This window comes from Coregonus lavaretus (genome assembly GCF_964263955.1).
Source record: "Coregonus lavaretus genome assembly, chromosome: 1".
NCBI classification, from domain to species: Eukaryota; Metazoa; Chordata; class Actinopteri; order Salmoniformes; family Salmonidae; genus Coregonus; species Coregonus lavaretus.
Genome location: NC_139988.1, coordinates 58077303 through 58149093, shown reverse-complemented (window position 1 = coordinate 58149093; position 71791 = coordinate 58077303). Strand labels below are relative to the sequence as shown.

The following is a 71791-nucleotide window of genomic DNA, read 5'->3' as shown; positions in this document are numbered from 1 at the left end:
TTATTGATGAATTCTGATGGATGAGTTCTGAAAAATGAGTTCTTATTGATGAATTCTAACGGATGTTCTGATGGATGAGTTCTGATGGAGAAGTTCTGTGGATGATTTCTAGTGGATGAGTTATGATGGATTAGTTCTGGAGTTCTGATGGATGAGTTCTAGTGGATAGGTTATGCTCTGTGAGAATGTGAGGACTGGTGAGGTTTGAGTCGTTCGATTAAGGTCCCTGTGAATCTTGATCTAACAGATGTGAACTTGATTTTATATATGCACTAGAGAGTTGGGCTTTAGCTCAAGGTCGTTTTCATGTAAAAGGACCTATGAGCACCAACATGTGAAGTTCATAGGAGCATGTCAAATTGGGTGTCAAATGAAAGCTAAGAGTCCATATTTTTGAGCAATTAAGGCATATATAAATTTTTCAACCATTTTCCATCCTAAAAATTAGGAATAAGCGAAGGTTTTCATTTCTGGTCAAACAAATGAAAAAGGGGGCTTAGAAAACATCTACCAGAAAAAGTATTAAAATGTATTAGAAATACATCAAAATGTAATAATGTTGAAGTAAAGTCCCCTGCCAGCTAATATCAACACTTATATTTAGTATAAGTATATTTAGGGGCTTGGGGGACGGGGGCTTGGGGACAGGGGGCTTGGGGGACGGGGGCTTGGGGACAGGGGGCTTGGGGGACCGGGGCTTTGGGACAGGGGGCTTGGGGGACGGGGGTTTGGGGACAGGGGGCTTGGGTTTTGGGGGACGGGGGCTTGTTGGGGGAGGGCTTGGGGGACAGGGGCTTGGGGGGGGGGGGGGGGGGGTCTTGTGGGTGGGGGGCAGCTCTTGGTGAACTGTGGGGGGGATCTTGGAGGGCTGGTGGCCTGGCGGTTGGGAGCTTGGGGCGGTGGCTGATGGGTCGCTGGTTCGGGTCCCTGTTTTTGACGACGTGCCCTTGAGCAGGGCGTTGACCCTGGTTGCTTCTGTGGGTCGCTCTGGATGGGAGTCTGTTAGATGACTAATGTGATGTAGATGTTGAGCGGCTTCACTGCAAGTAGATTGCATGTTTTAAATATTCAAAAAATGTACTTTTCTGCCTTCAATAAGTTTAAGAAACATTGCCTTGTGCCTTGAAATTCCGTTACCAAAAAACAACATATCTTTAAGATATTTTAGAATAATGAAAGTTCACAGAAGTAACAAGTAAAGGTAGAACTATCAATATGTTAGTGTTTTACTGTTATCAATTTTGTTAATTAATTATTAAGTGATTCAAACTCAGAATTCTGTTACCAAATCTGTAACCTCCCGAGTGGCGCAGTAGTCTAAGGTTCGAATCCAGGCTCTGTTGTAGCCGGCCGCGACCGGGAGACCCATGGGGCGGCGCATAATTGGCCCTGCGTCGTCCAGGGTAGGGGAGAGAATGGCTGACAGGGATGTAGCTCAGTTGGTAGAGCATGGTGTTTGCAACGCCAGGGTTGTGGGTTCAATTCCCACGGGGGGCCAGTATGAAAAATAAAATAATGTATGCACTCACTAACTGTAAGTCGCTCTGGATAAGAGCGTCTGCTAAATGACTAAAATGTAAATGTAACGGAATTTCTGCAATTCAATTGGCTACAATAGGAAATCATAGTATTCACAAACCAAGTTTGGGTTCACAAGTTTATAGTCCCGTGTAGCTCAGTTGGTAGAGCATGGCACTTGCAATGCCAGGGTTGTGGGTTCATTTCCTACGGGGGGCCAGTATGAAAATGTATGCACTCACTAACTATAAGTCGCTCTGGATAAGAGCGTCTGCTAAATGACAAAAAATTAATAAAATGTTTAGGTTCACTGAACTGAACTGAACTCTACTGTACTGTACTGAACTCTACTCTACTGTTCTGTGCTGTACTCTACGGAGCTCTACTGTGCTTTACTTTGTTGTCCAAACTTGTAAAACATAGACATCTATGATTGGTTCAGATTTGGTCTGGTCCGGATCAACCAAATGTAGTCTTGTTTTGGGGCAAAGTTCATAAAAATAATAGCCAGTGTGTAGAATAATACCCAAATATGCAAAGGAGGATATTGAATATTTATAATTTTGTGTACCTATCACCATGAAGAGAATTATATTAATATCCATCATTATGCATTTCTATGTAGTACAGATCAGGGACCCATGATGAAATTCCGTTACCGTGTGTAAACCCACTTCACTTACTGTAGTTCAATAACCAAAATAGTATTTTTCAAAGTCAATGTGTCATGTCATAGCTGACACTACATTCTTCCCGCTGACATGGTTGAATCTTAATTTTTGGAAAACGTGGACACATAAAACAGGGAGATTTTACTGAAATTCTGGTACCAAATTTTTAATCTGCACTGTTCTTGCAGTAAATGTGTTTTTGTAAAATGTTCAGTGTAAATTGTTAAAGGTAGTCCTTATGCATAGAGTTGTATGGTTTGTTCAACTTTTAAATCAATGTTTTTTGTTTGGCATACATTTTAACTGACAAATCTGAGTCTCAGCGCAATTCCGTTATCGTGGAATTGCCCTCAACTGCTTACCATATGGTAGTCTAGGAATTGTCTAGAAATTGTGCTGCATTGCTTCCTTAATCTCTCTGAAAATATTATATAAATGTGATTCCTACCTCATAAGAACATTTTATCTTGCTCTGTTTGCCATTGACTTCCCTCAGTTCCCTATAGTCCGTTCAGACTGAAGATGTAATTATGGCTTCATACTGAGTATTCATTATTTGTTTGTGTTTGCCAATGACTCCCCCGTAGAGGTCTATGTATGGTGGTGTAAGCTAATAGCTGGAATGGACGCCCATCCTAGAAAAGCCAGGTCAGCGAACCAAACCGCAAACCGCTGGGAGACTGCCGCGCATGCTTCAATGCGTTGCATGTTGCTTATGCTGTGTGTGCGTGCATGCGTGCATGGCTGTGGGTTTGCATGTCAGTTTATGTGCATGTGCAGGCCTGCGTCTGTGAGATTTTCTTCTGCCTGTGTGTTTCTGTGTCTGCTCTGTCTAACCTCTGCTATGGTTGGTGATTACAGGTAACACTCCCACCATCAAAAGTAAAAAGACTATAAAGCAGAGATTCCTCAAGCTGCTCCCCTGCTGCACGCCTTCTGTTGCCGCCTCAGTCAGTCAATGCAAGTGATTCACTCTCTACACACACACAAATGGGAGCGCAAATGCGCACACACACACACCCACGCAAAAACACACACACACACACACAATATATATCTGGATATACTCTATCTCAGTATAATTGGACTGTGTGTTTTGGTCTCCTGGGAAAATGATGGTATTTTTGTCTGATATGGTGTGTGACGGAGTCTGATGTGCAGAGGTGAGATGGGGACAGACAGTCACCCATGCTATGCCTGTTGGGATAGGAGGAGAGGAGGAGTGGGGCATGGTTGTCTTCAGCTGACTGTGTGTGCAATGAGGTTGGGATAGAGGAAGAGAGGGATGAGTGGAGAGAGAAATGGATGGGGAGGGAGAGATGGAATGTGAGGATCATATCATATTGGTTGAAGATCTGATGGCTTTTGTCATTACACTGTTGTTTCGATAGGTTACCACTACTTACCACTACTTTCACTGAAGGTTATCATCAATGAGTACATCAGGTTACTATATTAACCTCTCCATAGATATTCAGGAACCTCATGAATCTCACAGTGTGATGTTGATATTTTAGCTTTCTATTGATGACTTGACGGCTACGTGTCTTCGTTTGTGCTCTTCAGTTTAGGAGAATTGTAATATAATGTAAATGTAACGATTACTCATCTAGCTGTATGTACAGGTTAAGCTACAGTAGTGTAATGATATTTCAAAAGTTGATAATTAACATTGATATACACTGAGTGTACAAAACATTAAGAACACCTTCCTAATATTGAGTTGCACAACAACCCCCGCCCCCATCAGTTCGTCAGGGCATGGACTCAACAAGGTGTTGAAAGTGTTCCACAGGGATGCTGGCCCATGTTGACTCCAATGCTTCCCACAGTTGTGTCAAGTTGGCTGGATGTCCTTTGGGTGGTGAACCATTCACATTGATATACACAGGAAACTGTTGAGCTTGAAAAACACAGCAGCGTTGCTGTTCTTGACACAAACCAGTGCACCTGGCACCTACAACCATACCCCGTTCAAAGGCACTTCAATATTTTGCCACATACACAATCCATGTCTCAATTGTCTCAAGGATAAAAAATCCTTCTTTACCCTGTCTATTTCCCTTCATCTACACTGATTGAAGTGGATTTAACAGGTGACATCAATAAGGGATTATAGCTTTCACCTGGCTAGTCTATGTCATGGAAAGAGCAGGTGTTCCTCCTGCTTTGTACAGTCAGTGTAGTTGGTTATGTTTTTAACACTAATATTATTACTAGTACCAATTAAAAGGTGTGCCAGGCAGGCACATTTAGGAGTAGCCTACAGGTATATCTAACATACAGTATCTCTCTCTGTCCCACAGACAGTGTAGAAGATGACTTTGAGTTGTCCACCGTGTGCCATCGACCAGAGGGTCTGGACAAACTACAGGAGCAGACCAAGTTCACCAAGAAGGAACTGCAAGTTCTCTACAGGGGCTTCAAGAATGTGAGTCTGGGGATGCGGGGAGGAGAGGGTATGGGGATGGAGATATGGGATGTTAGAAGCCTGGGGCTGAGGATGGGGGTTGGGAAAGGGGAGGAAACTACAAGTTCTCTACAGGGGTTACAAGAGCTTTCAAGAGCTTTTCCTAAAGCTAAGCTGTTTTGATATATAATAGTAGAAGTATATGGATGGCAGCAGACTTGCAATCTGACTCTGATCCTGTTATTTTCTGTGTTGTTGTTTGTAGGAGTGTCCGAGTGGAGTGGTGAATGAGGAAACCTTTAAAACCATCTACTCCCAATTCTTCCCCCAGGGAGGTGAGTCAATGACCCTTAAACCTTTGACCCCTGACTTCTAATGTAGTATTTCAAAGATCTGATACTCCCCAAAGTAACTGACAATTTAATTAAGGAAAGCAACATTTAACACCAGTGACATTTGTATTTATGTGATGTCCCATAGAATATATATTTTTTAACATTATGTCTGTGCTACTTACAGTAGGACATTTACACGGCTGTGTTTGATATTATATTTAGGTTGAACGTTTATTTAACTACTTGTTACAGGTGGAAAGTGCCTTGTTTGAAATGACATTTATGTACTCACAACTTGTTTGATCAAGTTACAGTAGGAAAGGGTATTTGGGTCTTGTTCTAAATATATTTATCCACTTGTTTGAGGAATTTTTTGTATGATGGCGTCCCAGATATATTTTCTATGTTACATTCCTGTACATCTCTGTCCTTTCAGATTCGGGTGCGTATGCACATTTCCTGTTTGAGGCCTTTGACACTAACAAGAATGGATCAGTTAGTTTCGAGGTAAGACTATTTTTACTATAGTCTACTTCCTAAGGGAGTCCGGAAAAACGCTCTCTGTCTGTAAATATGCAGCTGTAACAGAATACATGCCTTTCCTCTCCTTTTCAACACACACACACACACACACACACACAACCTAAGGGTCGAAACATTGTTGATGAACACACTGGTGAGTATATAATGTATTGCAGTGAGCCACATAATCTTCTTTGCTGATGCTATAGCACCAGACAACTCATATTGTGATATCACAACACAATACATGTCCTTCCTCTCACTCAATGTCAATACATAGCTTTAAACAGCTTGTATGGATGGTTATTAACTTGTAGTGGTGGAAAAAGGGTAAATGTTGAATGCTGGTGGGTATGACAGGTGGCGAGGAATGTACACACAAACATTAAATCTCTCTCTCTTTCTCTTTTTTTCTGTCCTTTCCCAGGACTTTGTGTTTGGTCTGTCTATCATTCTGAGAGGAACGATAAATGACCGGCTAAACTGGGCCTTCAACATGTACGACCTAAACAAAGACGGCTGCATCACCAAAGAGGTAACACACACAGATGCACACATACACACACAATACATACCTACCATTCTGAATTCTGATTCTCCTCTTCTAAGTTCTGAGCTTTCTGTGTTCTAAATGTGACCGGTTACAGTAGGCCCGTTAAAAAATAGTTATTTTTTAAATTGTATTTTGTAGAAAACCTTCTTGAACATGTGAACTTTCATGTGCCTTAATTACAAACTTGTATGGGATCTGTAAATATGAAGAAAAATATATATATATATATAAAGTTGAAGTCGGAAGTTTACATACACCTTAGCCAAATACATTTAAACTCAGTTTTTCACAATTCCTGACATTTAATCCTAGTAAGAATTCCCTGTCTTAGGTCAGTTAGGATCACCACTTTATTTTAAGAATGTGAAATGTCAGAATAATAGTAGAGAGAATTATTTATTTCAGCTTTTTTTTCTTTCATCACATTCCCAGTGGGTCAGAAGTATACATGCACTCAATTAGTATTTGGTAGCATTGCCTTTAAATTGTTTAACTTGGGTCAAACGTTTCGGGTAGCCTTCCACAAGCTTCCCACAATAAGTTGGGTGAATTTTGGCCCATTCCTCCCCACAGAGCTGGTGTAACTGAGTCAGGTTTGTAGGCCTCTTTGCTCACACACGCTTTTTCAGTTCTGCCCACAAATGTTCTATAGGATTGAGGTCAGGGCTTTGTGATGGCCACTCCAATACCTTTACTTTGTTGTCCTTAAGCCGTTTTGCCACAACTTTGGAAGTAGGCTTGGGGTCATTGTCCATTTGGAAGACCCATTTGCGACCAAGCTTTAACTTCCTGACTGATGTCTTGAGATGTTGCTTCAATATATCCACATCATTTTCCTTCCTCGTGATGCCATCTATTTTGTGAAGTGCACCAGTCCCTCCTGCAGCAAAGCACCCCCACAGCATGTTGCTGCCACCCCCGTGCTTCACGGTTGGGATGGTGTTCTTCGGCTTGCAAGCCACCCCCTTTTTCCTCCAAACATAAGAATGGTCATTATGGCCAAACAGTTATATTTTTGTTTCATCACACCAGAGGATATTTCTACAAAAAGTATGATCTTTGTCCCCATATGCAGTTGCAAACCGTAGTCTGGCTTTTTTATGGCGGTTTTGGAGTAGTGACTTCTTCCTTGCTGAGCGGCCTTTCAGGTTATGTCGATATAGATACTTTTGTACCTGTTTCCTCCAGGATCTTCATAAGGTCCTTTGCTGTTGTTCTGGGATTGATTTGCACTTTTCACACCAAAGTACGTTCATCTCTAGGAGACAGAACGCGTCTCCTTCCTGATCGGTATGACGGCTGTGTGGTCCCATGGTGTTTATACTTGCGTACTACTGTTTGTTGCAAATTGCTCCCAAGGATGAACCAGACTTGTGGAGGTCTACAATTTGTTTTCTGAGGTCTTGGCTGATTTATTTTCATTTTCCCATGATGTCAAGCAAAGAGGCACTGAGTTTGAAGGTAGGCATTGAAATACATCCACAGGTACACCTCCAATTGACTCAAATGATGTCAATTAGCCTATCAGAAGCTTCTAAAGCCATGACATCATTTTCTGGAATTGTCCAAGCTGTTTAAAGGCACAGTCAACTTAGTGTATGTAAACTTCTGACCCACTTGAATTGTGATACAGTGAATTACAAGTTAAATAATCTGTCTGTAAACAATTGTTGGAAAAATTACTTGTGTCATGCACAAAGTAGATGTCGTAACCGACTTGCCAAAACTATAGTTTGTTAACAAGAAATTTGTGGAGTGGTTGAAAAACAAGTTTTAATGACTCCAACCTAAGTGTATGTAAACTTCCAACTTCAACTGTATTAGCCTAGTTTACCCAATGAGAAAGCACTGAGCTATTCAGGTAGAAAGACAGGATCCTTCCTGGCTAGTCATGATTGGCTGAGATAATGGGGTGGTTGGAAATGTCCTGATTAGTCTGTCATGTCACAGGCTTCTGTCTATAACATAATGGGGGCTTCCCTGAGGGGTATCCTATGAAGCAGTTAGTTGAGGAGTTAGCGAGGTAACTTTGGTCAACTCTGAGTTCAACTCGGGATAACCGGTCATACGAAAGTGACTCACCTTTTAGCCAGGTAAATTTCTATGGCAACGAATCCTTCAGAACTAACCTGCTCCGGGGCAGGCTAACTCACGGCTAACTTCACTTACCCTGATTGAAATTACTGATCCGCAAGTTGAAGACCAATGAAATCAGATTCCCTCCCTCTTGCAAAGATTGCATCATCATCCCCTTCATTTAAGGAAGACATATTTTATTCATCAAATTGTGTTTTTTTCTGTACAAAAATTGTAATGTTAAAATATATCACATTACACATTTAGTAATGACAGAATGCATTTTAAACTTCACGCAATGTACACTTTTGTATGACTTAATAAAAAATAAAAAATCATAGAGGCGTGTAAAAAGGTGCTTGTGCATTGATAAGTACCCCAAAGACGGCATTAATGATAAGTAATAAAATAAAGACGGCCCTTCAACAAGCCTATTTCACACCATAGCCTGCTGAATTTGCAAGATAACTTTTCTTTCATTTTGATGAAAATGTGGCACTGACTCGCCATTGGATTGATGTTTCAGCATTGTCTCAATGAAGAGTTTGGCGTTCGACTTGCACGTGCAGTTACAAGCCTGCTAAAGTTAGCAGCAGGCGGACGAGCAATATCTACCATTGTAATACGGATGAAGCCTGAGCTAGAATGTGAAGCTAACAGAAACTGGTTAGCTTTAGAAAACCCTGAGTAGATCTAGCTTGCTTCGTAGTATACCCCTCTGGTCAGTATATAGATCATCTTTGCTACTTTGGATGTTTTGAAAAATATAGCTATGGACAACTGCAAAAGTATTGCTACAGCTCTCAAAAACATTGCTGCCCAGAATTTAGCTGGGTTTAAGTAAAGAGACTACTTTCTGGAGGACAATGCCATGCTGACTCACAAAAATGTGATTTGTTATGTTTTATATATATTTCCACACTATGAGGTTGGAATAATACTTTGCAATTGTGAAAATTATGATAATGCCCATTTAGTGTAAGAGCTGTTTGAAAAGACAGCCTGAAATTTCAGCCTGTTTTGGTGGGAGGGAGTTTTGGCCTTCCATGATGAAATCACCATGCGGTTAATACATTTTCAGTTTTCCCCTCCCCACCAAAAAAACTCCTAGCAAAAGTCTTGCAAAGGGAATTTTCTCCAACTTGTCTCCTAAATGGGATAACAAGTTTATTATCTTTTAAAGCAGCATAACGTTCCCAGGTTTCCTAAACTACAGTGTATGATATCTGTACTTTTATAAAATGTAAAAAATAAACAAATCACTTACACTTGACCTAAGCCTCGATAGAGAAATCTGGACACAAATCTAAAGTCTATTCTAAAATTGACAGTTCTCAACTTTACAATCAATCTCAGATTGGAGAGTGATTGACTGATCTTGTGCTATGACAGTATACCCTGTGCCATCTCTCTCTCTCTTTCTCTCTCCCTCTCTGTATCTCTGTAGGAGATGATGGATATAATGAAGTCTATCTATGATATGATGGGGAAGTACACATATCCCTGTATGCAGGACGAGGCGCCCAGAGAACATGTGGAGAGCTTCTTCCAGGTCAACAGACACTTTCCGTTTATCAAATCCAATACTTTAGGACAAGCCCTTGAGCAAGGCACTGCTCCAGAGGCACTGATTGACATTTCTCCCCTTTTTCCTCCCCTTTCTCCCTTCTAGAAAATGGATCGTAATAATGACGGGGTGGTCACTATTGATGAGTTCATCGAGTCATGCCAAAAGGTAGGTTGTGTGTTTTTATTTAAAGTAATTTTTTGGTCAGACCGGTTCCATTTGTGTAACTGACCAATGAATCCACAGATCTCACTAAGGTTCATTGGGGCGATCCCCAAGGTTTGGTTTGAGGACAGTTACTGTTACCCCATTTTCAAACATTGTTTTGTTCCTTTGTAAAGTGTGTTGTGACCCATGTAAAATGCAATTTAGAGAGAGAGAGAGAGAGAACACTGTCTGATCAGAGTCCTCTGAGGGTCACCTCTACTGTCATCTCTGTTTTAGGGAGTCAGACTCCCTTGAGAAAGAACAAGAAGCTGAAACAAAAAGGGTTTCATTGTGCCTCTGGAAACTTGCTGTTCTTGTTGTCTCTCTATACCTAAGATTTCTATCTCTCCTTCTCTCTCCATCCCTCTCTCACTCTCTTCAGGATGAGAACATCATGCAGTCCATGCAGCTGTTTGACAACGTCATCTAGGAGCCTCTGATATAGAAAAGGGGCTGGAGGACAGGGGAGGTGTGTGTGAGAGTGTGCACGTGTATTTGTGTGTGTGTGCGCATGTTTGTGCGTGTGCGTGCATTTGTGTGTTGTGGGGGGGCTCTGAGAGGGCCCTGGACATTGACCCTCAGCCCCCCCTAAATCCTGACCCCTCCTTCTAGCTCCTTTCTCTCCGCACCCACTCCAAGCCAATAGGAGGCGCCTCCTCTTATCCAACCCTTCATCACTTCCAGAGACACAGAGAAGAGAGGGGCTGGCTCATAGACTCTGATCCACACCCACAACCACACCAAGGATCTGTTCAGGAATGTGCAACGTTACAGAACGTTCAGATAGAAATGTGTTTTGTAGAACAGATTGATTGCCTGTCGTGTGTAATAGGGAGTCAATCGTGTCAGCTCTATTCGTCTATCTGCAACGTTCGTGATGATTTGCCTCATTGAATACACCCGTTTCATTAACCATTTTATTATTTAACACTCCTGTTTCCGAGAAAGCTGCTTTAGCCTGCTGGCTGGACTCAACATAGGATTAAGTCCCCCTACTCACTGATCTAAGGTCAGTTTTGCATATCCCCACCTAATGGTTAAGGTTAGGGTCAGGAGTGGTTCAGCTGATCCTAGATCTGTGGAAGGTTACTTCTACCAGAGCAGCTGGACTCCTGACACCTCTGTCATTAAAACAGAGGTAACTAGCGCCACTTAGTGGACAAAAGGACACAACGGAACAGAAGGGACTGTGGATCTGAAGGATGAGACTCTTCACAAACAGAAAAGACATAATAATTTAGTCATTTAGCAGACGCTCTTATCCAGAGCGACTTACAGTTAGTGAGTGCATACATTTTCATACTGCCCCCCCGTGGGAATCAAACCCACAACCCTGGCGCTGCAAGCACCATGCTCTACCAACTGAGCTACACGGGGTTCAGAGATAGTTGTTTTCAATAAGGGACTGATTTTAATATCGCATGATGATGTCTCCAATAATAACCTATACATATTTACATAAATACTATAGCCTGTCTGTTGTCTGTCTGCTGTTCCTAGAGTCATCCACAGGTGCCTCGCTCCGTGTGTGTGTGTGCGAATGTGTATGTGTGTGTACGTGCTTGCGTGCATGTGAGAGAGAGGCTGTACTTGTCATTCCCGTCTCCGGTAGGAATCCATTCAGATTTCAACCCCATATGAGACCTCCTTCGTATTAACACTAACTTACCCTCTGGCCTTTATACCTGTTACCTTAGCTGTAGGTGTATGCTGACTGTTGTACCTCTTCCAATAACCCTGTGGTCAAGAACTACTGAACAGTCTGTGGCACTATATTGATGAACATGCTGCTTGGACTATCTAGGCTCCTGTAGACCCCTTTCTGTATTTACAGGTGACTAACTGATGCAGTGAATTATGGGAATTGAAGTTCAAATGGAAATGGCTGGCTCATCAAATACTGTAATACATTATATGATGCCTATTTTTCATTATACTGATCATACAGCTGAAACTGAAAGCATTTCTATTTAGATCGACCATGAAAGAGCAGCAACATGTCAAGGACAATTTCACCTCCTTCAGAAACCAAATTAAGCCTCTTGTTACATGTCTACGTAAAAACAGTTGTGTGCGTGTTTGTGCTTGCGCGTTTGTGTATGCATGTGGGTAGGTGGGTATGAAGACACCAGTAATGTTTCCTAAGAGTCAGGCATGCCAACTGAAGTATTTAAAGCCACCCTCAGTTATATCAGGCTATAAATAGACACATTTGTGAAATGTGAGAGAGCGGAGAACGAGAGAAAGAGAGATTGGAGTGGAAAGGAGAGAGTATGAGTGTTTTTGTGTGTACAGTGTGAGAGAGTGAAGATTTGTCGAGTGAATAGTACCATTTCCCAATTCTTTGCCAACTTGATGCCGTTTCCTACTGGGTGTTAAAAAAAGGCTGTTTGAAATGGGGTGGAACGCCTGCCTCGTGGTTCTGAATAGAACGCTGATCTTTTGTAAGATAACATTACCTGTACCCATCAACTACTTCCTGTGTCTTTCATCAAATTACTTCACTCTCAACCCTACAAATATATATAATATGCCATCAGGTGGATCAAATAAAACAACAACAGTGGCATAAGCAATAATGTCCATATTCTACCCGCTTCTGGGGGTAGATAAAAGTTACCCCTAACCCACTGGTCCAGACTCCAATATTCCTACAGTCACATACTGATTAAGGTTAGGATTTAGTAGGATAACTGATCCTAGAACTCTGGTTAAGGCCAACTTCCACCTAGAGTGTATTATTAATCGGTTAACACCCTTGTTGTAATAACCTGAACTTTCTTCCAACACCAATACAGTATTTGTAACTTCTGATTTCTTTACATCTCCATTTTATCCACTTGAATGTTTTCACATATTCACATCTCTTTTTTGTGGGGGCGGGGGTGAGTGGTCTGGCTCCGATTGTCCCCTTGCAGGTGCCGTAGGTGACTTCCTGCCCTGACCACCAGTGAAACCTGTCTATACTCGCATGTACTGTGTCATAAAACAATGTTACCTACTAACCTGTTGTTACTGACCGTGTCTAGTTATTTAGCTAGCCTCAACTGGTTGCATTGCATATTTAAGATGTGTATATTTTGTACAGAGACAATACAAATCACATTGCTATGCATCTTCTTGTGTGATGGGTTTTTTGTGATCATTTTGCTTCATTCGCAGTTTGCCTGGCTTTCACTATGTAACCACAGCCTATTCCTAAACTGTGTCCACTGAGAATGAAACAGCTACAAGTGTGGAATTATGAAGCTCTGAAAATACTGAGATGGTTAAATATTGCCTTTATTTAAAGAAGACAAGACATCTCGAGTAACAAAACAAACTCAAGATTCCAGATGTATTTATCACACACAGTCAATGACAATTCAACACGTGTCCTAAACCAATATATAACAAATTATTTAATGTACAAAGATTGCCCTCCAGCCACTGTTCCAGGCTCAGATATGTCAGTATGCCTCAATCGTTCAGGTAAGGATTGGGGATTGGGTAACTGATCCTAGATCTGTGGTTACCTCAAGCATTTATATTCACCTCAGTATGAAAATACAGAAAATCAAGAGGCAGTGCATTGATCAGCAGAGACAGACAGAAGTCAAAGAATGAGAAATTCAATAAGTCCAAAGCATTCATGTCCTGTCCTTTTCAGAAGCAAAAGGCACACACACACACACACTTCCTATGTAGCCGTTAGTATTATGTAATTATTGTATGCAAGCCTTTAAAATGATCAGTTTATGTACCTTGATTGAAGGTACAGTGCCTTCAGAAAGTATTCATACCCCTTGACTTTTCCACATTTTGTGTTACAGCCCGAATTCAAAATAGATTAAATATTTTTTCCCCTCACCCATCTACACACAATACCCCATAATGACAAAGTGAAAACAAGTTTTTAGAAATTTTAGCAAAAGTATTCACACCCGAGTCAATACTTTGTAGAAGCATTTTTGGCGGCGATTACAGCTTTGCAAGTCATCTTGGGTATGTCTATCAGTTTTGCACATCTGGATTTGGGGATTTTTCTCCCTCGCAGATTTTCTCAAGCTCTGTTAAGTTAGATGGGGAGCGGTAGTTTACAGCAATCGTCAAGTCATTCCACCGATTTTCAATGGAATTCAAGTATGGGCTTTGGCTGGGCCACTCATGGACTGCACATTCTTGTTCTGAAGCGATTCCAGCGTTGCTTTAGTTGTATGCTTGAGGTCATTGTCCTGTTGGACCGTAAATCTTGGGTGGTCTCAGAGCTCTACGGACAGATCCTTGGACATGCACGGTCAACTGTGGGACCTTATATAGACAGGTGTGTTTCTAAATCATGTCCAAACAATTGAATAAGCCACAGGTAGACTCCAATCAAGGATGATCAAAGGAAATTCAATGCACCGGAGCTCAACTTGGAGTGTCATAGGAAAGGGGTGTGAATACTTATGTAAACTAGATTTCTGTATTTAATTTTCAATCAATTTGCCAAAAAATTCTAAAAACATGTTTTCACTTTGTCATTATGGGGTAATGTGTGTAAAGTGCATTCGGAAAGTATTCAGACCCCTTCACTTTTTCCACTTTACGTTATAGCCTTATTCTAAAATTGATGAAATAAATAAAACATCAATCTACACACAATTCCCCATATTGACAAAGTGAACAAGTTTTTAGAAATTTTTGCAAATGTATAAAAAATTAAAAACACTTTATTTCCATAAGTATTCAGACCCTTTGCTATGAGACTCGAAATTGAGCTCAAGTGCATCCTGTTTCTATTGATCATCCTTGAGATGTTTCTACAACTTGATTGGAGACCACCTATGGTAAATTCAATTGATTGGACATGATTTGGAAAGGCACACACCTGTCTATATAAGGTCCCACAGTTGACAGTGCATGTCAGAGCAAAAACCAAGCCATGAGGTCGAAGGAATTGTCCGTAGAGCTCCGAGACAGGATTGTGTCGAGGCACAGATCTGGGGGAGGGTACCAAAACATTTCTACAGCACTGAAGGTCCCCAAGAACACAGTGGCCTCCATCATTCTTAAATGGAAGAAGTTTGGAACCACCAAGACTCTGCCTAGAGCTGGCCGCCCGGTCAAACTGAGGAATATGGGGAGAAGGGCCTCGGTCAGGGAGGTGACCAAGAACCCAATGGTCACTGACAGAGCTCCAGAGTTCCTCTGTGGAGATGGGAGAACCTTCCAGAAGGACAACCATCTCTACAGCACTCCACCAATCAGGCCTTTATGGTAGAGTGGCCAGACGGAAGCCACTCCTCAGTAAAAGGCACATGACAGCCCACTTGGAGTTTGCCAAAAGGCACCAAAAGGACTCTCAGACCATGAGAAACAAGAATCTCTGGTCTGATAAAACCAAGATTGAACTCTTTGGCCTGAATGCCAAGTGTCACGTCTGGAGGAAACCAGGCACCGCTCATCACCTGGCCAATACCATCCCTACGGTGAAGCATGGTGGTGGCAGCATCATGCTGTGGGGGATGTTTTTCAGCGGCAGGGACTGGGAGACTGGTCAAGATGAATGGAGCAAAGTACAGAAAGATCCTTGATGAAAACCTGCTCCAGAGTGCTCAGGACCTCAGACTGGGGCAACGGTTCACCTTCAACAGGACAACGACCCTAAGCACACAGCCAAGACAACGCAGGAGTGGCTTCGGGACAAGTCTCTGAATGTCCTTGAGTGGCCCAGCCCGAGCATCTCTGGAGAGACCTCAAAATAGCTGTGAAGCGACGCTCCCCATCCAACCTGACAGAGCTTGAGAGGATCTGCAGAGAATGTTAAACTCCCAATATTCAGCTTCCTCTGAATACTTACGAAATGTGATAGTTTGTTTTTTAAATATACATTTGCAAAAATGTCTAAACCTGTTTTTGCTGTCATTATGGGGTATTGTGTGTAGAAGAGCAAAAAAAAACAATTTAATCAATTTTAGAATAAGGCTGTAACGTAACAAAATTTGGAAAAAGTGAAGGGGTCTGAATACTTTCCGAATGCACTGTTGATGGGTGAGTTCTTTAAAAAAAAAATGTTTATCCATCTTGAAATTCAGGCTGTAACAACAATGTGGATTAAGTCAAGGGGTATGAATACTTTCTGAAGGCATGAAAAAGTTCTAACATAGGATTTCGTTTTAGAATTTTTGCATTATAATTTCAGAATATTTCCATAATATGTCTGGCACTAATAGTGGAATTAGTGTGACACTCGCCTATTGATTTCTCCCGCCAGAGCGGCATCTGTTTTCAAACTTGGAAAGCTGATCTGACTTCCTGGTTGCTCAAATTCTACACTGTTCGCTCAATTTCAGTTCATAAATAGTCACTATCTAGTGACATTGAAATGACATTGGTCGTCAACTTGCATGAAGTCTGTTAGCTACAGTAATGTCTTTCAGTGAGATTTCTGAACTACAGGTGACTTACCTCCTGGCCCAACCACTGCAGGGGAAAATGTAGTGAAATAAGCTAGAACATTCTTGCCATTGCATCAATCAAAACAACCTTTATATAATTGAATTCTAATGTTATGATAACTTCAAACACATGGAATGAGCTTGCAGCTTTGCAACATAGAAGTTCCCCAACATGGTATCAAAAGACCCAATCCATTGTTTTACAGAATGCTTCTCTCCTCTCTTCTCTTTTTTCCTTGAGCATCTTGTGAATATTCTTTTTTTAAATCTCTTTCCATGAGCTGGTTTGTCTCTCGAGGCCTAGTCGAGTCATAGCGAAGTGGACATCTACTTGGCCACCTTCCTGAGCTCTGCGAGGACCCAGATGGCCAATGAGAGCAGGGCGACAGAGCCTGACTGGTGGGTCGCTGCCAAGGGAGTGGGCACGTAAAGAAGCAGGGTACTGATGCCCAGGGCAACCTGAGGATGGAAACACAGGGACAAACAGTCACAGAGGAAATTAACACCCATTGTACATACTGATTCCCATCAGCACTCTTCCCTCACGGATTTAAAAGCATCAGTGTAAAAGAAAGCATTGGTGTATGAAGTACTGTGTGTACGCGCGTGTGTACCTGTGCATAGGCCATAGCTGTAAGGCAGGAGATGGCAATCTTAGCTCTCCTAGGCAGCATCATCCTCCTGGAGAACATATAGAGACCTGTGATGGCCGTCAGAGACGAGATCGCCTGGAGGGAGAGGGAGGGAGTAAGAGTTATTGTTTAGTGGTCAGCTGTGCCTCAGGTGGTAGAGCACGGCGCTTGCAACGCCAGGATTGTGGGTTCGATTGCCACTGGGTCCACCCATACGTAAGCCGCTTTGTTTAGTAAAAGGTATGAAGTGCGAAGTCAATAATCTACACAAATAACAGAAATCAGATTAATAAAATGAGGCTGAGTGCGTTATGTACCAGAACTCGGTGGTCAAACTGAACAGTGGTGGGGTTCTCAAAGAAGTTCTTGAGTGTTGGAGAAAAAGCCAGTACGTCGTCAGGGATCCATCTGTCTCCCATCATAGGGAACGAGTTATACACCAACCCAGCATCCAGCCCTGCTACAAACGCACCTGTAACACACAAACACATCATGGTCAGTCATGTTAGGGTTATTGGGGCTGGGTTGATATCAGTATCGTGGCAAGGAAACAAAACTAGGGACGGGACAATACCAGTATGGCGATACGCATTAGTATTGTGTCAAGGAAACAAAACATGAAGCGGATTTAACGTCTTTAGGAAAACAGCCGTAATGTTGGAAACATCATTATGTTTACATTGAAATGTTTTGTCATTTTGCAGACACTCTTATCCAAAGCAACAGATTTTTTAACTAGTTGGCTCGGGGATTCAAACCAGCAACCTTTCGGTTACTGGCCCAACGCTAGGCTACCTGCCGCCCGGTTGTCATCCAGAGTCACATTTATTTATTTTCCCTAAACAAAACAGATTATATTTATTTAGGAAAACAGCCCTAATGTTGGAAACAACATCTTAATGTTGTCATCCAGAATCACATTTATTCATTTTCCAAGCTTTAGCACACAATGTTTTACATAAAGGACCAAAATCGTGTTTTCATTTTTGCCATGGAAAAAATATGGCGATACTGGTATCGTCACAGCCTTACAAGTTACAGTGCCTTCGGAAAGTATTCAGACCCCTTGACTTTTTCCACATTTTGTTACGTTACAGCCTTAATCTAAAATGGATTAAATAAATAAAAATCCTCAGCAATCTACACACAATACCCCATAATGATGTTTTTAGAAATGTTTGCAAATGTATTACATTTTTTAAACAGAAATACCTTATTTTCATAAGTATTCAGACCCTTTGCTATGAAACTCGAAATTGAGCTCAGGTGCATCCTGTTTCCATTGATCATCCTTGATGTTTCTACAACTTGATTGGAGTCCACCTGCGGTCAATTCAATTGACTGGACATGATTTGGAAAGGCACACCTGTGTATATAAGGTCCCACAGTTGACAGTGCATGTCAGAGCAAAAAACATGCCATGAGGTCGAAGGAATTGTCCGTAGAGCTCCAAGACAGGATTGTGTCGAGACACAGATCTGGGGAAGGGTACCAAAACATTTCTGCAGCACTGAAGGTCCCCAAGAACACAGTGGCCTCCATCATTCTTAAATGGAAAAAGTTTGGAACCACCAAGACTCTTCCTAGAGCTGGCCGCCCAGCCAAACTGAGCAATCGGGGGAGAAGGGCCTTGGTCAGGGAGGTGACCAATAACCCGATTGTCACTCTGACAGCGCTCTAGTGTTCCTCTGTGGAGATGGAAGAACCTTCTAGAAGGAAAACCATCTCTGTAGCACTCCACCAATCAGGCCTTTATGGTAGAGTGGCCAGATGGAAGCCACTCCTCAGTAAAAAGGCACCTAAAGACTCAGACCATGAGAAACAAAATTCTCTGGTCTGATGAAACAAAGATTGAACTCTTTGGCCTGAATGCCAAGTGCCACGTCTGGAGAAAACCTGGCACCATCCCTACGGTGAAGCATGGTGGTGGCAGAATCATGCTGTGGGGATGTTTTTCAGCGGCAGGGACTGGGAGACTAGTCAGGATCGAGGCAAAGATGGAGCAAAGTAGAGAGATCCTTGATGAAAACCTGCTCCAGAGCTCTCAGGACATCAGACTGGGGCGAAGGTTCACCTTCCAACAGGACAACGACCCTAAGCACACAGCCAAGACAACACAGGAGTGGCTTCGCATGTCCTTGCATGTTCTTGAGTGGCCCAGCCAGAGCCCGGACTTAAACCTGATCGAATATCTGTGCAGCAACGCTCCCCATCCAACCTGACAGAGCTTGAGAGGATCTGCAGAGAAGAATTGGGAGAAACTCCCCAAATACAGATGTGCCAAGCTTGTAGCGTCATACTCAAGAAGACTCGAGGCTGTAATTGCTGCCAAAGGTGCTTCAACAAAGTACTGAGTAAAGGGTCTGAAAACTTATGTAAACGTAATATTTCAGTTTTTTTATTTGTAATAAACTAGCTAACATTTCTAAAATCCTGTTTTTGCTTTGTCATTAAGGGATATTGTGTGTAGATTGATGAGGGGAAAAAACGAATTTAATCGACTTTAGAATAAGGCTGTAACCTAACAAAATGTGGAAAAAGTCAAGGGGTCTGAATACTTTGCAAAGGCACTGTATATACACAATCCACATCCAAACCTGTACAACCGCCCCTATGGCACACACCCACACACAGACACACACCACACACACACACACACCACAGACACACACACTACTACCTGAGAGTGCGGTGAGGAAGACCAATCCTACAGTGCCCTTAGCAAACCTCCTCAGCTGGTTCAGACGTTTAGTATTAGCCAACTAAGAATAGGGGGAGGGGACACGGATTAAAAACGTGATTAAAAAGATGCAAAGTTTGAGCTTTGAAGTGTGTGTGTGTGTGTGTGTGTGTGTGTGTGCGCGCGTTCCAGTACCTTGTGCGGCTCAACCATCAGTGTGAGTCCAGTCCATAGACTAGCACAGTAGAGCAGCAGAGCTGACCCTAGGTGAGCAGACAGGCGATACTGACTGACTCGGGGGACATCATAGGACTCTGGCTTCTCCTCCAGACCACTCTTCACCATGTACCAGCCCAGGAGGCCCTACAGGAGGGAAATGGAAAGTGATGGGGAAACCATTTTAGAAGCCATGTACAGCTTAGGTTCTCAGACAGTCCCAGAACATTTGTGTACTGTATCATCTGGAAGAGGCAAATCCAGACCTGCCAACCACTTCAGCATTGTGGCTGCTCCCCACGACAGCGCGCCCACACTGCTCAAATCATAGGCAAATGCACCTTTTTTAGCCAAATAATGATGTTGGCAGAAGACTGCCTCAGTAGGAATGATAGGCTATAGACTGTTATGGGTACTTGGTAATTGGCTGCTCTTCAGTAGCTAACTAGAAATATGTTTAAATGTACAATCAGGGCTCTCCCTAGGATTTTCGGACAAGGTGGTGCTGATGTAGGCCTAAGGTTGGGTAGGGGGGAGGTCCGGAGGTGGTCAGCATTTTCCTTTTTTTAACTGCCATTACCTGAAGCCTTAAATTATAGCAAACAAGTCTTGTGTTTGATCCTAAATGAAATTAAGGTGGTCTCCATGACACTTTCACATTTTCCTAGGTTACATTTAGGGGTAATGATTATTCTAATTAATAGGTGTCTTTATGTGGATAGTCTAGTGAAAATATAAACTGAATAATTCAATTACTGGATATAATGTAGTAGTCTAGCTTACTGTATGTTATTTGGAATACGGAGCAACTGAACTAGGCCTATATAAGCTTGTTTCAGATCTCCATTATCTCCTTCATATATAGTCATTATCTCCATCCCTGACCAAATCCATCAAGTTAGGTCTGACTAATAGGCTACCATTCATTCAACATGCCTTGTTGACATTGGTGAACTGACTATTATCACATCATTAGCAGCCTACTGTTGACATACAGCTATATCAAGAACCGATTAACTAACATAGACCTACTACTCTTCAACAGTCTAACATAGCTCTCTGAAGGACGGTTTTAGCGGAACAGCTTTCTCTGCCATGTCTGTTTCCATTCACGCGGCGACGCGCACTGAACTATCGCAACACCACACGTTACTCATCAATGCGCTCGCTACCGTTGCAGAGATCAAAGCATGTTTGGCAAGAAAGTGTTCTCGCTTAGTTGACTAAACGCTGTAGCTAACTACCTTTGTCGTAATGCCGCCTTAGCTAAGGAGCAAACTACTAAATAATTGTGGTTATGTGCTTGACTAACAGAAATTGCCTCGCCCAAGTCCTCTGAATAGCTCCAACTTCAGACGGTTGAGTCAAAAACCAATGTGCCAACTAGAAGCCTATTTTTGCATATTTTAGTGTTGTTTTTCGTACCAGCGTATTTTGACCTCAAATTGTGTGCATGGTACGCAAAATGCCTGCAGGTTGGCAGGTCTGCGAATCCACAGTGCTTCAGTACTCTTCCATTCTCTTCATAGATCTGTTGACCTATCCTTTCCCTCTCACTCTGAGGGGGTTAGATTAATCTCGCCTGGGCGCCCGTGTAGGTGTGTTTTGCACCGGCTGAAAGTTGATTGCATTCGATGTGGAACCGGGCTGCCTCCCGGGTGTGAGCCATTTGCCCTGCTCTGTCTGATGGCGAAGTCGGCTCAAAACAAAGTGGCGTAATTAGGCACGTGTAGTAATTAGTAGGATTCTGTGTTTTCCCGTGCAAAGTGATTGCTTTTGATAAACACGCTTTATCTGCCTCCCCAATGAAAACTAGTTAAATTCACCCATTTATTTTATGGAAAAGAGATGTACGTTTCTGGACGATGCACCATGCTGCCTTGTTGACATCATGATCAAGCGGCGCAGATTGCTATTCGATTTGAGAAGGGCGCTCCTCCCTCCCCGCTTTCGCCCGATGGCAAGACGGGCCATTCCAGGTTCAACACAGGCCAGCATAAAATAACTCCCTCTCTCACCCTCCATCACATCCTTGTTTGCCTGGAAGAAAACAAATCCCAGTATACGTCCCCATCTGTTGAACTATCGTGTGCTCGCTCTCGCTTTCTCTTTCTCCCTCTCCCTCACTTCATCCTCCAACCCTCCCTCCATTCCATCCTCTCTTACCTGGAAGATGACAAAATCTACAGTCTCAGTGCGCATCCCTTCATAAATTTGTTGAACTATAATTTCCTCTCTGTTTCTCCCCCCCATTCCATCCTCTCTCGCTTACCTGAAAGAACACAAATCCACAGAGTCCCAGTGCGCGTCCCTTCATAGATCTGTTAAAGTAGCCTTTCTTCCAGAAATAGATGGTGGGGAGGACATAGGCCAGCCCTACCAGCCTGCCCCACATCCTGTGGCCCCACTCCATGTAGAAGATGAACTTAAACTCTGGTAGAGTCATGTCATGGTTCATTCTGGAGAAACACAGAGTGGACAGTGAGTCAACAATGAGATGAGTTGTCAAAAAAGTTAAGAAGTTTGCAACAAGCTTATTTGACAGAAAGGCTCGCTATTCTAAAGTGATTCCCAGGTGAAATTAAAACTAACGCTATGGTTTGAGATTGTTCATTCCTTTAGCATCTTACGAGGACATTTGGAGGACCTTTTTTTTTTTTAAGGCATCTAGAAATTGAGCGTTTTCACACCACTGTCGAGTATCTTAGAAAGGTCAGAAACAGGTTCTTAAAGGTATACTGCAATATTCTAAATTTTTCTACTTACCCAGAGTCAGATGAACTTGTGGATACCATTTTCATGTCTCTGCGTGCAGTATGAAGGAAGTTAGAGGAAGTATGCTAGCGTACCTGTAGACTTCCAGTCATTGCTCTAACACTAGTTAGCATTGGCTCGCAAAACTACTGCTAACTTCCTTCATACTGCACGCGGAGACAAAAAATGGTATCCACAAGTTCATCAAACTCTGTCTAAGTAGAAAAACAGGAGAGTCTCCCAGTATCCCTTTAAAACATAATTATACATGTTCTGTTGATGTAGCCTTTGAGGTAGCCAAACTATCGAGACAGATAGAGACAGGCCAGGCATACTCACATTTTGAACTCTGGGAACTGCCGGTACTTGGCAAACTCAGCCTCCCACTCGGCCCGAGTCTGAGGAGGCTTCATCTCTCTCACCAGGTGCCAGTCTACCATGGAGAGCCCTGACTCCGTCAGCCTGGATAGGGAGAACAAACACAAACAGTATCTCTCAATACAATACATTACGTAGGAGATGTGATTGCAGTGAGAGTCGTCTTCACACACATTACAGCTAACTAGCTAGGTCTTGCAGCTCCAAGTAAGGCATTTATCCTGCAGGATCAATAACAAGAGCCATTTTTCATCTCGCATTAAATCAAAGTAGACACATACTCTGTTGTAATTCCCTTGAACACTGAAGATCCATCCAATGTGGTTACAACTACAGTACATAACACACTGCTTCACTTCCATGATGTGTTGCATTACCTTGTGACACCTCCCAACACCACTGCCCCGACCACCAGTCCACTGCAGCCCAACAGCCACCGGCCGAGGATCCGATTGGTGGCCGCGTTGGGGACTGTAGCTGCCGCTGGAGCTGTGTTGGCTCCTGCCTCTGCTGTGATGGAGTGCTGGCTTCTCTTCACCAGCCATTGCCGCAAATGAGGAGTCCGCTGTTGTTATGGAAGACAGGGATGTTAGAGCTTCAGCTATAAAACATTAGGAACACCTGCTCTTTCCACGACAGACTGACCAGGTGAAAGCTATGATCCCTTATTGATGTCACCTGTTAAATCTAACAGTGTAGATAAAGGAGAGGAGACAGGTTAAAGTTTGTGTATGTGTGCCATTCAGAGGGTGAATGGGCAAGACAAAAGTTAAGTGCCTTTGAACGGGGTATGGTAGTTGGTGCCAGGCGACCGGTTTGAGTGTGTCAAGAACTGCAATGCTGTTGGGTTTTTCATGCTCAACAGTTTACTGTATGTATCAAGAATGGTCCACCACCCAAAGGACATCCAGCCAACTTGACAACTGTGGGAAGCATTGGAGTCATCATGGGCCTGTGGAAGGCTTTTGACACCTTGTAGGGTACATGACCCGACGAATTGAGGCTGTTCTGAGGGCAAAAGGGATGCAACTCAATATTAGGAAGGTGTTCCTAATGTTTAATACACTTAGTGTACATACCATGCACAATTTTGACATAGCGGAAGATACATACTGAATTTATACTGTATTTAAAAAATGTACCCCCTTTTTCTCCCCAATTTCGTGATATCCAATTGCGATCTTGTCTCATCGCTGCAAGGTCGAATCATGCGTCCTCCGAAACATGACCCCCCAAGCCACGCTGCTTCTTAACACCCACTCGCTTAACCCGGAAGCCAGACAATGTGTCGGAGGAAACACCGTTCAACTGACAACTGAAGTCAGCTTGCAGGCGCCCGGCCCGCCACAAGGAGTCGCTAGAGCACGATGAGCAAAGGAAAGCCCCCCGGACAAACCCTTCCCTAACGCGGACGATGCTGGAGTAATTGTACGCCACCCTTTGGGACTCCCGATCACGGCCGGCTGTGACACAGCCCGGGATCGAACCCCAGGCTGTAGTGATGCCTCAACACTGCGATGCAGTGCCTTAGACCGCTGCGCCACTCGGGAGGCCCCTGTTTCTCATACTAAGATGGACCAAGATGTGTTGCTTTTACACATATTTGTTCATTGGTTTTGCAAGAGTCGGTTGATTGGTCAGTTCATTGGTTTTGCAATATGTTGATTGATTCAAAGAGTAAGAATTGGATGCAATGTCTAACCCAAAATATAAGCTTGTTTTACAATATTTTTGCTAAATAATATAAGTGTACAAAAAAAATATTAGTTGGTTGCGTAAATAATGATTACTAAATGTTACATAAAATGGAAATATTAAATCCAAATGGAAACCCCTTTGTTAATATGTATTGGCAATAATTAACTTAATAGTGAGGCATGGAATAATTAAAAACAAGTATATTTTGTCATGCTGGATGTTTGAAATATGAGTAGGTATGACGATTCGAGTCATGCTGCTTCAGTAGTGGAATAAAAACAATTAGCACTTGAGTGTTGTAAAGAAATACTGTGTTCATAGACCAATTTTTTATACAGCGTCCATGCATATAGGCTGCAAGTACATTGAAATTAAATAGTTTTCAAGTCATTGAAACAACGACCTGAAAATGGCGTCCTTTCAACTTTCACTGTCAACCAAAACTGAGCGTAGATTGGACGTCAGGCAGTCGTCTTTTCAACAACATTTTGCTAGGTGGGATGCCTCTACTGCCATTCATTCCAATTAGACTGGTTTTGGATTTCTGCCTGACCAAGATGGCTGCCATTTCCACCCCATTATGGAACTTTGACGGTTTATGACATAACCCCTCTAGTAATTTAATATGATTTCTATAGATGTGGTAAGTGAAATTTCCTTTCATAGGAAGGCGGGGGCCAATTTCCTGAATCTCAACATAGTAATCGTCGGGTGATTAGTTTAGCCTTCTTGGTTGCGTGACGTCTCTCTGACCCCTTACTAAAAAATTACGGACAATTTCTCTCTGAAACCAGTAGTAACCACCAACTGCTCATGCAGGCTGCACGAGCTAGCTAAACAGAAGGCTCTGTAGAGCATCTGTGTGACGTCACACACTCAAGAAGGCTCAACCAATCACACGATGGGTTCTATGTCGAGACTCATGACTATTCATGAAATTGCCCCTTCCACAGAGTAGCATCATTTTCCAGAGAACGCATAGAGCGCCGAGTTGATTATCCCTTTTATACCACAGCTATAATTTAACACATTTGCAGGTAGAAATGTGTTCAACATTCACTGAAGTAGCTAGCACAGTTACTAGATAGCTAAAGTAGTTGCCTTGGTAACCAAACAAACCTGCTAGTTTAGCTAACCAAACCATCAGTCCTAGCTTGCTATAATGAAAATAGAATTCAACAATGAAAATGTTTTCAATTCGACTTATGCTTCAAAGGCAGCTCAAACATAGAACATGCAAGAATGAACTATAGCCATTGAATTCTACTGTGCTGATATACCGTGCGTTATAGGGAATTATAAACTGGTTGGTTCAATCCCTGAATGCTGCTGATTGGCTGACAATGTTGCTACATAAGACAAATCGAGGAGGTCGGTCATATTTACTCTCGTCCATCTGACTGCGCAATCCACTAATGCTCGCTCTAGAATGCCGTTTAAGCCAATCAGAAACAAGTATTCAACAATGCCATGGTATAATTGTGTATTTCACACTGTTGTGGTAAAAATCTGAGTATAACGCTTGTATGGATGTCAACCCCAATACATGTTAATGTCATCGTCACCAATCAACTGCAGTTAAAAACGACTGACTCTCACCACCGATTTCTGTATGCTAGCTATGCTACCAGTTTATATAAACGTGAGTTAGCATTTAGAAGTCACTTCTTCTAAACCTGAAAAGGAACAACTTCTAAATGTTATGCAGCGAAAAACAGCCACATATCCAAATGTGACTTTAGTAACCACATTGTGGGCGTTACACAATACATCAATCATGACGAATATCCACTTTGTTAGATCAAATCTGTTTAATGTGCGCCAAACCGGCGTCCTTGTTCAATACCCCACGGTCTGCGTTCCATAACCCTCTTTAGTTACCGCATTTTTGCTTCCTTCACCTTGGAGTGGAATTTATGCCGCGTTCAAAAAAACTGGGAACTCCGAACACTCCGACTTCAGTGCGTTCAAGACAACTGGGAACTCAGCTGAAAAACCAGGTCAACTGGGGAAAATGGTTTTGAACGGTCATCCAACTCTGAAGTCGGGTATCTTTCTACAGCTCCGACTTTCCGACCTGAAGATCACTTAGTTCCAAGTTGTCTTGAAAATAGCAAGAAATGAAACCCACTTCCCGACATGATGCAGGTTGGTCAGCCATGATAACGTTAGTAGCTTGCTAGCTAGTCCATGTCCTCTACTTACATTGCTCTGCTGAAATCCTCTCCCAGCATTTCGACAACTACACGAAACCAACGTCCTTAACGAAGGGAGCAGCATCCTTATTTCAAATGGTCCTCTCACTCAACAGCGGTAGGAATACGGGACTTCGATAAAAAAAATTACACAACCGTGTTTCCTAACAGAGCCATGCATTTCAACTCTGACCTCTGACGTCACATTGAGGCTACGCAAATAACATTTTACAGTTGTACTATTTAAAACATTTGTAAAATAAAACAAAAATGTATTGATACTTGTGGATAAAAACCCATATTCAATCAACTATTTCTATGATTGATATTTCACCAGGACGACTAATCGATCACAGATAGGGCAAAACAGATGAGCATGACCGATGTCCGAATGAAGATTGAATCTTGACTACTAGTGAAGGCTGAAACGGTGGAGAGTTGACGCACACATATAACAAGGAGCTAGTTATACAAATCTTTGGTTGACGGGTAGGTAAACACGGAAGTCGAAACTTGAAATAGCTTAAAAGTCTGGTATTTGTCGACATATACTGTGTGAATTGATTTTGAGTACACCAGTCTGGCATTTCGTGGAAACAATCTATTTATCACCCTCCCTGTGTGTGTGTGTGTGTGTGTGTGTGTGTGTGTGTGTGTGTGTGTGTGTGTGTGTGTGTGTGTGTGTGTGTGTGTGTGTGTGTAGGATGGCAGAGGGCTTTTTGATGGAGGTGTGTGTGGACAGTGTGGAGTCTGCCATCAACGCCGAGGGGGGAGGTAGGCTACGCTGCTATAGTGTAAACTAACCTCCCCTAAGTGAAGCCGTCTGTATCCAGTCACCTTTCGCTGACTTTAGACCAGGACTCTCCCATACTGTTCCTGGAGAGATACCCTCCTGTAGGTTTTCAATCCAACCCCCGCTGTATCTAACCTGATTCATCTTATCAACCAGCTAATTATTTTAATTAGGTGCATTAGATTAGAGTTGGGGCTGCGCTTGCCGAAGAGGAGTAGACTTGTGACGCTGAAAACAGTTTGTTAAATGTTATTTGCCTCATCAAAAATATGACAAGGCTGGCCTGTGTTTGAGTGTGAGAAAGGGCTTGACAACGCGCTCGGGTTGGAAATGGCAGCGAGTAGTGTGGACGAAATGGAGAAAAGGTTGGAGAAGCAACAGCTGTGCTGGAATGCGAACAATATGGGTGTCAGTTCTGATGATATGGAGAGGGAGGATTAGGGTCAAGGAACTGAATGGTCTGGAGTGGAAAGACATAGGAAGAAGAGTGATCATAAAGAGGGCCAAAGTAGGAAGCAAGAGTGTGACCGGACCTTCTCAAATACTATTTGAGTAACCCTTCTTTAGACCATAAAAATGATAGAGCCAAAAGCAAAGTGATATACTGTCCTTTATTCCGCAATGGTGAACATTGCTTCCCTTTATTTCATAACACACTATCCTGCTCAAAGGTCACTTTCAAATAACATTTAGCTAGCTGATCATTTTGAAGTTCAACGTTTGCTTTGTGTATATCTTGTTTTGTCTTGCCATTATCCTGGCTGGAAGAAGGTTCAGTGAATGGGGATGTACAGCGTTAGCTAATACAGTAGGGGGAGTGATAGTGGATGCTCAATGTAATATTTTATACGTTCTCCACTCTCTCGTCCTCACAAGAACGTACTCACGAGAACATCCTAGGAGAATGCACTCGGAGCATGAGAGTGTGGAGCACGATAGTATGCATATTGAGAAACACCCTGTATGGCTGTTGCAAACTTTGTTTAACCTTATCCTTGCCACGGGTGTGCAATAATATCTATCTGCGGACTGCAGACACTACACGCTAGCTAGGTAGTGCTAGTTACCTAGCTTGTGCTAACTTGCATGTGCTAGCTAGGGTGGACAACGCTAGCTACCACACATGTCTGCTGGAGCCAGACCCTATTGAACCCAACTCTCGCGTGGCGTAACTTGGTAGGCGCGGTGTGTAGTTGATCGTCACTACACACCGTGGTCCGCAGGTAGACCCTACTCAGGGTGTGTGTTTATAACCCACAGGTGCTGGTCGGCTGGAGCTGTGTTCTAGTCTACTAGAGGGAGGAATCACGCCCAGTATAGGTGAGAGTGAGACCGCACACCTAGCATACATAAACCAACAGCCTGCATATGGGTAAACCCATACAGATCTCAATTCATGTCTATGGGTGTCTGTCAATGGATGGCATAAAATATTGCGTTCATGTAGCGCTTTTCACTGTCTCAAAGTGCTTTATGTTGTATGAAGGTAGTGTTTGCACATGGTAATGAAAAGGCTGTAGTATTGTCTTCAGAATTCATTTGAAAAGTTATGAAAATTATCAATGCTGTGTTGTAACCTCTCTTCCCCCTATTTCTCCATCACTTGGTTTGGCCCAGGTCTGCTGCAAGTGGTGAAGCAGTATGTGCGTATCCCGGTCTATACCATGATCCGTCCCCGCGGGGGGGATTTCCTGTACTCTGACTGGGAGGTGGAGGTGATGAGAAAGGACATTGAGCTGGTGAAGAGTCATGGGGCAGATGGACTGGTGCTGGGAGCTCTGACTGAGGATGGGAGAGTAGACGCTGAACTCTGTATGGAATTGCTAGGTAGGAGTGTGTGCGTGAGTTCATGCGATTTAAGTGGGCACAGAATCTTGGCCCTGCCATCTGAGGATCCTGGGATTTTAGAGCAAGCGTTTGAAAATCGACAGAAACTGTCAGTGATGCTGATTCTCATTTTATCCAATTCATTCCCTCTCTCTCGCCACCAGCTGTTTCTCGTCCTCTACCTGTTACTTTCCACAGAGGTAAAACACAAAACAGCTTCCTATGGTTTCATGACTGATTGTTTGGTCTGGTCTTGGTGACATTTATGTTAAGACATAGACTGACACATGAAAGAGAATTGACCACAACCCTGACCTTTGATTGCTGTGTTTTAGCCTTTGACATGGTGCACGACCCCGTGGTTGCCTTGGAGACGCTGGTGTCTTTGGGGTTTGAGCGTGTTCTGACCAGCGGCTGTGACTGTTCAGCTCTGGAGGGACTGCCTCTCATCAAACGCCTGGTGGAACAGGTGAGAGTCTGGAACAATGGACAGGGATCCAATCCTAAAACGTACTCTTCCTGCCCAGTCCCAAAACAACCCGAAACCCTCTCCACACAGCGTGCATCTCAATAGTCTGAAGAGTCCTCCCATTCACCTTCGGAGAACTAGATTTCAAAACTAATTTCACAGCTTATTCATCCAACCTATCATGTCAGCTGTCTTGCCCCTCTGTCCCCTTACATGTTTTCTGATCTGTCCTTTTCTGCTTTTTCACCAAACCTGTCTTTTTATCCAACAGGCTAAAGGGAGAATAACCATTATGCCTGGTAAGTGCCCTACAGTTTTGTTTAAGTCAAGTGAATTCCCCTTTTCAGCCGATCATCACTGGATACAAGTCTGCAGTAACAATGTACCTAATGTTCTTATCTTTCTAATATGTGTGTGTGACTGTTCTAGGAGGGGGTATCACAGAGCGGAATCTCCAGAGGATTCTAGAAGGTTCTGGGGTTCTGGAGTTCCATTGTTCTGCTCGCTCCAGTAAGGACTCTGCCATGAAGTTCAGGTGAGTCCTTGCCACTGTGCTGCAGCTTGCTGTGTGGAGTTTTCAGCCCGTTTACCCATAAAGCACATTGTGACAATGCTTGTAGTTAAAAGTGCTACATAAATTAAATTAGTACTAATTTATTAGTTCTGTCTTCTCTCCCCTGCAGAAACTCCTGTGTGAACATGGGCGCCTCACTGACAGCTCCCGAGTACGGCCTGAAGGTGGCAGACGTGAGCAAAGTCCGCTCTCTGAACGCTATAGCCAAGAACACCCTGTAGCGACGACACGCAGACAAGCACATGCACACCTGAACTCCCTGTATGGCTGCTGGACAGCTGTCCTCAGCCCCTTTGGGTAGCAGGTCCTACTGCTCCTATTGAGCCTGACCCCAAAATAGTGCACTATATAGGGAATAGGGCAGGGCTCTCCTACCCTGTTCCTGGAGGGCTACCATCCTGTAGGTTTTCGCTCCAACCCTAAGCTAGCTCACCTGATTCTAATAATTAGCTGATTTATAAGCTGAATCAGGTAAATTACAACTGGGGTTGGATTGAAAACCTACAGGAGGGTAGCTCTCCAGGAACAGGGTTGGAGAGCCCTGGAATATGGTGAAATTTGGAAGCTAATCAATGGGTTTTTGTAGTCATTTCTAATAGTGAGTTCATGTCATGTTTACACAATGACTAAATAAAAGGTATATGGGCTATCATCAAATCCCTTAGGCATTGTAAGATTTGTGTGAGGTTTCATACAGCTTTGTATTCACAATAGTTGATTATGCATTGAATTATGCAATCGCAGAATCACGTTTCCTGGAGGGTTAGCTTGATGTCATTACTTGATTTATGTGGAGAGTTCCCCTCCATACAATGAAAAGTGCTTTGAATATTGGGAAAAGCGCAATATAAATCCAATCCAATTATTATTCGAGTTATTGATAGAAAAGATAGAGACCTGCACACTGTTGAGAATGTGGAAAAATACATGTTTTTTACTATAAATTCATGTTAAATGTTCTTAGGGAGCGGTCGACATTTACACAAATTGTTACCCGGAGGAAAATGGGGATGGTCATGCTTTTTATATTTCAGTCAGGGGGAGTGTTTAGTTTTTTTTTTTTTATTTAGTCCAGGGGATGGCCATGTAATTTGTAATTGATTAAATGTCATATTGCTCGATGTTTGAGAATTCGTTGATTATTATATCTCTGTGTGCCCGATGCTGCCACTCATTCCTGAGTCCGGTTTCGAGACCACATTGAGTGTCTCGGGCCTTGTCTCAATGTCGAATACATTTGTAGTCTGTCTTGACTCGGTCTCGGACAGTGAGGACTCGTAATTTCTAACCGAGACCAGTGGAGTAAAAAACTCAAAACCGCTTCGCCAGGCCAAATATATACACTCCTTTCTTGAAACATACAGTGAGGGGAAAAAGTATTTGATCCCCTGCTGATTTTGTACGTTTGCCCACTGACAAAGACATGATCAGTCTATAATTTTAATGGTAGGTTTATTTGAACAGTGAGAGACAGAATAACAACAACAACAAATCGAGAAAAACGCATGTCAGAAATGTTATCAATTGATTTGCATTTTAATGAGGGAAATAAGTATTTGACCCCTCTGCAAAACATGACTTAGTACTTGGTGGCAAAACCCTTGTTGGCAATCACAGAGGTCAAACATTTATTGTAGTTGGCCACCAGGTTTGCACACATCTCAGGAGGGATTTTGTCCCACTCCTCTTTGCAGATCTTCTCCAAGTCATTAAGGTTTCGAGGCTGACGTTTGGCAACAGCTCCCTCCACAGATTTGCTATGGGATTAAGGTCTGGAGACTGGCTAGGCCACTCCAGGACCTTAATGTGCTTCTTCTTGAGCCACTCCTTTGTTGCGTTGGCCGTGTGTTTTGGGTCATTGTCATGCTGGAATACCCATCCACGACCCATTTTCAATGCCCTGGCTGAGGGAAGGAGGTTCTCACCCAAGATTTGACAGTACATGGCCCCGTCCATCGTCCCTTTGATGCAGTGAAGTTGTCCTGTCCCCTTAGCAGAAAAACACCCCCAAAGCATAATGTTTCCACCTCCATGTTTGACGGTGGGGATGGTGTTCTTGGGGTCATAGGCAGCATTCCTCCTCCTCCAAACATGGCGAGTTGAGTTGATCCAAAGAGCTAGATTTTGGTCTCATCTGACCACAACACTTTCACCCAGTTCTCCTCTGTATCATTCAGATGTTCATTGGCAAACTTCAGACAGCCCTGTATATGTGCTTTCTTGAGCAGGGGGACCTTGAGGGCGCTGCAGGATTTCGGTCCTTCACGGCGTAGTGTGTTACCAATTGTTTTCTTGGTGACTATGGTCCCAGCTGCCTTGAGATCATCGACAAGATCCTCCCGTGTAGTTCTGGGCTGATTCCTCACCGTTCTCATGATCATTGCAACTCCACGATGTGAGATCTTGCATGGAGCCCCAGGCCGAGGGAGATTGACAGTTCTTTTGTGTTTCTTCCATTTGCGAATAATCGCACCAACAGTTGTCACCTTCTCACCAAGCTGCTTGGCGATGGTCTTGTAGCCCATTCCAGCCTTGTGTAGGTCTACAATCTTGTCCCTGACATCCTTGGAGAGCTCTTTGGTCTTGGCCATGGTGGAGAGTTTGGAATCTGATTGATTGATTGCTTCTGTGGACAGGTGTCTTTAATAAAGGTAACAAACTGAGATTAGGAGCACTCCCTTTAAGAGTGTGCTCCTAATCTCAGCTCGTTACCTGTATAAAAGACACCTGGGAGCCAGAAATCTTTCTGATTGAGAGGGGGTAAAATGCAAATCAATTTATAACATTTGTGACAAGCGTTTTTCTGGATTTGTTTGTTGTTATTCTGTCTCTCACTGTTCAAATAAACCTACCATTAAAATTATAGACTGATCATTTCTTTGTCAGTGGGCAAACGTACAAAATCAGCAAGGGATCAAATACTTTTTTCCCTCACTGTATCAGGGTTAATTTGCTCATCTATGGCCATAATATTGGGTCAAATAACATTAATTAGACCTATGTGTCATTACAGATAAATATTGTAATGTATTAAATTGATAGTTTTAGTTCCAAAACTACACAAAAAAACACTGAAGCTTATATCTGAAGCTTCTATATTGCAATATAGTCTATACACCATAGAAATACAATGGGTTTTACACAGCATACTACGATTCCCAAAGTGTATTTCAACTCCCAGGGTGCAATGCTTCGCCCAGGGCTGCTTGCTGGCTACCGATAGCAAGCCCAGACAAACGTGAAGTTTTTGAAAATACACTGAACAAAAGTATAAATGCAACATGTAAAGTGTTGGTCCCATGTTTCATGAGCTGAAATAAAAGATCCCAGAAATGTTCCATACGCACAAAAAGCTTATTTCTCTCAAATGTTTTGCACAAATTTGTTTACATCCATGTTAGTGTGCATTTCTTTTCTGCCACGCTAATCCATCCACCTGACAGGTGTGGCATATCAAGAAGTTGATTAAACAGCATGATCATTACATAGGTGCGCCTTGTGATGGGGACAATAAGGTCACTGTGCAGTTTTGTCACACAACACAACGCCACAGATGTCTCAAGTTTTGAGGGAGCGTGCAATTTGCAGTAGAATAACATTACAATGCTATTGTAATGTTTAAAATTGTTTTTTATGACGTCTTGGAACTAAACCTCACTTGCACTGCTTTGTAACACCTTTTGAGGCTGGGCCTCATCTGCTCTGTAAGCAAAGTATTCCCATAGTTCGCTTCTGGAGCCAGTTTTGTCAACAAGCTGCGGGCGTGGAGGTATGTTTTCGTTAGGAGCCATGCTGTCTGTATTTTCTCTCCTCGCTTGCTTCTCAAAAGTGGCTTGCGCTGTCTCAGCTGCAAGCGCAAGTAGCTAGCCTACTACTGCCCCCTTCAAAACAAATTACTAGACAGACTCGATCATCTCAATTCGTGTAGAACGTGAGACACATTTGACAGAAGTACTGAGTAAAAAATCTAGTACACAACCGTTTTTCATGTTTGAGTCTCAAAAGTAATGAAGTTTCTGTATACCGTGCAACACAACACACACACATACAGTCAACTCTGATTAATTCAAGAAAGAGTTCCCGCCATTTCTCTTGTTGAACCAGGAGATGTTGGGGTATACGAGTGCTGCGTGTTCACAGATCAAATCCAGATATCTGTATTTCTTTTTCTCTTTGCCTTGTATGCAAATTATTAACCTTGTGTGACTGACTGACTCTATATCATATAAGGTATTTGTGTGTAAATTCTCTAGCACTCTCTCCCTCCCCCTGTTCTGTCCAGCTCTCCTCTCACCACTGCTCATCCAGCAGCAGGAAAAGCTGGGGCTCGATCCACCAATGGATGGTAACACTAGGCCAGGGAGCATTGGCCTCTCTGTACGAACACAGTCTTCTCTGTTGTGGGAGTTGGCCTCTATCCCCCCTGAACAGTGCCCTCTGATGACAGAACCTTACATCACATTAGAAATATTGTTCAGCCATGTATTTGCTTTGGAGACACCTTTATCTGTGGGTTGAGAGTTGGCTTTGGCTTCTTACCTTATTTGGGTATTTTATACTATACAATGAGGCAGTTTGGTGCTAACGTTGATTTTCATTGGAATGAGGCAGTTTGATCCTGTTTTCTGTTCTCTAACCACTATTGAGTGAGCGTTGCTGAAATGGGGTGAGTTCTCAAAAACATGAAGATAATTTTTTGCACTAAGATTATTAAGTCCAATGGTAAGCTAAAGATCTTTGTTTTGTGGAAACTCACCCCTGATTGGTTGCATGGGGCCCCAATCAAAACTCGGTCCCGGTTATGTTACCTGTTGAGTATGGTGTGCTATTCACACAGTGAAAATACGTGAGTGTACAATACTGTAGCTAGTTAGTAACCTTTCAAAGGGATTTCTGTGTGGAAACCTGGATTTCTCCCTTATGTTCTGTCCATGTGTGGTTGAACTGCTCATGTTGCAGTGTTTCTGATGGATTAATGGAGCTGCACAGTTTGTTGGCGATTTTTGTTGCCGATCAATATTGAATCTTGTGTTTACCTTTTACTGTACTCCTTTTCCTTGCATCTCCCTCTCTTTACCAACATTCTCATCCATCTCCAGGCCGACACAGAAATGGCCCGGCTCTCTGGAACTAGTAGTAGATCCAGTAGCCATCATCGCCGGGTCTGTATCCTTTACTTCATATCACTTTCTCACCTGACCTTATCTTATGTCCTAGCTTGTTCTGTCCTTTTTGTCTGTCCTCCATTTTTCTCCGCAACAGGATGATGTCATGTCGGTCCATAGCACTGGAAGCTACAGGGTGTGTACATTACATCTCGTTGACCAAGGGTCATGGGATTGTTTTAGTCTGACTATTTAATATGGATGTAGAATTATATTGGAAAGGCCACACTGACATGTGAAGCCATTGACCTTGTCAAAACAGCATTGGCTTATGTCTAATTGTTAGAATTTGTTCATGTATAACTTGGAAATTGGAATACTTCAATGTTCCTTGAGTAATTCTGTTGTGATGTGTGACTGTTCTGGTTTTGAAGTCAACCTCATTTCAAGATCTGGGTAGCTAATCTCATAAAAGCCGGGCCAGCACCTCTCGTCGAAGAGAACTGGTGGTGCGTGTGTGTTTCAGGGTAAAGATTGGATGGGATGGATGGCATGACCGTTTGTGCAGAAAGGAAGCAGGGATGGGTTTGCTGGCCTGTAAAAGACCAGTGTTGAATTCACAGCTGGGCGACACAGGAAGATAGCTGGGCAATACTGAACAAAAATATAAATGCAACATGTAAAGTGTTGGTTCCATGTTTTATGAGCTGCTCTGGATAAGAGTGTCTGCCAAATGGCTAAAATGTAAATGTAAAATGTGAAATAAAAGATCCCAGAAATGTTCCATATGCACAAAAAGCTTATTTCTCTCAGATTTGGTGCACAAATTTGTGTACATCCCTGTTAGTGAGCATTTGTACTTTGCCAAGATAATCCATCCACCTGACAGGTGTGGCATATCAAGAAGCTGATAAAACAGCATGATCATTACACAGGTGCACCTTGTGCTGGGGACAATAAAAGGCCACTCTAAAATGTGCAGTTTTGTCACACTACACAATGCCTAAAATGGAGGGAGCTGCAATTGGCATTCTGACTGCAGGAATTTCCACCAGAGCTGTTGCCAGAGAATGTAATGTTCATTTCTCTACCATAAGCTGCCTCCAACATTGTTTTAGAGAATTGGGTAGTACGTCCAACCGGCCTCACAACCGCCAACCACGTGTAACCACGCCAGCTCAGGACCCCAACATCCGGCTTCTTCACCAGCGGGATTGTCTGAGGCCAGACACCCGGACAGCTGATGAAACTGAGGAGTATTTCTGTCTGTAATGAAGCCCTTTTGTGTGGAAAAACTCATTCTGATTTGGCTGGGCCTTGCTCCCCAGTGGATGGGCCTCGCTCCCAAGTCATGTGAAATCCATAGATTAGGGCCTAATTTATTTATTTCAATTGACTGATTATTTCAATTGACTGATTACCTTAAATGAACTGTAACTCAGTAAAATCGTTGAAATTGTTGCATGTTGCGTTTATTGTTGTTCAGTATATATTAGGCAGGGCTATATTCTATGTTGTCATGGGCTAGGCTAACATCCTATGGCTATGTGGCTTCTAACGACATTAAAACAGCTGAGATGGCTATAGTAAGACTAAAGTCTAAATATAGACAAATTACTAGGCTACCTCAAATGACTCGGCATGATAGTGTTTAATAAACAATTAAATGTCCATTGCTAACGTATTTTTCTAACCAAAAATACATTTAGCTTATTTAACCACAGCTTTGCATTGGCATGCACCAACTGTTGAATTACTTCGTTTTCACAACTCTTTTGTAATCTGCAGTGTGAACACGCATTCCCACAGCACATCTGTCAGTCCTTTAGGGCTGTCCCTGAAACAAAAAAATATTGACCGCACATTGCCAAGTGGTGGAATAAGGGAACTGCTTGGGGAAAATATGTTGAATTCATGCAACATATCTTGACATGCAAATCGATTTCAGAGCGCACAGTGGACGCTCTGGCCGAGGAATAGGGTTGATCCGAGCGTTCTGACCTAACAGCAGCAGTCAAGCACCCAAGCTAACGTTGGCTAGCTTGCTAACTACTTCCTGACACAAATGAGAGAACAGCTCTGACCATTTCACTCGCCCTAGCAGAGCTGGTTAGGCTGTTTTTGTTATCCAGAGCATTGGTGACTTCAAGTGTGCTGCTGGCAACAATTTAATTACGCTTTTTTGCCAACGTTTACTGACACCAGCCATATCAAATAAAATTGTATTTGTCACATACACATGTTTAGCAGATGTTATTGCGGGTGTAGTGAAATGCTTGTGCTTCTAGCTCCGACAGTGCAGTAATATCTAACAATTTCACAACCTATATACCTAATACACACAAATCTAAGTAAGGAATGGAATTTAAGAATATATACATATATGGACAAGCAATGACAGAGCGGCATGGACTAAGATACAGTATAATATTATAATATAGAATACAGTATATACATATGAGATGATATTCAACGGGTGTTGAGCGTTCGTAAATGTGTCAGTTATTCTGTGCTCTGGCACACTCAGACGAGAGTGCTCTGAAATCGGAGGAGATAGCCAGAGCGAATTTACCAGCTACGTCTATCAACAGTTGTCACAGTGACATCATGAACATTCTATTGAAATGGTTACTTGCATAGTTGAGTCTTTTGTTTAGACATGTAGCTAGCCAGCTAAACAATGAACCTTGTTACTACCCTGCATGAATCTGCAGGTAGCTAACCAACCAGGTTCAATGTTAGCTAGCTAACATTAGGCTATAACTAGCAATGCAAATGGCTCTGAGATATGAATAATATTACTACACAGATCATACACGTAACGTTAGCTAGCGAGCTAACAGTACAATATCTGAAAATGTAGCTAGCTAGAATATTTTACCCATATACATGGATGGATGCTTCTCCCTCTCTGTCACAGATGCCATGGTTGCCCTTAGTTTGAAGATGTAATCCGGAGACAGGTGTTTTATACAACAGCCTTCTATGTGTTCTCTTTTCGGATCTGGGGACCCATGCCAAATCTTTTCAGATGGTGAAGTTATTAATTACACTTTGGATGGTGTATCAATACTCCTGTTTGAAATAAGGCACTAAAGTAAAACACATTTGGCAAAGAAATTAACTTTATGTCCTGAATACAAAGCGTTATGTTTGGGACAAATCCAACGCATCACTGAGTACCACTCTTCATATTTTCAAGCAGGTGGTGGCTGCATCGTGTTATGGGTATGCTTGTCATTGGCAAGGGCTAGGAATTAGACTTGAACACAAGCAAAATCCTAGAGGAAAACCTGGTTGAGTCTGCTTTCCAACAGACACTGGGAGACAAATTCACCTTTTCAGCAGGACAATGACTTCAAACACAAGGCCAAATATACTGGAGTTCCTTACCAAGACGACATTGAATGTTCGAGTGGCCTAGTAACAGTTTTGACTTAAAGTGGCATGATTATTTTTTTTTTTTATGTAAAAATATTGTACAATCCAGTTGTGTAAAGCTCTTTGACTTACCCAGAAAGACTCACAGATGTAATCGCTGCCAAAGTTGATTCTAAGATGTATTAACTTGGGGGTTGAATACGAGATCCACTACATGACCATAAGTATTTGGACACCTGCTTGTCGAACATCTCATTCCAAAATCGTGGGCATTAATATGGAGTTGGTCCCCCCTTTGATGCTTTAACAGCCTCCACTCTTCTGAGAAGGCTTTCCACTAGATGTTGGAACATTGCTGCAGGGACTTGCTTCCATTCAGCCACGAGCATTAGTCAGGTCGGGCACTGATGTTGGGCGATTAGTCCTGGCTCGCAGTCAGCGTTCCAATTCATCCCAAAGGCTTTCGATGGGGTTGAGGTCAAGGCTCTGTGCAGGCCAGTCAATTTCTTCCACACAGATCTCGACAAACCATTTCTGTATGGAGCTCGCTTTGTGCACGGGGGCATTGTCATGCTGAAACAGGAAAGGGCCTTCCCCAAACTGTTGCCACAAAGTTGGAAGCACAGAATCGTCTAGAACATCATTGCATGCTGTAGCGTTAAGATTTCCCTTCACTGGAAATAAGGGGCCTAGCCCGAACCATAAAAAACAGCCCCAGACAATTATTCCTCCTCCACCAAACTTTACAGTTGGCACTATGCATTGGGGCAGGTAGCGTTCTCCTGGCATCCGCCAAACCCAAGGAACGCGTTTCCACTGCTCCAGCATCCAATGGCAGTGAGCTTTACACCACTCCAGCCGACACTTGGCATTGCATGGTGATCTTAGGCTTGTGTGCGGCTGCTCAATCATGGAAACCCATTTCATGAAGCTCCCGACGAACAGTTCTTGTGCTGACGTTGCTTCCAGAGGCAGTTTGGAACTCGAAGTGAGTGTTGCAACTGAGGACAGACAATTTTTACACGCTTCAGCACTCGGCGGTCCTGTTCTGTGAGCTTGTGTGGCCTACAACTGTAGATCGTTGACAAAAAATGACAATTAAATCCATTTTAATCCCACCTTGTAACACAAGAACATTTTTAAAAAGTCAAGGGGTGTGAATACATTCTGAAGGCACTGTATCTAGGAATATATATTTTTCTCTCTCATTGTGCATACTGCCTCTTTTTGATAGTGGAAAATTCTAAAATAAGGGTGAAAAAGCATGGCACAGCTTTGGTTTGTTATTTTGCTGTGTTCATTTACTCCAGTCTCCCTCTGTTTATAGTCATATCATACTATGTTCCTCTCCTCCAGACTGGCTTGTACCATGATCAGAGGAACTACAGCAGCCTAAAGAACACCACCAAACCTCCTCCCTCTACTTCCTCCTATCAGCCCTGGGTTTGTCCACCTCAGTCCTGGCCCAATTATTCCCTGTCTAGATTAAGTGGTGAAAGCAAGTTAACTGAATTGAAAGTACTTGAAGAACTGAGTTCTTATCTACTCAAGTTTATGGGTTGTATAAACACCCGTTGAGATGGCACACTACACTGTGTGTGTGTGTTTGTGCTCAAGTTTACAGTAAATACTTAGTCATTCTTTGGTATGAAATTGCTGTTGGATCTGTTACTTTATACTGCATAGTAAAGCAGCAAAGCAATCAACAAGATATGAAAATACAACAGCCTTGAATGTGGTCCATGCAAACGCAATAAGGCTTTGCATGTTAGAAAATCTTGACTTGAGGGATGTGTCCAAACTCCAGTTTTTATGATTCTTAGTATGCTATCTAGGTCCCAGCAAAGTACATGCAACACCTCATCCATTTGCAGTTGACAGGGACAGTGTAACCTAGCTCCTCTTCTGTAGTCATCCTCTCATCACATCAGTGCTCCATTCTCAGGGTCAGGGAAATGGCATTCATGTTTCTCCTCACACTACCTGAGGACACTTTCCTAGCAACCCCCACCCCTGCTCTCTGTGGCGTTCCTCTAACTACCCCACACCCCTCTACCTCGCCCCTTCTCACAGGCCTCATCTGTGGCCTCCTCCACCGCTGGCTCTGGCTCGGGGCTGACACGCAGCTACAGCCTGGTCAGTGTCGCACTCTCTGCATGCTTTGATATCACCTTCAAAGTAGACCAGACCCCAGTCCTCTCTGATACATCCGATAGCCATGGCCAGGGTTCTCCCTAAGTCACTTATATTTAGGTCTAATGGTCACTGTGGGCACTTAGTGGGGCCAAGGTTATGCGGTCTGGTAGGCTGTTTGATAAGATATGGCTTTGTTGTGTGAAATCAGTGCTTTCTAGGGAGAATAACTAGAGCAATGGTTGATGCAGGAAATATCCCATAGTTTATACACTGAGTGTACAAAACATTAGGAACACCTGCTCTTTCCATGACATAAACTGACCAGGTGAATCCAAGTGAACACTATGATCCCTTATTGATGTCACTTGTTAAATCCACTTTAATCAGTGTAGATGAAGAGGAGGAGACCGGTTAAAGAAGGATGTTTAAGACTTGAGACATGGATTGTCTGTGTGCCATTCGGAGGGTGAATGGGCAAGACAAAATATTTAAGTGCCTTTGAACGGGGTGTGGTAGTAGGTGCAAGGCGCACCGGTTTGAGTGTGTCAAGAACTGCAACACTGCTGGATTTTCACGCTCAATAGTTTCCCACCACCCAAAGGATATCCAGCCAACTTGACACAACTGTGGGAAGCACTGGAGTCAACATGGGCCAGCATGTAGAGTCCATGTCCTGACGAATTGAGGCTGTTCTGAGGGCTAAAGGGAGTGCAACTCAGTATTAGGAAGGTGTTCCTACTGTTTTGTACACTCTGTATTTAGTTAATATTGAGAAAGGCATGCTACTCAGCCTGTGAGATCTTCTGACTGAGATCGTTGCGCCCTCTTGTGCTTTGCTGAGTTCTGGATTCTCTCTCCCTTGTGCCTTAAGGCTTCTATAAATGACGACGGTCTGTATGGCTCGTACACGGTTTCTCAATCTCATACTGTAAGTGTTCTCAGTGTCTAATTGAATAGTGTTAATGATGTTACCAGGGTCAGCAGCATACTGGCCTGTCTCTGTCCTGGCCTGGTCTGGTCTGTCTCCACACCATGTCATTGCTGTGTCTGTCCCCCTCTACTACAGCCTTCGGAGTACAGCTGGTACTCTAGCTCCACCCGCAGCAGTGTGTATATATATATATATATATATATATATATATATATATATATATATATATATATATATATATATATATATATATATATATATATATATATACATACAGTGAGGGAAAAAAGTATTTAGTCAGCCACCAATTGTGCAAGTTCTCCCACTTAAAAAGATGAGAGAGGCCTGTAATTTCCATCATAGGTACACGTCAACTATGACAGACAAAATGAGAAAAGAAAATCCAGAAAATCACATTGTAGGATTTTTTATGAATTTATTTGCAAATTATGGTGGAAAATAAGTATTTGGTCAATAACAAAAGTTTCTCAATACTTTGTTATATACCCTTTGTTGGCAATGACACAGGTCAAACGTTTTCTGTAAGTCTTCACAAGGTTTCACACACTGTTGCTGGTATTTTGGCCCATTCCTCCATGCAGATCTCCTCTAGAGCAGTGATGTTTTGGGGCTGTCGCTGGGCAACACAGACTTTCAACTCCCTCCAAAGATTTTCTATGGGGTTGAGATCTGGAGACTGGCTAGGCCACTCCAGGACCTTGAAATGCTTCTTACGAAGCCACTCCTTCGTTGCCCGGGCGGTGTGTTTGGGATCATTGTCATGCTGAAAGACCCAGCCACGTTTCATCTTCAATGCCCTTGCTGATGGAAGGAGGTTTTCACTCAAAATCTCACGATACATGGCCCCATTCATTCTTTCCTTTACACGGATCAGTCGTCCTGGTCCCTTTGCAGAAAAACAGCCCCAAAGCATGATGTTTCCACCCCATGCTTCACAGTAGGTATGGTGTTCTTTGGATGCAACTCAGCATTCTTTGTCCTCCAAACACGACAAGTTGAGTTTTTACCAACAAGTTATATTTTGGTTTCATCTGACCATATGACATTCTCCCAATCCTCTTCTGGATCATCCAAATGCACTCTAGCAAACTTCAGACGGGCCTGGACATGTACTGGCATAAGCAGGGGGACACGTCTGGCACTGCAGGATTTGAGTCCCTGGCGGCGTAGTGTGTTACTGATGGTAGGCTTTGTTACTTTGGTCCCAGCTCTCTGTAGGTCATTCACTAGGTCCCCCCGTGTGGTTCTGGGATTTTTGCTCACCGTTCCTGTGATCATTTTGACCCCACGGGGTGAGATCTTGCGTGGAGCCCCAGATCGAGGGAGATTATCAGTGGTCTTGTATGTCTTCCATTTCCTAATAATTGCTCCCACAGTTGATTTCTTCAAACCAAGCTGCTTACCTATTGCAGATTCAGTCTTCCCAGCCTGGTGCAGGTCTACAATTTTGTTTCTGGTGTCCTTTGACAGCTCTTTGGTCTTGGCCATAGTGGAGTTTGGATTGTGACTGTTTGAGGTTGTGGACAGGTGTCTTTTATACTGATAACAAGTTCAAACAGGTGCCATTAATACAGGTAACGAGTGGAGGACAGAGGAGCCTCTTAAAGAAGAAGTTACAGGTCTGTGAGAGCCAGAAATCTTGCTTGTTTGTAGGTGACCAAATACTTATTTTCCACCATAATTTGCAAATAAATTCATAAAAAATCCTACAATGTGATTTTCAGGATTTTTTCTCCTCAATTTGTCTGTCATAGTTGACGTGTACCTATGATGAAAATTACAGGCCTCTCTCATCTTTTTAAGTGGGAGAACTTGCACAATTGGTGGCTGACTAAATACTTTTTTTCCCCACTGTACATACATACATACATACATACATACATACATACATACATACATACATACATACATACATACATACATACATACATACATACATACATACATACATACATACATACATACATACATACATACATACATACAGTTGAAGTTTACATACACCTTAGCCAAATACATTTAAACAATTTTTTTCACAATTCCTGGCATTTAATCCTAATAAAAATTCCCTGTCTTAGGTCAATTAGGATCACCACTTTATTTTAAGAATGTGAAATGTCACAATAATAGTAGAGAGAATGATTTATTTCAGCTTTTATTTCTTTCATCACATTCCCAGTGGGTCAGAAGTTTACATACACTCAATTAGTATTTGGTAGCATTGCCTTTAAATTGTTTAACTTGGGTCAAACGTTTCCGGTAGCCTTCCACAAGCTTCCCACAATAAGTTGGGTACATTTTGGCCCATTCCTCCTGACAGAGAGGGTGTAACTGAGTCAGGTTTGTAGGCCTCCTTGCTCGCAAACGCTTTTTCAGTTCTGCCCACACATTTTCTATAGGATTGAGGTCAGGGCTTTGTGATGGCCACTCCAATACCTTGACTTTGTTGTTCTTAAGCCATTTTGCCACAACTTTGGAAGTAGGCTTGGGGTCATTGTCCATTTGGAAGACCTATTTGCGACCAAGCTTTAACTTCCTGACTGATGTCTTGAGATGTTGCTTCAATATATCCACATCATTTTCCTTCTTCATGATGCCATCTATTTTGTGAAGTGCACCAGTCCCTCCTGCAGCAAAGCACCCCCACAGCATGATGCTGCCACCCCCGTGCTTCACAGTTGGGATGGTGTTCTTCGGCTTGCAAGAAACCCCCTTTTGCCTCCAAACATAACAATGGTCATTATGGCCAAACAGTTCTATTTTTGTTTCATCAGACCAGAGGACATTTCTCCAAAAAGTATGATCTTTGTCCCCATGTGCAGTTGCAAACCGTAGTCTGGCTTTTTTATGTCGGTTTTGGAGCAGTGGCTTCTTCCTTGCTGAGCGGCCTTTCAGGTTATGTCGATATAAGACTCGTTTTACTGTGGATATAGATACTTTTGTGTCTGTTTCCTCCAGCATCTTCACAAGGTCCTTTGCTGTTGTTCTGGGATTGATTTGAACTTTTTGCACCAAAGTACATTCATCTCTAGGAGACAGAACGCGTCTCCTTCGTGAGCGGTATGACGGCTGCGTGGTCCCATGGTGTTTATACTTGCGTACTATTGTTTGTATAGATGAACGTGGTACCTTCAGGCGTTTGGAAATTGCTCCCAAGGATGAACCAGACTTGTGGAGGTCTACAATTTTTTTTCTGAGGTCTTGGCTGATTTCTTTTGATTTTCCCATAATGTCAAGCAAAGAGGCACTGAGTTTGAAGGTAGGCCTTGAAATACATTCACAGGTACACCTCCAATTGACTCAAATGATGTCAATTAGCCTATCAGAAGCTTCTAAAGCCATGACATCATTTTCTGGAATTTTCCACGCTGTATAAAGGCACAGTAAACGTAGTGTATGTAAACTTCTGACCCACTGGAATTGTGATACAGTGAATTCTAAGTGAAATAATCTGTAAACAATTGTTGGAAAAATTACTTGTGTCATGCACAAAGTAGATGTCCTAACCGACTTGCCAAAACTATAGTTTGTTAACAAGAAATTTGTGGAGTGGTTGAAAAACTAGTTTTAATGACTCCAACCTAAGTGTATGTAAACTTCCGACTTCAACTGTATATACTGTATACTGCCCAAGCCTAGTGGGAGGATAAGTGAAGCCAGGGCCCAGTGGTGTCAGATGGCAGTGTTGGTGTTGAATGACAGTCCTGGGGTGTGTTTTCTAGCCTTCTTCGCGCTGCACGACCCCCTGTCTCTCTGCGGCCACCTTGGCCTCCCTGGGGGGGACCTCCTAGAGACGGAGCAGTGTAGACACGGGCAGCATTGTTGACCCTGACACCAGTCTGAGTGAATTGAGGGTAAGTTGCGCACGCGCAAACACACACCTCCACTTACATAAACACCATTAGGTGTCATTACAACCTGTTAGATACGTGTTATGTGTCAGTACCAGTATCAACACCAATGTTTTCTAATAAACACTATCATTTTAAATGTCAATCCATTTGAAAGATAAGTAACTTTTTACAGTGAACCATTTGTGTAGTAGTTTACTCTTTAACTCACTACTGTTTTATTTGAGGTCAGATAATAATATCTGAAACATCCACACTTCTCTCTGCTTTCCATAGCAACGGTTAGCAAAATTCTTAGTGTTTTAAACAATTCTAATAAATGCAACAGTTGGACAATGATGAAGATACTCCAAACTGGTATCCATCAGGTATTGACTGAATTATAGCACAGAAAACATTTTACTGGCACGGACTAAGAATGGAGTTCAGGGATTTTGGTGGGAATTCAGGTATTCATTTTGTCAAATTTCAGTTTTTTTTCTTCCTAGAATTCACTCATATACATTTTCTAATGGTATTAGGTATTTATTTTATATTTTGTGTTAAAATAAAGAAAATTATATGTGCCTTATTTGCATAAATATACTGTGTGTCCAGTGCCTTCAGAAAGTATTCACAGCCCTTGACTTTTTCCACATTTTGTGTTACATCATGAATTTAAAATTGATTAAATTAAGATTTTCTGTCACTGACCTGCACACAATACCCCATAATGTCAAAGTGGAATATTGTTTTTTTATTATTAATTAAAAATGAAAATCTGAAATGTCTTGAGTCAATAAGTATTCAACCCCTTTGTTATGGCAAATAAAGATTTGCTTAACAAGCCACATAAGTTACATGGACTCACTCTGTGTGCAATAATAGTGTTTTGCATGATTTCTTAATGACTACCTCATCTCTGTACCCCACGCATACAATTATCTGTAAGGTCCCTCAGTTGAGCAGTGAATTTCAAACCACAAGTACCAGGGAGGATTTCCAATGCCTCGCAAAGAAGGGCACCTATTGGTAGATGGGTAAAAAAAAAAAGCAGACAATGAATATCCCTTGGTGTGTCAATAGACCCAGTAACTACAAAGATACAGGCGTCCTTCCTAACTTGCCGGAGAGGAAGGAAATCGGTTAGGGAGTTCAACATGAGGCCAATGGTGACTTTAAAACAGTTAGTGTTTAATGGCTTTGATGGGAGAAAACTGAGGAACGATCAACAACATTGTAGTTACTCCACAATTCTAACCTAATTGACAGAGTGAAAAGAAGGAAACCTGTACAGAATACAAATATTCCAAAACGTGCATCCTGTTTGCATCAAGGCACTAAAGTAATACTGCAAAAAACGTGGCAAAACAGTTAACTTTTTGTCCTGAATACAAAGTGTTATGTTTGGGGAAAGTCCAACACATTACTGAGTACCACTCTCCATATGTTCAAGCATAGTTGTGGCTGCATCATGTTATGGGTATGCTTGTAGTCGTTAAGGACTGGATAGTTTTTTCAGAATAAAAACTCAACAGAATGGAGCTAAGCACAGGCAAAATCCTAGAGGAAAACCTGGTTGCTTTCCACCAGACACTGGGAGATTAAGTCACCTTTCAGCAGGAAACACAAGGCCAAAACATACACTGGAGTTGCTTAAAAAGAGGACAGTGAATGTTCCTGAGTGGCCGAGTTACAGTTTTTACTTAAATCTACTTAAAAATGTACAGTAAGGGGAAAAAAGTATTTGATCCCCTGCTGATTTTGTATATTTGCCCACTGACAAAGACATGATCAGTCTATAATTTTAATGGTAGGTTTATTTGAACAGTGAGAGACAGAATAACAACAAAAAAATCCCCCAAAACGCATGTCAAAAAATTTATAAATTGATTTGCATTTTAATGAGGGAAATAAGTATTTGACCCCTCTGCAAAATTAGTACTTGGTGGCAAAACCCTTGTTGGGAATCACAGAGGTCAGACGTTTCTTGTAGTTGGTCACCAGGTTTGCACACATCTCAGGAGGGATTTTGTCCCACTCCTCTTTGCAGATCTTCTCCAAGTCATTAAGGTTTCAAGGCTGACGTTTGGCAACTCGAACCTTCAGCTCCCTCCACAGATTTTCTATGGGATTAAGGTCTGAAGGCTGGCTAGGCCACTCCAGGACCTTAATGTGCTTCTTCTTGAGCCACTCCTTTGTTGCCTTGGCCGTGTGTTTTGGGTCATTATCATGCTGGAATACACATCCACGACTCATTTCCAATGCCCTGGCTGAGAGAAGGAGGTTCTCACCCAAGATTTGACGGTACATGGCCCCTTCCATCGTCCCTTTGATGCGATGAAGTTGTCCTGTGCCCTTAGCAGAAAAACACCCCCAAAGCATAATGTTTCCACCTCCATGTTTGATGGTGGGGATGGTGTTCTTGGGGTCATAGGCAGCATTCCTCCTCCTCCAAACACGGCGAGTTGAGTTGATGCCAAAGAGCTCGATTTTGGTCTCATCTGACCACAACACTTTCACCCAGTTCTCCTCTGAATCATTCAGATGTTCATTGGCAAACTTCAGACGGGCCTGTATATGTGCTTTCTTGAGCAGGGGGATCTTGCGGGCACTGCAGGATTTCAGTCCTTCACGGCGTAGTGTGTTACCAATTGTTTTCTTGGTGACTATGGTCCCAGCTGCCTTGAGATCATTGACAAGATCCTCTCGTGTAGTTCTGGGCTGATTCCTCACCATTCTCATGATCATTGCAACTCCACGAGGTGAGATCTTGCATGGAGCCCCAGGCCGAGGGAGATTGACAGTTATTTTGTGTTTCTTCCATTTGCGAATAATCGCACCAACTGTCGTCACCTTCTCACCAAGCTGCTTGGCGATGGTCTTGTAGCCCATTCCAGCCTTGTGTAGGTCTACAATCTTGTCCCTGACATCCTTGGAGAGCTCATTGGTCTTGGCCATGGTGGAGAGTTTGGAATCTGATTGATTGATTGCATCTGTGGACAGGTGTCTTTTATACAGGTAACAAACTGAGATTAGGAGCACTCCCTTTAAGAGTGTGCTCCTAATCTCAGCTCGTTACCTGTATAAAAGACACCTGGGAGCCAGAAATCTTTCTGATTGAGAGGGGGTCAAATACTTATTTCCCTCATTAAAATGCAAATCAATTTATAACATTTTTGTCATGCGTTTTCCTGGATTTTTTTGTTGTTATTCTATCTCTCACTGTTCAAATAAACCTACCATTAAAATTATAGACTGATAATTTATTTGTCAGTGGGCAAACGTACAAAATCAGCAGGGGATCAAATATTTTTTTCCCTCACTGTATGGCAAGACCGGAAAATGTTTGTCCAGCAATGATCAGCAACCAATTTGACAGAATTTGAAGAATTTAGAAAAGAATAATGAGCAAATGTTGCACAATCCTGATGTGGGAAGCTCTTAGACTTACCCAGAAAGGCTCACAGCTGTAATCGCTGCCAAAGGTGCTTCTACAACGTATTGACTCAGGGGTATGAATACTTATGTAAATTGATATCTCTGTATTTAATTTTCAATCAATTTGCATTAATTTCTTAACATGTTTTCACTTTGTAATTATGCGGTATATTGTGTGTAGATGGGTATAAAATATATAAATTATCAATTTTGAATTCAGGCTTTAACACAACAAAATGTGGAATAAGTCAATGGGTATGAATACTTTCTGATGGCACTGTATTTGCATATATGAATACATTAACATAAAGGGATGGAACAGGGCTGCAACCACAAACTTCCTTTGTCTAGGCCTACCTGCACTCACCTGCGCTGTCTAGACTGCCTCATTAATTACCCTTGTCACGTTCTGTTGCATAACTCAACAACCGTGACAATAGCAGGATTCCCTCGGATCAAAAATCAACACGCTTGGCTCTAGATTACACCTTATCTATACATACTTTACATTGTTTGTGAGATCAGACATCACTATTATCCGAGTGTTCATTTTCGGAAGTTGCTTTAATTTCTGCGCATCTAATTTGTGAACATTTCAACTGTGGCGAAAGGTTACTTTTTTCAATTCCACAAAAATGAACACCCATCAAAATAAAGTTATCTATCTTGTGTAAGTGTCGAGATGTGTTAAATACCAGACGAAGCTTTAGGGTTCTTTATAGATACAATGTAAAGACAATGTATTCCATTGAGGCCATTTCAGTCATTACCGGGGGGTGTTTGACAGGTCATTATAAACATTTCCGCTTTCGTAACTTTAACGGGGAAAGACAACAGGCACAAGCAAGAGTATGAAAGAGTCGCCGAAGTAAAATGAAAGCAATCAACCCAGTGAGATTTAAGTGACAAGTGGATTTTGCATCCCTCAAACACAGGAAATACAGTGCCTTGCAAAAGTATTCATCCCCCTTGGTGTTTTTCCTATTTTGTTGCATTACAACCTGTAATTTAAATGGATTTCTATTTGGATTTCATGTAAAGAACATACACAAAATAGTCCAAATTAATGAAGTGAAATGAAAAAAATAACTTGTTTCAAAACATTCGAACAAATAAATAACGGAAAAGTGGTGCGTGCATATGTATTCACCACCTTTTCTATGAAGCCCCTAAATAAGATCTGGTGCAACCAATTACCTTCAGAAGTCACATAATTAGTTAGATTGCACACAGGTGGACTTTATTTAAGTGTCACATGATCTGTCACATGATCTCAGAATATATACACCTGTTCTGAAAGGCCCCAGAGTCTGCAACACCACTAAGCAAGGGGCACCACCAAGCAAGCGGCACCATGAAGACCAAGGAGCTCTCCAAACAGGTCAGGTTGTGGAGAAGTACAGATCAGGGTTGGGTTATAAAAAAATATCAGAAACTTTGAACATCCCACGGAGCACCATTAATCCATTATTTAAAAAATTGAAAGAATATGGCACCACAACAAACCTGCCAAGAGAGGGCCGCCCACCAAAACTCACGGACCAGGCAAGGAGGGCATTAATCAGAGAGGCAACAAAGAGACCAAAGATAACCCTGAAGGAGCTGCAAAGCTCCACAGCAGAGATTGGAATATCTGTCCATAGGACCACTTTAAGCCGTACACTCCAAAGAGCTGAGCTTTACGGAAGAGTGGCCAGATAAAAGCCATTGCTTAAATAAAGAAATAAGCAAACACGTTTGGTGTTTGCCAAAAGGCATGTGGGAGACTCCCCAAACATATGGAAGAAGGTACTCTGGTCAGATGAGACTAAAATTGAGTTTTTTGGCCATCAAGGAAAATGCTATGTCTGGCGCAAGCACCTCTCATCACCCCGAGAACACCATCCCCACAGTGAAGCATGGTGGTGACAGCATTATGCTGTGGGGATGTTTTTCATCGGCAGGGACTGGTCAGAATTGAAGGAATGATGGATGGCGCTAAATACAGGGAAATTCTTGAGGGAGACCTGTTTCAGTCTTCCAGAGATTTGAGACTGGGACGGATGTTCACCTTCCAGCAGAACAATGACCCTAAGCATACTGCTAAAGCAACACTCAAGTGGTTTAAGGGGAAACATTTAAATGTCTTGGAATGGCCTAGTCAAAGCCCAGACCTCAATCCAATTGAGAATCTGTGGTATGACTTAAAGATTGCTGTACACCAGCAGGACCCATCCAACTTTAAGGAGCTGGAGCAGTTTTGCCTTGAAGAATGGGCAAAAATCCCAGTGGCTAGATGTGCCAAGCTTATCGAGACATACCCCAAGAGACTTGCAGCTGTAAATGCTGCAAAAGGTGGCTCTACAAAGTATTGGGGGGGGTGAATAGGTGTGCACGCTCAAGTTTTCTAGTTTTTTTTTGTCTTATTTCTTGTTTGTTTCACAATAAAACATATTTTGCATCTTCAAAGTGGTAGGCATGTTGTGTAAATCAAATGATACAAACCCCCCAAAAAATCCATTTTAATTCCAGGTTATAAGGCAATAAATGCCAAGGGGGGTGAATACTTTCGCAAGCCACTGTAGATTGCTGAAAAAGACAGATCCTCGGGTGGGTGGGGCATGTGCGTTGCTACTCAGCGCCTCCATTTTACATGTGGACTTCATGTATGAATGGGAAGACGGGATGTGACATGTTTTTTAAACGTCCTATAAAGCTGTCATCCTGTATGTCTGGGCCTACCGTTGGGTAAATTACTGTCTTGAGATGCCAACAGCACGGGTGCTTTGTTTGAAATCTGTCCTTAATTCTTCCTGGTTTCCCCCAATTCACCCCAACCAACGAACCCTTTCTTCCCATCTGCTCTACAGGATATCTATGATCTAAAGGACCAGATTCATGATGTATAAGGGCATTACATGCAGGGACTTAAAGAGCTGAAGGTAGAGGGATCTGAGCTCAGTGTGCCTTCTCTTGTCCTCTGGTAGCCTTATGGCATCACTAACCCACTGTATCTACATCTCACCCCCTCTAGGACCCCACTGACTGTAACAGCTAACTGTAACACCAAAAACACTCACATTTCTATTGTGTCTCCCAGTCTGATGGCATGTTGGCATGTAACTCCTGATGGCATGTAACTCCTGAGTGGCGCAGTGGTCTAAGGCACTGCATCGCAGTGCTAACTGTGCCACTAGAGATCCTGGTTCAAATCCAGGCTCTGTCGCAGCCGGCCGCGACCGGGAGACTCATGGGCGGCGCACAATTGGCCCAGCGTCGTCCAGGGTAGGGGAGGGAATGGCCGGCAGGGATGTAGCTCAGTTGATAGAGCATGGCGTTTGCAACGCCAGGGTTGTGGGTTCGTTTCCCAGGGGGGGGCCAGTATAAAAAAATAAAAAATATATATGTATTCACTAACTGTAAGTCGCTCTGGATAAGAGCGTCTGCTAAATGACTAAAATGTAAAATGTAATGTTCCCTGCATGACTTTTCATGCTCAGTTTGAAACTCACTGTTTATGGCATGGATTGAAAGCCTTGCTTGAACTCTAGCAGTGCTTGGGGTGTAAGAACAAGACCATGAATTGTTCTTACAATTCTGTCGGATGGGTTTCAGGGTTTGTAGTCCTACCCTGAAATCTACAATTAACTTTCATTCACACAGCTCTGGGGGTCTCCTGGTTTATTTTCTGTCTTCACTCTAAAAAGCTCACTGTTCTCGGAGTCTATTTGTGTTTAAAAGGGTAGTTTATTAACTCACCTGATTCCTGGCATGTCCTACACTTTGGTAGAACTGAAACACTAGCTGAACTCGCTCCAGTTTGATATATATATTTTTTTTTGTTTGGTGTCAAGCATTTTTTTTTATTTACATTTTTGAAATCAGTGCCTTGAAAAATTCCTCCGGTTGAATCAATGCACCATCGATATCAAGTGGATCCGTTTTATCACTTGTCCATCTCGGGTTTTGTGAAATTGATTACAATGTGAGCCAATTCCAAGTTGGGCTTCAGAGGGAGTAAATTGTATTTGTCACATGCGCCGAATACAACAGGTGTAGCAGAGAGAACAGTCTATGACTTGGGTGACTGGAGTCTATGACAATGTTTTGCTGCTTGAAAGTATGTGAACCCCTTGTGCAATTACAGATTTTTTCAATTTTTACAATGAAATCTTCATTTAATCAGAACCAGTCTTTTTGATCTGACATAACAGATTTATATTTACCAATACCATATGTTGGTGTAGAGGAAATCATGCGTGTAGTAGGAAAACAAAATTAAAAAGGAAGTAGTGCAGGTACAAAAATAAGTGAACCCGAAGTTGCATTGGTTAAATCAAGTAGGTAAGTAGAATCAGGTGGGTAAATAATTAGCTACCAAATGAACCAATCAAAGGCGAGATCGTTAGGAAAGAGTTTGGAGGCGGGACTGATAAATAGAGAAGAAACCTGGTCAGTTTGGTGTTACCCATCCAGGTGAATGCAAAGCACACCATGCCGAGAGGAAAGGAGATCTCAGAGGACATCAGGATGTAGTGAGAGCACATTAGTCTGGGGAAGCCTATAAAATCATCTCAAAAATCATCAGTCCACTGTGACACAAAGAAGAATCCTCTGCTGTCAAAAAAGAACCAAACTGCCCATCTTAACTTTGCCAGAGACCACCTGGACAAACCTGAAGGTTTCTGGAAGTCCATTCTCTGGACCGATGAATCCAAAATTGACCTTTTTGGTCACAATAACACCGCTATGTTCGGCGAAAACCCAACACTGCCTACCACCAAAATAACCTTATCCCAACAGTCAAGCATGGTGGTGGGAATGTCAAGATCTTCCTCTGGACCTGGACGACTCTACATCATTAAGGGAACAATGAATTCTGAGGTATACCAGGAGATTCTTGAACAGAATGTCAAACCATCAGTCAAGGAGCTAAAGCTGGGCCGAAAATGGGTCTTCCAACAAGACAACGACCCAAAGCATTCAAGCAAATCTACCAAAGAATGGCTCAGGAGAAAGAAGATTTGTGTTTTGGATTGGTCAAGTCAAAGTCCTGACCTAAATCCAATCGAGATGCTGTGGCAGGACCTAAAGCTGGCAGTTCATGCCAGACACCCCTCAAACCTCACTCAATTGGCTGAGTTCTGTAAGGAGGAGTGGGCAAAAATCCCTCAAAACAGATGTCAGAGACTGATTACTGGCTATAGGAGACGTTTAGTCCAAGTTATCGCTGCTAATGGAGGTGCCACAAGCTATTGACTGAAGGGGTTCACATATATTTTTGCCCACATCAAATCTGAGTTTCTGTTAAATAAACCACTTATGTTAAATAAACAATGAAAATATATACTTTTTTTGTTTCTGTCATTTACTTGGAATGTCTTTATTACGAATTGGGGTTTAGATAAAATCCTTATGTTTATTTTAATATTTCATAGCAAAATAATGACCAGCCCTGTAGGGTTCACATACTTTCAAGCAGCACTGTAGGTCCTGGATGGCAGGAAGCATGGCCCCAGTGATGTACTGGGCCGTACGCACTTCCCTCTGTAGCGCCTTACGGTCTGATGCCGAGCAGTTGCCATACCAGGCGGTGATGCAACCGGTCAGGATGCATTGTGATGAAGTTTCAAAACCCCAGATTGTCAAATACAATCAAACCTGAGTTGGACAACTGATGGAACACTTGAGATAGGGCTGCCTTTCCTCTGTTTTAGATCTTATTTAAGATATTACTACTGTTCATACATTTTATGTTTCTTGATATGAGTATTGTTAATTTAATGTAAGAACACGAGTCACTGTTAAATGTGTCATACTGAATTAAAGTCATTTGAAGGTGAGACTGAAATAGAGGTTACATTTAAGACTCGCCAGTGTGTTTCAAACATCCCAAACATGGTTTCCTAGTTGAGAGACTAAGTTATTGTACGAATAAATGTAGTGTGTTGCTCCTATTATCAGTGTGGTCTAGGGTTGGGCGACATCAACCTTTGTCCTATTGTGATTATGTACCCATAAAACATTGTGATATGCGATGCAACTGGACAAATCCTGATGAAAAATGATGTTGAGAGCCTGGCCAGAAGCTAAGTGCAGGCAATGCAAATCTTTTCTGATATTCCTTTCTGGTGGAGGAGCAGACCAGGTTTATGTGTCTGTGGAGCAGTGACTGTCTGATGAGGATCGGGCTGTCTTAGTGAGCTAGGTTGTAGGCCTACATCATGGGCTGGATAGAAGCAGTCTGCAGTCTTCAGAACTGGATAATAGTTGCTTTATTTGCCTCATAAAATAGAACCAACTATTTGTTTTTCTACAATCTCATACAGCTGTGATTCAGAATAGCCTATGCCTTTTGTTATTTTTGAAAGCCACAACAACTTTAAGACAACCCCTTCGTAGGTTAGAATGTTAGTGAAATAAGCTACTGTTTATAACTAGTAGGAGGAGATGTTATTGTCCATTTGGTTTTCAACCTCACATGGCGGGATTTTCTTAATTTATTATTTCTTAATAAGCTTGAACTTGATTAAACTTGTCATAAAATGTTGCTATTGATATATTTATCTCTCATTATTAGTCCTCTGGCTACCTTACATTTTAAGGCTATTCAAATAACTTTTTGAGATGGATTGGGTCAAAGCCATGCATAAAACGATGAACACCTTCTGTCATATTCATAGCCTATCGAATGGAGAGAGAAGGGAATACAGGCCGTTTTTTCTAAACAGCTAGACACAAGCTAGTGTTCTTTATAAAAAATAAATAGGTTTAGGCTATAGCCTAATGCCAATGCATGAGAGAGAGGGAAATATTATTTTCTGACTGGACATTTTGCGCTGCCTTGGTTGAATTCTCCGCACTGTCTGGCCTCCATCCCTCTCTTGCGTTCTGTAGGCTATATAGAATATTTATTGAAATAGGGTATAGCAAAAAGGAATAGGCAAATTACTCGGAATGTCACTTGTGTGTTGCCCTGCTGTGTGCTGCGAGACTTTTTTTTTTTTTACTGCGCGGCGCCAGTCAAGTTCAAATAGGCTAAACCAGGGGTGTCAAACTCATTTTAGCTCAGGGGCCACATGGAGGAAAATCTATTCCCAAGTGGGCCGGACCGGAAAAATCATGGTATATATAACTTAAAAACAACAACTTCAGATTGTTTTCTTTGTTTTAATACGATCAACATACAACATAAAGCTGGAGCCTGAGGACAGTGTGTCCAAAATAGTACAAGCACAACATCACTATTAATCATAAAACACGTCAAGTTTATTTGAAAATTCTAAAGAAAAAGAACACACAAACACACAATGCCTCAGTGATTAACAGAACTGTTTCACAGATCACAGAACTATATCAGGGTGTCATTTCTCAGGCAGAAATGTAGATAAAAATAATGAAATCCTGTTCCCCAAACAAGTGCAAGAACGCCAGAGTCAAGAATAGGTTAAATATACAAATAAAATAAAAACAATTAAAAACAATAGCACATCAACATAAAAACATATAAACATAAAGCTGGAGCCTGAGGACAGTGTCCAAAAGCACAACATCACTATTAATCATAAAACACCTCAAGTTATTTGAAAGTTCTGAGGACAAAGAACACACAAACACACAATGCCTCAGTGATTAACAGAACTGTTTCACAGATCACAGAACTATATCAGGGTGTCATTTCTCAGGCAGAAATGTAGATAAAAATAATGAAATCCTGTTCCCCAAACAAGTGCAAGAACCACAGAGTCAAGAATAGGTTAAATATACAAATAAAATAAAATCAATTAAAAACAATAGCACATCAACATAAAAACATATAAACATAAATATGAAAGCGTTGCTCAAACTCCCGTAACAGTCCCGTTATTTTATCTTTGAACCGCTTCATGTCTGCCACATGTTGGGTCGCGCACACATTTTTCAGACAGGGGAAGTGAGCTGCATCACCACCGGCAAGTTGCGTCTCCCACAATGACAGCTTCAACTTGAAAGAACGTATGCTGTCATAATACTGTGTGACAACTTTGTTGCGCCCTTGCAGCTGTTTGTTCAAGTTATTCAGGTGCTCTGTAACATCCACCATAAATGCAAGGTCCTGCATCCATTCTGCGGAATGAAATTCTAACACTGGTTTGCCCTTTTCTTCCATGAACTGTTCAATTTCTTCTCGTAAATCAAAGAAACGCCTCAGCACAGCACCTCGGCTTAACCATCTTACCTCAGTGTGGTATGGCAGGCCATAGATGTGGTCTTTCTCTGTGAGAAGGCTGTCAAACTGACGGTGATTCAGGCTTCTGGATCGGATGAAATTAACAGTTTGGATGACCACCTTCATGACGTTATCCATCTTTAATGACTTGCAACACAAAGCCTCCTGGTGCAAAATACAGTGAAAAGTCAAAAAATCACATCCTCCATTTGCAGATTGCACTTTCTCTCTGAACTTTGTCACAACGCCTGCTTTTTTCCCGATCATTGAGGGCGCACCATCTGTAGCCAGGCTGACAGCGCGGGACCAGTCCACTCCGACCCTGTCCAGCGCGCCGACGAGTGCGGTAAAAATATCAGCTGCTGTCGTTGTATCTGTCATCGGCACCAACTCCACGAACTCCTCGGTGACGGTCAATGTGTCATCAACTCCGCGGATGAAAATGGCCAGTTGTGCAACATCTGTAATGTCCGTGCTTTCATCAATTGCAACCGAAAACGCAATAAATGACTTTACTTTTTACTTCAACTGGCTGTCCAAATCCACTGAAAGATCGGAAATCCTGTCTGCAACTGTGTTTCTTGTCAGGCTGATATTTGCAAAAGCCTGGTGCTTTTCAGGGCACACAATCTCTGCTGCCTTCATCATGCATGTTTTTACAAATTCACCCTCACTAAATGGTTTTGAAGCCACTGCGATTTCATTAGCAATGAGGTAGCTAGCTTTCACTGCAGCGTCACTGATGTCTCGGCTGTGAGTAAACACAGACTGCTGTTTCTTCAGACCCGCCAACAGTTCATTCACCTTCTCTCATCTCCGCTGTCCTTGAAAGTTGTCATATTTGTCGGCATGAAGACTCACATAGTGGCGACGAAGGTTATATTCTTTCAGCACTGCAACATGCTGTGAACACACCAAACATACAGCTTTCCCATTCAATTCCGTGATTAAATAGGATGACCATTTTTCTTGGAACACTCTGCACTCTGCGTCCACTTTTCTCTTTTTTGACAGAGACATATTGGGGCAATGAGGGTGCCAAAGCACATAATGTTAAAAGTAGAAGCCGTAATAAATATCGCGGGCAAAACAAAGTAGCTCATTGGCTGCACGTGCTTGACCTACTTGCTCTGCCCCGGTATAAACAGTTTGCTTGCTTAACACAATTGCTATTGCGCCATCCAGTGAACGCAATTGGAACAGCAGTTTATTTTATTGAAAAATTGCAGCGCATTTTTATACTTTACAAAAAAATAAAAATTATTTTATTTTTTTACATTTATTTTCAAAATCATCTCGCGGGCCGGATTAAACCTGTTTGCGGGCCTGATCCGGCCCGCGGGCCGTATGTTTGACACCCCTGGGCTAAACCATCATCGTCTGTCACATCACGATGTCGTCGCCATAGACGATACTATCGTCATATCGCCCAACCCTAGTGTGGTCGTGCAGAGCTGTTACTATTATTACTGTAATTATAATAGTACTTTTTTTTTCTATGGTATCTCCCTCATGGTTCATTCTATAAAGAGGTGTGTGTGTGTGTCTGGTAGGAGTCGCTCTCGGAGGTGGAGGAGAAGTATAAAAAAGCCATGGTGTCGAACGCACAGCTGGACAACGACATCTAACCTCAACTAATCTATCCAACCTCATCTACAACGTGGACACACTCAAAGACGTCATCGAGGAGATGGAAGAGCAGATGGCCGAAATGCGTAGGGAAACTGAGGACAAGTCTAAGGTGAAGTGTTAAACACTCTTTCACACACACACAGCGTAGTAGATCACCTTTAACATTTACTGTTAACACAGGCAGACTCGGACAGAGCCGAGCATATGCAAATTGCAGCAGTCTCCAACCACACTATCAACTTGTTCATACTTGCACTCATTCATGTGTGCAGGTCTTACAATCAGCAAAGCGGCCAAGTCCAACTGCACCATTGTCTGTCTGACCATGAGATCCACTGCTCTCTGCTGACGATTGGGTGTAGCTGTATAACTCCGGAGGAAACAAGGCCAAAGCAAAGTGGTCCCTGATCCAATTACCTGGCTAGACTTAAATGCTAAAAGTGTAAACATCAATGGAATCTTGCTCACTGACCATGACTGCACTCTTTTTTGGGTGGTTTTGAGATTTTAAACTTGTGTAATGAACAATGTTGCACTTTCTGATTGATTGCATGTCTTACAACTGCCCTCTTTCATTCCAGGAACTAGAAAGACAAAAGCACACATGCACAGTACTGCAGCACAAACAAGTGGAGTTAAAAGAGGGAATCCGCCAAAGAGATGAACTCATAGAGGTATGGCTGCACTAAGAAAACCAACATTTGGTGGCCATCCATTTACACCTACACCTCTTTCTACACTTCCATTATTTACAGTCCTGTAGTCTGTGTACTGCAGTAGCTTGATGAAGATCCATAGTGTGAGACTACACTTCTCTCTCTCATAGTCTCACACTCATCCCAGTGTCTCCTCTCCTCTGATTCATCGTTTTCTCTGTCTGGTCTTTGTCACATTTCTTTGCCTTGTTTCTCTATACTGAAATTATCTCTAATCCAGATCATTTTCTGGCCACCTTACTTTTCATCACTCTCTCACTCTCACTCTATCACTCAATTTCTATTCAAGGCTATCTATATTTTTATGTTTCATCCTCTAATTTCTCCTTTCATATCTCTTTCCATCCTTTTCATCTATTTTATTCTGTTTTTCATTCTATTTTACCCTGTATCCCATTTCACTCTCTCTGTACGCAATACCACTACAGGAAAACCAGCAAATCCAGAATAAGTTAGATACCCTCACCAGAGACGTGTTTGACCTGCAGGAAACGATAAACTGGAAGGACAAAAATATTGGGGTAGGAGGTCACGCTAGGGACTGAAGGATTGTGAGAGGCAATAGATGTGCACAGACATGTTCAGACAGCTTGTGTTGTTTTGGTTTGTATGTTTCTCTCTGACCAAATGAAAATTGAAGGGTTGTGTTTAGATTAAAATGTAAGTGTACATTCGTTCACACCCTCCTCACGTATTTAAAAGCATTGGGTTGGTGCAAGCATGGCTGGAGGGAGTTTCCACCATATTCCTTACATCAGTCCAATTCCTTTTAAATCCATGAGGGGCAGTCTTACTAGTGTAAAATTCAGCAGAAGGGTAGAGAATCGGACCACCCATATCAACCTGTAGAGTTGCCTGAAGGAAACTTGGTGCTGATTCACCGATCAATTAAATCTGTATTAGGTAATCGACTGGTCCTAAACGTTTATTGCCTCTCATAGTTGCATGACAGGGAACCTGGATAATAGCCAGTAGTTGTTGGACCAATTCTAATTCACAGTTTGGAGTTTCCCCTAAATGTGCATGTGATATGATGATTGTGGGCTCACTAATTTAATACAGTTTGGATGCTATAGTCATGATAGGTTCAAATGTAGGTTTTGTGTGCACTCCGTAAAGTTTAGTCAGTGCAAGGGAAAATGTGAACCTGCAAGCATTTATGTATGGAAAATGATGTGAAATTTCTCCCCTTTAAAACTCATATTTGATTTACCCTGAAATGACAGCATGAAATCCATTTCAGTTATGTAGGCCTAGACCTAAAGCTCTGCCTGTCTAGTGTCAGATAGATTTTTTTTATTTGGCCTTTAGCTCTCCCTTACATCAATGTTTTGTCATGTGTTGTTTTATCTGTGAGCATGTGGTGGTTGTGTCAACATCTGTCACTTTGCCTTTCCAACTCAACCTTACCATTCTGGTGTACATTTTGCGTGTCTACAGACATATGTGCATGTACAAAGGACATTGTAGTGGGCATGCATATACTGTACGTCTATCAGTCTTTCCACCCGTTCCTCCACTTCTTTTCTCTCCCTTCTCTTTCTTTATGTCTTCTCTGGCTGACATCAAGGCGAAGGCCAAAACAGGAGAGTTAGGTCTCACCACCAGAGGGCTGGGAATAGTCTATATCCCCATTGAATAGACAAAGTAGGTTCCAGGAATAAGCTTGCTAGAAACAGAACAGTGATAATAAAGCAACTTGTGGTATGTAGCTATGCATGTCTTCTTGTGTACCTCAGTTTGTTTTGTATTTTTTCTTACTCTGTTGTTTCTTCCACCTCCCCTCCCGATGTCAAATGTGTTGAACTACACTGAGTATACCAATCATTAGGAACACCTTCGTAATATTGAGTTGCACCCTCCCTTTGACCTCAGAACAGCCTCAATTCTTCAGGGCATGGACTCTACAGGGTGCCAAAAGCGTTCCACAGGCGCACGTTGACTCCAATGCTTCCCACAGTTGTGTTAAGTTGGCTGGATGTCCTCTGGGTGGTGGACCATTCTTGATACAAACGGGAAACTGTTAAGCGTGAAAAACCCAGCAGCGTTGCAGTTCTTGACACAAACCGGTGCGCCTAGCACCAACTACCATACCCAATTCAAAGACACTTAAATATTTTGTCTTGCTCATTAACCCTCTGAATGGCACACATACACAATCCATGTCTCAATTGTCTCGAGGCTTAAAATCTTCCTTTAATCTGTCTCCTCCCCTTCATCTACACTGAGTGAAGTGGATTTAACAAGTGACATCAATAAGGAAAGAGCAGGTGTTCTTAATATTTGTATACTCTGTGTATCCTGTGTGTTTGTCCGTCTGTGTACAAGCAATGGAAACCTCAGTAAACCGTTACTTCATACAGTTCTACATGGTCTGCTCTGTGGCTTATTGCATTTCAAACCGTGAAATACATCAAGTTCTCATCTGTAAACCCTCCTATGCTGCCTCACTCTAGCCAAGTTCCAATGACCGTACTATCATGGTCCAATTCATACTGAGTGGTATGCTAGTGTGGATATTGGGACATAGCCTCTCTGTGTTGAGGTCCTCTTTTAACCCTGTCTCCCTTTGACTCCTTAGAAACACGGCCTGGTCATCATCCCAGAGGGAATGCCTAATGGGGACATCAGCCATACCGACCCAGCCACAGGGATCACCGTGGTTACACAGGAGGCTGCCCAGGTGCTGGAGTCAGCAGGAGAAGGGCATCTGGGTGAGTGGAGGGAACAGAACAGGCTCTCCTAAAGGGAGCACAAATAAATGAATTCATATCTGTGATGTACATGTGTTATTTAGTCAATAATAAACCAGGGGGCGCGCTTCATTGTTATTTTAGCACAGTGGTGCTGCGGTCATAGGTGTAAGGCACCTTTTTATAATCATATTTTTTCTCCTTTGCAGATGTTAGGCTACGAAAGCTTGCGGATGAAAGGGATGAACTATTAGCCCAGGTATATATCTTTCCTCTTCAACCCCAGTTTCCTCTTGACAATTTTCTCATTTTCTTTTTTAACTGCCTGTTAAGCTATAATAAGTAATGCTGTCCATTCTGTGTGGTGTCCCTCAGATCAGGAAGTTGAAAATGCAACTGGAGGATGAGAGGCAGAAGAAATCCAAGATGGAGAATGCCTTCACAGACAGAGAGAGGATGGAGAATGGCACTGACCTGCACTTCATTGAGATGCAAAGTAAGTCCCGTTCCTGCCCAAACCTACAAAAGTTCACACTACCATTCACACAAACATACAAAGGCATACACGTCGCCATTGATACAAAGCCTATGCACACTCACTCAGAGGCTTTCTCTTTAAATTAAACACTGCCAAAAAGAAACTAACAGCAAGGCTCACATCTTAATTCCCTTGTCCTGTGTAAGTACCTGTACTAACTCAAATGTTCTAATGTTTTACTCTCTGCAGGAGATGCCAACAGACAGATAAGTGAATACAAGTTCAAGCTCTCGAAGGCAGAACAGGAAATGGGCACAATGGAACAAAACGTAATTCATGGAAACACTGACATACTTTTCCCCCCGTCCATATGTACCCTAGCTGACCATATTCAAACTGCTGAACCAGACACATTAATATACAGTGCCTTCGGAAAGTATTCAGACCCCTTGACTTTTTCCACATTTTGTTACGTTACAGCCTTATTCTGAAATTGATTACATTGTTTTTTACCCTCAATCTACACACAATACCCCATAATGACAAAGCAAAAATAGGTTTTTAGAAAATGTATTACAAATAAAAAACTGAAATATAACATTTGCATAAGTATTCAGGCCCTTTACTCAGTACTTTGTTGAAGCACCTTTGGCAGCGATTACAGCATCGAGTCTTCTTGAGTATGACGCTACAAGCTTGGCACACCTGTATTTGGGGAGTTTCTCCCATTCTTCTCTGCAGATCCTTGCAAACTCTGTCAGGTTGGATGGGGAGCGTCGCTGCACAGCTATTGTCAGGTCTCTCCAGAGATGTTCAATTGGGTTAAAGTCTGGGCTCTAGCTGGGCAACTCAAGGACATTCAGAGACTTGTCCCGAAGTCACTCCTGCGTTGTCTTGGCTGTGTGCTTAGGGTCGTTGTCCTGTTGGAAGGTGAACCTTCGCCCCAGTCTGAGGTCCTGAGCGCTCTGGAGCAGGTTTTCATCAAGGATCTCTCTGTACTTTGCTCTGTTCATCTTTCCCTTGATCCTGACTAATCTCCCAGTCCCTGCTGCTGAAAAACATCCCCACAGCATGATGCTGCCACCACCATGCTTCATCGTAGGGATGGTGCCACGTTTCCTCCAGACCTGACGCTTGACATTCAGGCCAAAGAGTTCAATCTTGGTTTCATCAGACCATAGAATCTTGTTTCTCATGGTCTGAGGGTGTTTAGGTGCCTTTTGGCAAACTCCAAGCTGGCTGTCATGTGCCTTTTACTGAGAAGTGGCTGCCGTCTGGCCACTCTACCATAAAGGCCTGATTGGTGGAGTGCTGCAGAGATGGTTGTCCTTCTGGAAGGTTCTCCCATCTCCACAGAGGAACTCTAGAGCTCTGCCAGTGTGACCATCGGGTTCTTGGTCACCTCCCTGACCAAGGCCCTTCTTCCCCGATTGCTCAGTTTGGTCGGGCGGCCAGCTCTAGGAAGAGCCTTGGTGGTTCCAAACTTCTTCCATTTAAGAATGATGGAGGCCACTGTGTTCTTGTGAACCTTCAATGCTTTTTTGGTACCCTTCCCCAGGTCTGTGCCTCGACACAATCCTGTCTCGGAGCTCTACGGACAATTCCTTTGACCTCATGGCTTTGTTTTTTCTCTGACATGCTCTGACATGCACTGTCAACTGTGGGACCTTATATAGACAGGTGTGTGCCATTCCAAATCATGTCCAGTCAATTGAATTTACCACAGGTGGACTCCAATCAAGTTGTAGAAACATCTCAAAGATTATCAATGGAAACAGGATGCACCTGAGCTCAATTCCGAGTCTCATAGCAAAGCTTCTGAATACTTATGTAAAATAGGTATATCTGTTTATTTAAAATTTTATACATTTGTTAAAATTTCAAAAAAAAACTGTTGTCGCTTTGTCATTATGGGGTATTGTGTGTAGATTACTGAGGATTTTATTTTTATTTTATCCATTTTAGAATAAGGCTGTAATGTAATAAAAAGTGGAAAAAGTCAAGGGGTCTGAATACTTTCCTAAGGCATTTTAGTATTCGAATGAGAAAATGAAAATAAATGTCAGCTTCAAAGGTGAAGGTTGCGTTTAATTTGTTTTTGTTTCATTATCCTCATATCCAGATCAACAGACTTGAAGGACAAGTGTCCAGATACAAGGCATCAGCGGATAACTCAGAGAAAATAGAAGATGAACTGAAAATTGAAAAAAGGAAACTTCAAAGAGAGGTAAGGAACAAAATAAAATATGAAAAATTGCAGTGGCCGATGCTTGATTTGACGTAAAACATAGTCTAACCTTTCATCTCTAACCATTCCCCTCTTTTTCCCACAGCTGCGGACTGCACTAGATAAGATTGAAGAGATGGAGATGACAAACAGCCACCTATCAAAGCGCCTTGAGAAGATGAAGGCCAATCGGAACGCCCTTCTGTCTCAGCAGTGAAGGCCGCTGGATTGCCACAGAAGCCCTTACACTCATACTTTTGACTGCCATATTGCGTCTGGAACACATTTCCATTCTTCCTCAGTGACACTTGTTGTGACGCAAAACCAAAAACACTTACAGAAAAAAGCAACACTGGTAGCACAGAGGCTAAAGTCTTTTTAAAATAAAGATAGGCAATGGATTGTCTTTTTTGTGCGCCAGTGTCTTTGGAAGGGAGACTCAAAAACCTATTAAACCATAGTTATTAGGGGAAGATGATGAATCTATGAAATTTGCCACTCATTACTTTATTTTTCAATGCTTTGGACTACATGTTATTCACAAGGTTTTACTTCTCTCTGGCTGGGTGCTTGGTTATTTCTTTGTAAAAATGTTTTTGCTAAGTTGCATGAATAAGTATTATGACTGTTTTGAACTGTTAAACCCTCACGGCTACTCTCTCTGGCCTGCACCTATCCATAATCCCTCACACAGTGAAGTGCCTTCTCACACCTGGACTGAGGGTTTTGCATTATTAGAAACAATTCTAAACAAATATAATAACCGGTACAGAATAATGTATTTAAAGGTGCAGTCATGATTTGATGAAATATATAGAACCAATTGTCTGAGATTTCATTGAGAATTAAAAAAATATATAAATATTTTAAAATATTTATTGAAAATGTGTAAATGACAGAACTGTATATACAAAGTGGATGTTATTATTTATTTATTTTTTGCATGGGTTATGGCACATTGAATTCCCTTTGGAAGAGGAGTGATGGTTCAAGGTTCTTTATTGAGTTAAAAAAGAAAGGCAAGTATGTCAACAGAAGACGGCACTACATACCACTTTCTCCTCAAACTGTGTTCGCTGCTCTAAATGCCATGCAGTTTCAAGTCTCAGGACCACACAGTGATTGTGACTGGGGCAGCTACCGCATTGAAATACTCTGAATAAACTCTATACCAGATTTATACAGCCCTTTTTTTGTTTCATTTTGTAGATTTTTTCCATCAATCATGAACAATTTGTTAGATTTTTTTTATTATTGTTAGATCATTTTCCTTGTTTCAGGTCAACAACAAATTGTACATACAGTATGTACATATATTTGAATTAAAAAACGGTAACATAAACCAACCAACAAACACAAAAAATTTTTTTTCAAAATAATACATTCCCTTTCAGTTCTCAGCTTTAAATTTGTAATTGTTTTATTTTTACAATGTGTGGCTGTAGTGTGTAAAATACCTACACAACAATATATGTATTTCATACAAGAAAGCGACCAGGGTCCAGTTGACCCATAAATTCATATAATTTTTATATTGATACTTCGCAGGGTATCTGCAAGATTAGGGGGAAGAGATAGCAAAAGGGGTCCCATATAGAATAGAAATCTCCTTTGTTCCTAAATATAGGACACATTTTCTCCAGTGGTAACACTTTGAAGATCTCACAATACCACTGATTTATTGTTGGTGGCTGATCTTTTATCCAGTGAAGGAGAATGCATTTGCGGTCCACAAAAAGTAATTTTTAAAGAAGATTGAGCTGTGTTAAAGTAAGCGAGGGCCTGTTCCCGACAACACCCAATACAAATAGCAATGGGTCCATTCTTATAGGACATATTAACATTTTACTTAATGGGCAAGTCCAAAGCAGATGGTCATGAGTGCCTTTTTCCTTCTTACACTTACAACAGGTATCAGAGAATTCTGCTTTCATTTTATTACATATAATGGGAGCGCTATGAACACTTTGCATAATCTTATATTGCATCACTTGCACCTTGTTGCAGGCGAACGGTTGTCTTGCTTCGAGCATAGCCTTTGTCCAATTTTTTATTTCTGGGCATCTCCCCAGCTCAGTTTCCCATACCCTAATCAGAGCACTTGGGTTACTTTCAACAGAGTATATACAGTTGAAGTCGGAAGTTTACATAAACTTAGATTGGAGTCATTAAAACTTGTTTTTCAACCACTCCACAAATGTCTTGTTAACAAACTGTAGTTTTGGCAAGTCGGTTAGGACATCTACTTAGTGCATGACAAAAGAAATTTTTCCAACAATTGTTTATAGACAGATTATTTCACTGTATCACAATTCCAGTGGGTCAGAAATGTACATACACTAAATTGACTTGCCTTTAAACAGCTTGGAAAATTCCAGAAAATGATGTCATGGCTTTAGAAGCTTCTGATAGGCTAATTGACATCATTTGAGTCAATTGGAGGTGTACCTGTGGATGCATTTCAAGACCTACCTTCAAACTCAGTGCCTCTTTGCTTGACATCATGGGAAAATCAAAATAAATCAGCCAAGACCTCAGAAAACTAAATTGTAGACCTCCACAAGTCTGGTTCATCCTTGGGAGCAATTTCCAAACGACTGAAGGTACCACGTTCATCTGTACAAACAATAGTACTCAAGTATAAACACCATGGGACCACGCAGCCGTCATACCGCTCAGGAAGGAGACACGTTCAGTCTCCTAGAGATGAACGTACTTTGGTGCGAAAAGTGCAAATCAATCCCAGAACAACAGCAAAGGACCTTGTGAAGATGCTGGAGGAAACAGGTTCAAAAGTATCTACAGTGGGGGAAAAAAGTATTTAGTCAGCCACCAATTGTGCAAGTTCTCCCACTTAAAAAGATGAGAGAGGCCTGTAATTTTCATCATAGGTACACGTCAACTATGACAGACAAATTGAGGAAAAAAAATCCAGAAAATCACATTGTAGGATTTTTTATGAATTTATTTGCAAATTATGGTGGAAAATAAGTATTTGGTCACCTACAAACAAACAAGATTTCTGGCTCTCACAGACCTGTAACTTCTTCTTTAAGAGGCTCCTCTGTCCTCCACTCGTTACCTGTATTAATGGCACCTGTTTGAACTTGTTATCAGTATAAAAGACACCTGTCCACAACCTCAAACAGTCACACTCCAAACTCCACTATGGCCAAGACCAAAGAGCTGTCAAAGGACACCAGAAACAAAATTGTAGACCTGCACCAGGCTGGGAAGACTGAATCTGCAATAGGTAAGCAGCTTGGTTTGAAGAAATCAACTGTGGGAGCAATTATTAGGAAATGGAAGACAACAAGACCACTGATAATCTCCCTCGATCTGGGGCTCCACGCAAAATCTCACCCCGTGGGGTCAAAATGATCACAAGAACGGTGAGCAAAAATCCCAGAACCACACGGGGGGACCTAGTGAATGACCTGCAGAGAGCTGGGACCAAAGTAACAAAGCCTACCATCAGTAACACTCTACGCCGCCAGGGACTCAAATCCTGCAGTGCCAGACGTGTCCCCCTGCTTAAGCCAGTACATGTCCAGGCCCGTCTGAAGTTTGCTAGGGTGCATTTGGATGATCCAGAAGAGGATTGGGAGAATGTCATATGGTCAGATGAAACCAAAATATAACTTTTTGGTAAAAACTCAACTCGTCGTGTTTGGAGGACAAAGAATGCTGAGTTGCATCCAAAGAACACCATACCTACTGTGAAGCATGGGGGTGGAAACATCATGCTTTGGGGCTGTTTTTCTGCAAAGGGACCAGGACAACTGATCCGTGTAAAGGAAAGAATGAATGGGGCCATGTATCGTGAGATTTTGAGTGAAAACCTCCTTCCATCAGCAAGGGCATTGAAGATGAAACGTGGCTGGGTCTTTCAGCATGACAATGATCCCAAACACACCGCCCGGGCAACGAAGGAGTGGCTTCGTAAGAAGCATTTCAAGGTCCTGGAGTGGCCTAGCCAGTCTCCAGATCTCAACCCCATAGAAAATCTTTGGAGGGAGTTGAAAGTCCGTGTTGCCCAGCGACAGCCCCAAAACATCACTGCTCTAGAGGAGATCTGCATGGAGGAATGGGCCAAAATACCAGCATCAGTGTGTGAAAACCTTGTGAAGACTTACAGAAAACGTTTGACCTGTGTCATTGCCAACAAAGGGTATATAACAAAGTATTGAGAAACTTTTGTTATTGACCAAATACTTATTTTCCACCATAATTTGCAAATAAATTCATTAAAAATCCTACAATGTGATTTTCTGGATTTTTTTTCCTCATTTTGTCTGTCATAGTTGATGTGTACCTATGATGAAAATTACAGGTCTCTCTCATCTTTTTAAGTGGAAGAACTTGCACAATTGGTGGCTGACTAAATACTTTTTTCCCCACTGTATATCCACAGTAAAACGAGTCCTATATCGACATAACCTGAAAGTCCGCTCAGCAAGGAAGAAGCCACTGCTCCAAAACAGCCATAAAAAAAGCCAGACTATGGTTTGCAACTGGGGACAAAGATCGTACTTTTTGGAGAAATGTCCTCTGGTCTGATGAAACAAAAATAGTTTGGCCATAATGACCATCGTTATGTTTGGAGGAAAAAGGGGGGCGCTTGCAAGCCAAAGAACACCATCCCAACCGTGAAGCACGGGGGTGGCAGCATCATGCTGTAGGTTGCTTTGCTGCAGGGGGACTGGTGCACTTCACAAAATAGATGGCAAATTATGTGGATATATTGAAGCAACATCTCAAGACATCAGTCAGGAAGTTAAAGCTTGGTCGCAAACCGGTCTTCCAAATGGACAATGACCCCAAGCATACTTCCAAAGTTGTGGCAAAATGGCTTAAGGACAACAAATTCAAGGTATTGGAGTGGCCATCACAAAGCTCTGACCTCAATCCTATAGAGAATTTGTGGGCAGAACTGAAAAAGCGTGTGCGAGCAAGGAGGCCTACAAACCTGACTCAGTTACACCAGCTCTGTCAGGAGGAATGGGCCAAAATTCACCCAACTTATTGTGGGAAGCTTGTGGAAGGCTACCCGAAACGTTTGACCCAAGTTAAACAATTTAAAGGCAATGCTACCAAATACTAATTGAGTGTATGTAAACTTCTGACCCACTGGGAATGTGATGAAAGAACTAAAAGCTGAAATAAATCATTCTCTCTACAATTATTCGGACATTTCACATTCTTAAAATAAAGTGTAGATCCTAACTGACCTAAGACCGGGAATTTTTACTAGGATTAAATGTCAGGAATTGTGAAAAACTGAGTTTAAATGTATTTGGCTAAAGTGTATGTAAACTTCTGACTTCAACTGTAGCAGCATAAAATGAAGAGATAAAGTGTTCAGGTCTTTCAGCTTTCAACAGGAGATTGTCTACTGGGGTACAAATTGGTTTATGTGGGGGGAACACCATCTTGGATTCAATTATACTGAACAAAAGTATAAATGCAACATGCAACAATTTCAAAGATTTTACTGAGTTACAGTTCACATAAGGAAATCAGTCAATTGTAATAAATCAATGAGGCCCTAATCTATGGATCCTTCTAATTATTCGCATAGATTTGATCAGGCTGTTGAATGTGGCCTGTGGAATGTTGTCCCACTCCTCTTCGATGGCTGTGCGAAGTTGCTGGATATTGGCGAAAACTGGAACATGCTGTCATACACGTCGATCCAGAGCATCCCAAACATGCTCAATGGGTGACATGTCTGGTGAGTATGCAGGCCATGAAAGAACTGGGACATTTTCAGCTTCCAGGAATTGTGTACAGATCCTTGCAACATGGGGCTGTGCACTATCATGCTGAAACATGAGGTGATGGTGGCGGATGAATGGCACGACAATGGGACTCAGGATCGCGTCACGGTATCTCTGTGCATTCAAATAGCCATCGTTAAAATGCAATTGTGTTCGTTGTCCATAGCCTATGCCTGCCCATACCATAACCCCACTGCCACCATGGGGCAGTCTGTTTACAAAGTTGACAAGAGCGAACCGCTCGCCCACATATTGCCATACACGTGGTCTGCGGTTGTGAGGCCGGTTGGATGTACTGCCAAATTCTCTAAAACAACGGAGGCGTTATGGTAGAGAAATGAACATTCGATTCTCTGGCAACTGCTCTGGTGGACATTCCTGCACTCAGCATGCCAATTGCGCGCTCCCTCAAAACTTGAGACATCTGTGCCATTGTGTTGTGTGACAAAACTGCACATTTTAGAATGGCCTTTTACTGTCCACAGCACAAGGTGCACCTGTGTAACGATCATGCTGTTTAATCAGCTTCTTGATATGCCATACCTGTAAGGGGGATGGATTATCTTGGCAAAGGAGAAATGTTCACTAACAGGGATGTAAACAAATTTGTGGACAAAATGTGAGAGAATTAAGCTTTTTGTGCGTTTGGAAAATTTCTGGGATCTTTTATTTCAGCTCATGCAACATGGGACCAACACTTTACATGTTGCATTTATATTTTTGTTCAGTGTAAA

At 42.2% G+C, this 71791-nt stretch overlaps 3 protein-coding genes and 1 pseudogene across 9 annotated transcripts in view; 3 read left to right on the top strand and 1 right to left on the bottom strand.

Moving 5' to 3' along the window:
• Positions 1–10289, top strand: part of LOC311129788 (A-type potassium channel modulatory protein KCNIP2) — a gene marked incomplete at both ends in the record, with an annotated part of 266529 nt that extends 256240 nt beyond the window's left edge. For 3 of the 5 annotated variants that reach the window (XM_084162232.1, XM_084162231.1, XM_084162233.1), the window contains 7 exons: positions 4496–4620; positions 4865–4934; positions 5371–5441; positions 5884–5991; positions 9533–9637; positions 9758–9820; positions 10242–10289. In XM_084162232.1, coding sequence (XP_084018358.1) covers positions 4496–4620; positions 4865–4934; positions 5371–5441; positions 5884–5991; positions 9533–9637; positions 9758–9820; positions 10242–10289 — 590 coding nt within the window. Of the gene's footprint in view, positions 1–3050; positions 3154–4495; positions 4621–4864; positions 4935–5370; positions 5442–5883; positions 5992–9532; positions 9638–9757; positions 9821–10241 lie in introns of all 5 variants that reach the window. The other 2 variants (XM_084162230.1, XM_084162229.1) reach the window with 1 other exon arrangement.
• Positions 10290–16350: 6061 nt separating this feature from the next.
• Positions 16351–27025, bottom strand: cox15 (cytochrome c oxidase assembly homolog 15 (yeast)). Its single transcript, XM_084161851.1, has 9 exons — positions 26846–27025; positions 23320–23507; positions 22904–23026; positions 22083–22269; positions 19790–19957; positions 19595–19676; positions 17231–17385; positions 16896–17009; positions 16351–16740 (listed from the first exon to the last, which is right to left on the bottom strand). The coding sequence occupies exons 1-9, from the start codon at positions 26918–26920 to the stop codon at positions 16609–16611; spliced, it is 1224 nt and encodes a 407-aa protein (XP_084017977.1). The 5' UTR covers positions 26921–27025; the 3' UTR covers positions 16351–16608.
• Positions 27026–27172: 147 nt separating this feature from the next.
• cutc (cutC copper transporter homolog (E. coli)) lies at positions 27173–31619 on the top strand. Of its 2 annotated transcripts, XR_014613292.1 has the most exons (10): positions 27188–27324; positions 27539–27609; positions 28889–28948; positions 29246–29455; positions 29620–29655; positions 29791–29924; positions 30196–30223; positions 30354–30459; positions 30608–30821; positions 31036–31619. XR_014613292.1 is itself a non-coding variant. In XM_084161837.1 (9 exons), exons 2-9 carry the CDS (start codon positions 27540–27542, stop codon positions 30717–30719), a joined length of 756 nt encoding a protein of 251 aa, XP_084017963.1. In that variant the 5' UTR covers positions 27173–27324; position 27539; the 3' UTR covers positions 30720–31619. The 2 variants fall into 2 exon arrangements, 1 of the variants encoding a protein (XP_084017963.1); XM_084161837.1 differs by having other exon boundaries at positions 27173–27324; positions 30608–31619.
• A 2986-nt stretch (positions 31620–34605) lies between these two features.
• LOC311133600 (leucine-rich repeat flightless-interacting protein 2-like) lies at positions 34606–65494 on the top strand (annotated as a pseudogene). Its single transcript has 17 exons — positions 34606–34621; positions 34781–34875; positions 40341–40427; positions 41058–41120; positions 41992–42048; positions 42187–42228; positions 45795–45926; positions 52193–52264; positions 59085–59272; positions 59745–59837; positions 60308–60400; positions 62461–62593; positions 62782–62831; positions 62948–63068; positions 63300–63379; positions 65173–65277; positions 65384–65494. The product of its transcript is annotated as a leucine-rich repeat flightless-interacting protein 2-like (transcript).
• The last annotated feature ends 6297 nt before the right edge of the window (positions 65495–71791 follow it).

Coding starts and splice junctions, on each gene's coding strand:
- cox15 (XM_084161851.1), bottom strand. CDS start 26,920: ATGCTGCTCCCTTCGTTAAGGACGTTGGTTTCGTGTAGTTGTCGAAAT. Junction 23,027..23,319: donor GTGTTGGGAGGTGTCACAAG/GTAATGCAACAC, acceptor CTCCCTATCCAG/GCTGACGGAGTCAGGGCTCT. Junction 17,010..17,230: donor AGTTTGACCACCGAGTTCTG/GTACATAACGCA, acceptor CTCTCCCTCCAG/GCGATCTCGTCTCTGACGGC.
- cutc (XM_084161837.1), top strand. CDS start 27,540: ATGGCAGAGGGCTTTTTGATGGAGGTGTGTGTGGACAGTGTGGAGTCT. Junction 29,456..29,619: donor ACTCTGTATGGAATTGCTAG/GTAGGAGTGTGT, acceptor TCTCGCCACCAG/CTGTTTCTCGTCCTCTACCT. Junction 29,656..29,790: donor ACCTGTTACTTTCCACAGAG/GTAAAACACAAA, acceptor GCTGTGTTTTAG/CCTTTGACATGGTGCACGAC.